At 43.2% G+C, this 72,089-nt stretch overlaps 1 protein-coding gene and 1 long non-coding RNA gene across 3 annotated transcripts; one reads left to right on the top strand and one right to left on the bottom strand.

Moving 5' to 3' along the window:
* The first annotated feature begins 12,122 nt into the window (after positions 1-12,122).
* On the top strand, positions 12,123-46,549 carry LOC311220898. Of its 2 annotated transcripts, none has more exons than XR_014619280.1 (5): positions 12,123-12,328; positions 45,653-45,719; positions 45,885-45,937; positions 46,037-46,089; positions 46,190-46,549. It is a non-coding gene; the product is annotated as an uncharacterized lncRNA (long non-coding RNA). The 2 variants fall into 2 exon arrangements; XR_014619281.1 differs by having other exon boundaries at positions 46,037-46,103.
* A 1,533-nt stretch (positions 46,550-48,082) lies between these two features.
* LOC311220857 (very low-density lipoprotein receptor-like) lies at positions 48,083-52,256 on the bottom strand (the record flags this gene model as incomplete). Its single annotated transcript, XM_084304498.1, has 3 exons — positions 48,083-48,086; positions 49,969-51,260; positions 51,954-52,256. The coding sequence occupies 3 exons, from the start codon at positions 52,254-52,256 to the stop codon at positions 48,083-48,085; spliced, it is 1,599 nt and encodes a 532-aa protein (XP_084160624.1).
* Positions 52,257-72,089: the final 19,833 nt, after the last annotated feature.

The raw sequence follows: 72,089 nt of genomic DNA, 5'->3' as shown, positions 1-72,089 counted from the left end.
ATTGGAACAGTTTTCCTACTTGTTCCTGAGTTAATTGTCCTGGTTTTAGTTAGGACAGAGTTAATTTTCTTCCTAGTAGCTGGTAGAATGCTATGTTTTGGCTTAGGATGAGAAGAGTGCTGATAACACCCCGATGTTTTAATTGTTGCAGAGCAGTGCTTACACCAAGCCAAGGACATCTCAGCTTCTTGCTCTGTCCTGCCAACGGGCAGGCTGGGGGTGCAGCAAGAGCTGGGAGGGGACACACCTGGGACAGGTGACCCAAACTAGCCAAAGGGGTATTCCATACCATCTGACATCATGCTGGACAACATATAGGGGTGGCTAGCCGGGGGAGGGGGGGGCCGAACTGCTCGGGGCTAGGCTGGGCATCGGTCAGCGGGTGGTGAGCAATTGCATTGTGCATCACTTGTTTATACACATTATTAGTAGTAGTACTATTATCATCATCATTGTTATTATTATTATTGTTATTATTATTGTTGTTATTATTATTTTCCTGTCTTATTAAACTGTCTTTATCTCAACTCACGGGCTTCACTTTCCATTTCTCTCCCCCGTCCCAGAGAGGGAGGGGGGAGGGTGAGCGAACGGCTGTGTGGTGTTTAGCTGCCAGTCGGGTTAAACCACGACAGTTATGTATTACACCAGCATAAGTAAAAATGATTTAACCCCTCATTTATGGAGCAGATCTGTGGTCATAATATTTACAGTATTAATTAAGAAAACAGTACAGCCTGGCAAAATTTCAGAAAACAGACAGTCAAAATGGATACTCAATACCAAAATGGGCACAGAAAACAACTTTGTAGAAAATCTTATTGGCAGAATATCAGATTTGATTATAATCACATAGGCAAACTATGATAAGTTTCAAAAATCAAATGTATTTTTAGTTTAGGAAATCCACACAGGAGTTTCTACCAAACTTAAATTACAAAAGAGGGACTGCAGGTCGGGGGTCCCAGCACAAAAAGGATGCTGATCTGTTAGAATGGGTGCAGATAAGGGCTACAGAGATGATCAGAGAGCTGGAGCACCAGTGCTCTTGTATGATGAAGGGAGAAAGCACCAGCTTTGTGAGACCCTCAAAAAGGAAAGGACAAGAAGTATTAGCAGAGTTTAGCTAAGCTGCAGTGCTATAAACATATCATTTGTTCAGATTAAGCAGAAATGTTGTCGTTGCTGTTCAACGAGAAAAAGCATTCTCATACTGCTTTCCCATTTTCTAACCTTACATCAAAGAAAGGAATGCGTCTTTCTGTTATACATCTTTTCCGTATCATGTTACTTATTTTCTATAAAAGTTTAATTCCATTCTTTTCTCAGGAGGATTTTGCACATTGTAATAACATTTTGCTGCAGTTACTCCATTCTCAGGGTCTGACATTTTATATTTTAAAATTCAAAGACAATTCCAAGCACTGAACTGACATTTTAAAGACTGAAAATTGCCTAGATTAAGTTATTAGAAAAAAAACCATATAACACAAATTTACATTTTATTCCTCTTCGGATAAAGTTTCTGACTGCAATCATACATTATTGAAAGCAGTGTCACCATTGAATCCTACACAGCTAGAACTTCATTAGTTTTAGTTAATTTAAAAGGTCAGAGACTATCCACAGATAAAAACATCCCACTTCAGAGAGAAAAAAAAATCTCAGATCTGAATTTGCTAGTTTATTTTCAGTTGGTTTCAGTTCAGGACTGATAACCAGATCTATTTTTAATAAAATCTTGTCTGTATACACTTTTGAAATTTGAACTCAAAATCATTACTCTGTAAAATATTTCATTCTAAAAGTATATGACTGAGCTAAATGTTGCTGTTCAATCCTCTTTTGCTTCCATTCATTTTGTATATCAACAGAGTGTTTCATAACAGCCTGGACCTCAGTCCAGATCACAGCTTGTCACCAGTACTGTCCCTCATGACTCAGTCTCAGGACAAGTTCTTTTTAACATTTTTATCAATAATCGGGATGGAGGGATTGAGCGCATCCTCGGTAATTTTGAAGATGTCACTGAGTTGGGCAAGAGTGTTGATTGCTTGAGGGTAGGAGATCTCTGCAAAGGGATCTGGATAGGTTAGATCAACGGTTTGTATCCAGTTATAGGGCATTCAACATTTCTGAATCTTCTTAAGACTCTTAGTTGCAGTAATTAGAATAAGCTTTCTGACATTTTCAACATTTGCAGAGTTAAGTCCTCATTGTGAACTCCAAAACCATGTTGACTGTCCCAACAGGATACAAACCACAGTGCTACCACTCACCTCTAGTAGGGTGTACCGGGACAGTTTTAATCAAAGGAGTTACGACTGAACTTTATTTGTGAACTATATGGAAGAGGAATTACATTTCTCTTTTAGGGTCCTTAAGCACAAATAATAATGAATTAAACTCCTCTATCGATGTGAAAATATTAACTGACATCCAAAGGCCCTCCCACACTTGTTTAATTTTTGAACCATCTAATGGAAAATGGTATTTTGAAAATATACTTGGAAAACAGGACCTCCATCCCAAAGCTGACCAACCTTTTTTAAAAATAGTAATTGCTCTTACTTTTTGCTCTTTCCCATAGTTATCATAACAGTATATTATGGTTTACTTTTTTTGTTTGTTTTTGTTGTTTTTTTTTACGAAAAGAAAATAATAGCATTTTATTTTTTAAGTATGGCTAAACAATCATTTGGCCATTTTTTGGTTAAGATTGCCAAAGATAATGTTTTAGTCTGTCTACATTCTCACGCAGAAAAAATAAGAAAGAACACATGAAACTGTATTTTAGGTTTGCATGTCCTGTGATTGTGTGCTCTCTGTCATTCTCTATCAAAAATTCCCACTTGAGTCAGTGGCACGTACACCCATGTTACGCTATTATTACATCTCATAACTCATATAATTTCTCTATATTCGTTCTTCTAGAGCCAAGATGAGATGGCAGCATCCTCAGACTGTCTCCAGTGTGAGTTGTTGCAATTATAGCTGTTTGTTCATATCAGTTATAAAAACTGAGAACACGGTGACACACCCTGCCTGTGGTCAGGAAAGCCCCAGCAATCTTCCCTGGTCCTCTTGAAGATTCAGCCTGACTCATTACCTCATGATCATGGAGCTGTCGATAGGACCTGTCACCATCCCCATGCCAGCCATGCCTGCAGGCTGCGGGGCTGCAGCCCCGCCTGTGCTGTGGGACCCCACTGTTTCTGCCTTGTCCTCACTCCTGGAACAGCCTCATTCTTGTTGATACTTGACAAGGTCCTGCAGCAAACATGCAATGTTTTCTGTAATCCTGGGTAAAAACTGAATAGAGCATTTTGTCCAATATCCACATAAATTGTTATCTCAGAATGCACTTGTATTTGTTAAACCTTTTTTCTCATCAATAATGCATTTGAGACATTGAAATATTTTATTGTAGTTGTCCTTCGAGATAAAGAGATGCTCAGACACAGCATTTGTGTTAAGGAAACACAACTACTGTAAATAAGCAATATGTATGATATGTATATATAACAGAACTGAATTGCCATATTCAGACGTATAAAAGAAAGCACAGCATCTACCTCAGCTTGGATGTAAGTACATCAAAGTAACAACATCTTTCTAATGTTATAAATTCCGAGTCAATTTAGCTTTTCAATTTAGCTTTTCAATTTTAATTTTCAATTTAGCTTTTTTTTTTTTTTTTTTTTTTTTTTTAGCAGGTGGAATATCTGGTAATTTTTCCCCCTTTTTAAACCAGAGGTCCCTCCTCAAACCTCCCGAGACTAAGGATCTGCTTTGTCTCTGACCCATTCCTGGAACTTCTTTTTATACAAAAAAAGTTCCAAAACTCCTGTCTGTGCCTGTATCTAAAGGTGTCTTGTGACTGTTATCCCACCCACAAATACTTAGAACGATCACTTCGGTCCTTCACCAGCCGAGTCCCTCGCAGAATATTGGAACCGCGGTTAGAAGACCTCCGCACTCACTTCGGAACTGAGTTCCATCTCAATCACACCCTTACACACAGGCACACAACCGAACACACCCAACCGAACAGCATAGTCACGAAATGATAAATCTTCATTCGGATCTTCGTGCGCAGAATTACGGGTTTAAACCAGAGGAGGGGAGAGCTCCTTGTTCTTTACTTGCCTCTTATGTTCGTAATCCTGCTGGGCTCCGTACTGCTCCTGGCAAAGGGCCACAACGAAACAAGGGTGGGGGCACCTCCCTTAGCCGTTCACAGCCTCGGGACCCAAGAGGATCATGTCGGGGTCACCAAATTGTTATAAATACCGAGTCAATTTAGCTTTATAAGATTTATTTATGGGGTCAATAAAAGGCAAGTAAACAGCGCTGGGTGCGCGGGGAGTCTGGGCTCCTCCAACACACACACGTTACATCAGGCATCTGGTTTTTATGCTCCTAGGCTCCTACATATTTATTACTACTTCTAGGAAAGGCAGGGTTATTATATTTAGTTCCTGGAATCCGAACCCTCCTACTGGCGCATGCGTATCAGTCTCCAGTGGTCCCTCCGGGGGTCTCTCATGCTGAAGGCTCATACTCTTCCTCCCAGGCTCTGTCCTTGTCCTTCTCCTTTGTCCATCTTGGCCAGATGTCAGAGACTTGCGCAGCATCCCACACAGTAGTCACAATAGTTAGCAGTTATTCTGAACCCCCCCTAGATATCAGAGACTCAAGGTTTACCCTTCAAGCCCTCTATTGACAGGAATTGCTGGAACATTCCTTACACTAAGGAGAAAGAGATGTTTGTTTGTTTGTTTGTTTTTTTCCTGTAAACATGTCCAGTTGTTATTGTGCATGACTGTTGTTTTCCCCTAGTGGAAGTTAAAAATGAAAGATTAAATATAATGTGTGGTAACCAAAGGAACTGGTGAATTTCAGCAACCTAAACTCACTTCAGTGTTGTTAAATTCTTATGTTGTACTACCCACCCGTTAGGAATATTTCTTCTTCATTAACATGGTTGGTGAATACAGTTTTCTGGTTCACTGAAGTTTGATTTCAGTAATTTACTCTCTTCTGAAATAGTTTTTATTTGTTTTAAAAATTTCCCCCTCAAGGTTTCAAAATTCTCAACATGCCTGGTTCTTTTAACTGAATATCTATAAACCTCTTCTCAAGTATACATGCTGGAAACCATTAATAATTTAAAAATATCTTAAGAAACGATCAGAAAAACCTGTTGTGATTACTTTCTTTCTGCCAGTAGTGATATAATAAATAATCCTTGCTCATTTTATAAATTAAACAAATAATAGCTCAAAATTTCTCAGTAGATTCTGGGAATAGAATGAGTGAAATATTTCCATGTTTCTTGGTCAATGTTTGCTGTATTTTAAAGTTTTGTGGCTCTTCCTTCTTCCACTGTAAGTAATAATAGATACTCTTTACTTACACATCCTTTCCACTCACTCTGTCTTTTTTTTTTTTTTTTTTTTTTTTTACCTTAACTCATTTTCTAAGCTGAAAGATCCAGCTTCAATTAGGATTTTTTTTTTTTTTATTTAGAAGCTTTTCCATCTTTCTGATTATCTTATCACTATAACATGAAGTATGAACACACATTGGGGCACCAGGAACTGAGTCACCCAGAAGTGAAAATGATTAAACTAATTTTTTGTTTGTTTGTTTTCTGGTGTAGATGATTATATGAGCTTCACCAATGCAACTGATGCCTAGGGCAAGGAAGTCGACTCCACGCCTCAGGACTGCCTCCACCAAGACAGAAAGAAGGGTGATTGTTGTAGGTGACTCTCTTCTCAGGGGAACAGAGGGCCCTATTTGTCGGCCTGACCCTGAAACATGGAATTAGAAATTAGAGAGCGATTGATTAAGAATGAATATGTGCTACATTTGCGATGTACTGTGCCTGTGCTGCGCTTAGACCTCCAGATAACAGGAGCCCCCGAGACCCCGAGAACCAGATCAAAACAACCTCATGGTTCGGACTGTGACCAAGGGCTCAGAGATAAGGAGAACTGTTCTTAAAAGGACAAGATAAAGAATGTCAAACATGCAAGGCCTCGAGATAACAGGAGCCCCTCAGTCCCGGACAACCGGACCAAACCGACCTTATGGCCCAGATTGTGACCAAGGGCTCAGAGAGCATGCTCAAGGAGACAAGGTGAAAAGTTCGACCCTGATCAAGACATCTTACTTCATCCTCACGACCCTCAGCCTCCACCACCAGAAGGCACCGTGCAAGCGCAGAGGGGAGGAGTTTATGGAAATGACTTCTTGGAGCTAATTTTAATACTAAGCGGGGACAGGTTATGAATATGTATAGGCATACTGGGAAACCTTGTGCATATGTAAATATTTACTGCATATAACCAAAGAAAGTTGCCGTGTTAGAGGTGCACGACTTTGGTGGGACTACCCCCCGTGCTGCCCAGCGCTGAATAAACATACCTACTTTACAATCTTACTGATTGTGGAGTCAGCTTTCCATGAGTCACAGCCTATCAGCAATAGGTAATAAATTTTATTAATCTTCCTATGCTAAGTCTGTTTTGCCCGCAACAATAATTGTAGAGTGATCCCCATGTCCTTGTCTTAACCCTTGAGCCCTTTTTCATTTATCAGGGGCTGTTAGTGGGAGTAGCTTTCTGAGAAGCCCCGACTCCCAGATTCTAAATGTATAACAGCTCTCTCTCCTCCTTCTTCCACGCTGGATACTCCTATTTGAAGTGGCCAGCCTGACCACACTTAAAACATCTTATCAAAGCCTGTCCCTGCTAGGATTCAGGCCACAACACAGGTAACTTTCCTTGCCTGCCATTCCTTCATCTATCTTCCTCTCCTTTCCATTCTGGCCCTGACTCCCCCTGAAGATTTTCTTCCTCTTTCTGCCTCACTACTTGCTACACTGTCAATACCATTAGTTTCACTCTCTGCTTTTCCTTCTCATCTCCCCTCCTGACATACACCTTCAGGGCCTCCCGCAGGAGGGCCCCCCAGTGACTGTTCACTACATCCCCCCACCTTCTGAAGCTTTTTCTGAGTATCTTTCCAGGCTTTAATCACAAAATGAACTTTTAAGAGTCCTTGGGATACTGGGTCCTCGGGATTCATCCACGAGTACTTTCTCATTCTGACTCCAAGTCTCTCATTTGATTTCTGTGTTGCGCATTATTATTATTCCAGCCAGGGTCGGCAAGTGGGTATTTCTGCCCTGCCGGTATTACCCCTGGTCCTGGAGGATGAGCTCTTTCCCATTCTTGTATAGCAGCTCTCCTCCTGATCATTCCCATTTCTCCCCCTGTAAACAACATACTTAGTACAGACATAATTTCCCCCCAAGAGTATAAGTTAGGCCCTAGGAACTGGTCTAATTGTTCAGCTAGCCTGATGGGGTCCTTAATTAAAGACTTAATCTCCTTCTTAAAACTCCTAATCTCTCTGCTGGTAAGGAAGAGGTGGGAGGGGTTCACCTAAGAAGATACAGTGTTAGTACTGTTAGTATCAGGGAAGGCGAAATTCTCAATATATCTTCTACCTTGTTCTAATTCTTGCCAGAGCCTAGAGTATGCTCCTTCTCTAGGGACAGTGTTGACAGTGTTAATTGCAGTCCCTGTCTCCCTTCCTGGAGCAATTGCTGCTGCCACCAGTGCAATATTAGGATGATAGGGAGCATAATTTGGCTCCTTCTCCAAAAAAGGAATCTTATTGTTTACATATAAACTTAAAGCCTGAATTTTCATCAGACCCTTATTTTGGCTAAAATACTGCTGTTTCCTTAATTGGTTCTTTTATCCAGACTGATACACAATATTTAACTTTTTTTTTTCTTTTTTTCCTTTTATAATCTCTAATTTTGGGATTATTTTTCCAATTTCTTATCATTCTTCAGGAAGAACTGTCAGTAGGCACTCCCCCAGGGATATCTCTCTGTCCCCTGGAATCCACATTTTCCCATTTTTCCTAGCCCTTGTCAGTGTGCTGCTACAGAATTTTCCCTCCTACAGGATACCACACACTAACGTTCCAATTCTGGAAAATAGGGGTGTACTGCCAAGCACTTTACCATGCAAGGGGTACCACACACCTATGAGTTTACCAGATTCCCTGGTGTACTGCCAAGCACTTCCCCGTGCAAGGGGTACTGTACACCAAATTTCCCGAGACTCTTCCTTTCTCTCTCTTATCTCACACTTCGTCTGTCTCTGGCCACACCCCTCACGTAGCTACGGAACTGCAGATCAGGACTCCACACTCGCTTTGTACAAAAGTATGTCTCAATCACGTCTCAATCACACGTCACACAGTCTCACCTGAGACCACAACAGCCAGGTAGGGCCTTGCCTTGAGGTGGCAGGCAGGGTGGAGGGGGAATTTTTTTTTTCTCCACATGGGTGCTAACTTTTGCTATTGGTGAAACATGTTGTGATCCCATCTATTTCTGATTGTGGGATACCAGCTTGCACAAGATCATTCCACATCTGTTTCCTTGTTACCCATGATGCAACTCCTTTTGGTTTTGCTGGCTTTCCTTTATGTACCACCTGCACAGATCCTCCTGAAGTTAGATCCCAAATTTCCCTCTAGATATTTGCTAGGGTGCCTACATTACCAGTAGCACTCAAGACTGTTGGTATAATCAAAGGTTTCAGTGAAGCAGGCATCCCTCTCAAAAGCTGCATTTTGATACTTCTTGTTACTGCTACCCTATCTGGATTGGATTCTGTAATTTAACGCATGAGCCATCCCCATCTGCTGCACTAAATTAATAACTTCTTCCATTGTATATCAATTTCTGAGGGATGATGCTAATTCGACAGGATCTGCATATGCTATTAAAATTGCTGCACACAACCACTGATATAGTTTACGTTCAATAATAACCTGCCCATCGGGATCTCTGGTATTTTGTAATTGAGCATATCCTCTTTGTATCTGATCATCACCAGCTATAGGGCTTAATAGATCTTTTTCATCCATTAATAAATGGATAGATGCATCACCACTATCCCAAGCTCACAAAACCCATGCCAATACACCTTCCCCACTGCTTTGCTGACACACTTCTAAAAATTCCCTTAACTCTTTTGGGGTATAAGCGTGTGTCATCTATACCCCTTCATCTGCCAGCTCCTGCTGCCCCTTCATTTGTATGTTGTGCTTCTACCACCTCCCTACCTTCTAAGTCTAGCTCAAATTCAATCTCAGAGTCTGAAGACTCACTCCAGATATTTCTATCCCATTTCCTGGGATCCCATGAAAGTTAAATAGTAAGAGTATGAACTTGGGAAGGCGAACCCCCACTTTTCCCATATCTGCGCCTTTGTTCGTTAGCAATATGCACCACCAGCTGTTCTACAGTGCACTGCTGCTCATAGCACAGCTCTGCTTGAGCAGTACTTACTTCTTGCACAATCACCTTTGCATCTTGTAAAGTCCTGACCTCCTCTTCCAACTCTCTCGCTTTACTACATAATGTTACAAATTCACAGTCAAGAGCTCTAAACCCAGTAGCTAATAGCCATCCCAATCTCACTGCCAGCTTGCAAGAAGACTCTGATGCCACTTTCCATGGCAATCCTCACATAGCCATCTCAGTTGTCTAGGGGGTAACCACTGCCCTGTCAACTAGCTCAGGCTATGCTTCCAGCGGAGCCATCATAGCTAGGAAAGCAGACACAGGGGTTCAGCACTCAGTACTGGGCCATCCCAGAATGTGGGGAGTCGCCACCACAGCCTCCCCAGCCTCTGACTTTTTTGCTAGCCATGGCATAACTGTTCCTGGATCCTGCTGACTATGCCAAATGTGCGAGTCAGCGCAGGCAGCAGGAACAACCACAGACCCATGGCTGAAACACAAGGTACATTTATTTTCATTGCCTTGCCAATAGGGGATCTCTGAAGCAAGCAACACTCAGGCAGAGGCACACAAATGGGGACACAGGCACTGCTGAACTCGGTCCATGCTAGAGGATTGCTGACCTGTTGTTTACACCTGTTTATCAAGGGTTCACACAGGTGTAGTTTACCACCATGCTTTGATCTTCACTGTGCTTTGATCTTCTTCATACCAAGGCAGGGAGCTCAAGTATGTCTGATAGGGCAACTCCAAGTCTATACAAAGATGTTCCACTTGTCAAACACACAGAGCATAAAAAGCAATAGATATACATGTATGTTTTCCTGCATTACTACTCTCCAGACTTTAGTCCATCCCAGCTGCAATGTCACTTGAGTGTATTTATAATCATGCTCACCAATCTTCCCTTCTCAACCTATTGTCCTCACCAATTTTCCACTTTTAACCCATTCCTACACACACAGACCAATGTTTCAGTTGTTGCAGAGCAGTACTTACACAGAGGTAAGGACTTTTCTGCTTCTTGTGCTGCCCTGCCAGCAAGGAGGCTGGGGGTGCACAAGAAGCTGGGAGGGGACACAACCAGGACAGCTGACCCAAATGGACCAAAGGGATATTCTATACCATATGATGTCAAGCTGAAAAATTAATATGTGTGGAGTTGGCTGGGGGGGAGCAGAAGACGCTCAGGGTCTGGCTAGGCATCGGTCAGTGCGTGGTGAGCAACTGTGTTGTGCCTTACTTCTTTTGTATATTCGTTTATTATTTTCCCTTCCTTTTCTGTCCTATCAAAATGTTTTTATAGAATCATAGAATGGTTTGGGTTGGAAAGGACCTTAAAGATCATCTAATTGAGATGTAGAGCTTAGGGATATGGTTTAGTGGGGACTGTTAGCGTTAGGTCAGAGGTTGGACTCGATGATCTTGAGGTCTCTTCCAACCTAGAAATTCTGTGATTCTGTAATTCCAACCCTCTTACCGTTGGCAGGGACACCTCCCACTAGACTGGGTTGCTCAAAGCCCTGTCCAGCCTGACCTTAAGCACTTCCAGGGATGGGGCATCACTACATTTCTGGGCAACCCATTCCAGTGCCTCACCACCCTTAAAGTAAAGAACTTCTTCCTAATGTCTAATCTAAATCTACCCTTTTTAGTTCAGAGCCATTCCCCCTTGTCCTATCACTCCACTTCCTGACAAAGAGTCCCTCCCCAGCTTTCCTGTAGGCCCCCTTTAGGTACTGGAAAGTCACTACAAGGTCTCCCCTTTCCTCCTAACCTTTCATCTAAATGCCACCTCTTTTAGTTTAAAACCATTCCCCCTTGTCCTATCATTATCCGACTGAGCAAAGAGTTACACTCCATCTTTTTTAAAAGCCCCCTTTAAGTACTGAAATGCCATAATGAGGTGACTCCGGAGCCTTCTCTTCTCCAGGCTGAACATGCCCAGATCTCTTAGCCCATCTTCACAGGAGAGGTGTTCCAGCCCTCGGATCATCTTTGTGGCCCTCCTCTGGACCTGCTCTAACAGGTTCAGTTTCTTCTTGTGCTGGGGGCCTCAGACCTAGATGCAGTACTCTAGGTGGGGCCTCACAAGGGTAGAATAGAGGGGGAGAAGGGGGAGAATCACCTCCCTGCTGGCCACAAATACCCCATCTATCAGCAGCTCTTCCCTGCCATTTTCTGATGGAAAAATTAGTAGAAAGGTGACAAACAGTGAGCACAAAACAAGTTCCTGCTTACTCTGCAATTGCTTCCGAGTGGCAGGAAACAAGAATGGTGGAAAAGCAAAGTAATCCCCTGAACAGAGATCCCTGCACAAAAACAAACAAGCAAACAAAAACACAAACAAGCAAAAAAACTTTCTCTTGGTTGCTAATCGGATGTGACATCAGGATGTCAGTAAGAGTGATCCACTCGGGAGATAGATATGTAGATATGACCACACCCCCTTTCTCTCCTCCCTCCCACTCGGGTTTCAGCTTGGCGGTTGCTATCCTTTTGAACAATCAGCCACTGCCACCAGCCATCATCTTTCTTCCCTAGCCTCTCTAATGTAGTGTGACTTACATCCAGGGATTGTCCATTGTCATAGTACTGCTATTTCATTTGTTGGGAATAGAAAGTGCCATCTTATGCCTTTAGGGAGGCGGAGGAATTAGTACGTCCCTGCCAACCTTATTTTCCTTCCCCGTTAAGGAAACCGCACCCCCTCCCCTCCGGTCCTAGAAGCTGTCCGTCATAAGAAAGGCTCTGCCTCTTCCGGGTAGCTTAGGCTGGGTCACTGCTTCCTCCTCTCTCGCTTGCTCTCTCTCTCTTTTGTGAGTTATAGCAACTGTTGCCTTGTGAATCAAGCGCCATAGTCACTGTAGCCTTGGTGACTATTACTCGTCAACAACAGCTGCTCTTCTGCTGTTTTCCATTTCCTTCCTAATCGTCACCTACAAGAACAGCCGCTACCAGCAAGAACAACCTTCCGCAGTTCAGGTGAATGTAGCTGTTATGCACGCATTTGCATAACAGTTTGTCTTTTTCTCCCTTTTTTCTTCTTTCCTTTTACTCTAACCTTTATCTTCTCTTTCCTTGCAGCATCTGTGCAGGGGTTGCTCCTTTGGGCTCTGCTATTGGGGGGGGGTGGGGGTGGAAGACAGCTCGAATTCTTTCATGTCCTCCACCTTTCTTCTCACCCATTTTATAATATGGGAATAAGTATAACTTCCACTTTTTCCGAAAATGATGCACATTGTTCTGTGGTTGTTTATTATGAAGGGAATTTATCTGTTTTATTGGAAGTTGTGATCTGAGATGCTGTGGTGCTTGTAATGTTCCAGAATATTTTGTGTATTGATAGGGAAGGCCAGTGGGTAACACAGCAGAGGGATTAGAGATCATATAAAATTGGCTTGAAGGTGTGATTAGTGGTTAATAGTGGAGGTTGAGAGGCTAATGGGTGCTATATGAAATTCTTCACTGTAATTAGCTGTCGTTTCTGTAAACCAATCTGTTGGGTTGCAAGCTTTAGAATTTAACTCTAATCGTGCTTCTGAGTTCCCAACTTTCTGTTCTCATTGATATTTTCACATTATTTATAAACATACTTGTTCTAAATGGAATACTTGACTGCGTTATCTTTCATGAACTGGTTCAAACCTTCTTGAATTCTCTAGTTCATACTACTTGTAGAATTTAATCTGATAGTATAGAAACCACTAAGTTTTCAGTAAAATCAGAAGAATTACGTGTATTTAGAGCATCCAATGCTGTGTCTTTGTCTTATTTTCTTAGAAACATTTGTTCCTGAAGAGCAAAAGAAGGCTTTAATGAAAAGCTCTATAGGAATAATAACCATCTATGTGCATATGTTTTCTTAATTAAGGTGGTCCAAACTTGCTAGTTGGTATGCATGGTTTCTTGTTGTCATTTAGTTCCTGTATCAGGTTGTATTCTCTCAGTAGATGTTCTTAAACAGTCTTATAGTTGATTAACCTTAGCTTATGTTGTCTTAGGAAGACAATCCCTTCTTACAACAAATGTACCTATTATAGTGTCTTTCTGTTAACTAATGAAGGTGTCATTGCTTTTCTACATAGTAACAGAACTGTTGTGGCTTTTAACCTATTTGTAAATTAACTTAAAAGAAGAAAAACATTAGTACTGTGTGGGTATCTAATCCTTCACAGACCCTTAGCCAGTGTTTTTCATTGATTCTTAACATAAATCCCATGGGTGTTTCCTGTATAATTGCTTTCCTTAGATTTGCTCTAGTTTATCTCTCTAATGTTCAATTCCATTTTATTAGTTGCCTCTTACAAACTGGCACAAAACAGGTATTTTTATCCCATTATTGGTCTTCTTGAATTAAACCTTTTCTCAACTAAGACTGAAATTTTGACCTAACTATAAAGTAACATTGTATTAAGAAAAAAAAAGTTTTCTAGATCTTCTGTTTTTTTTTTTTTTTTTAAACAAACAGACACAAGTCTGTGAAAGTGGAAGACAAAATGCTAGATTTTGAAAGGGATTTTTTGTATTCAGACAGTGGTGGAAGATAACATCCTTTAAATATCTTGTTCATTTTGTTTCTAGAAAAGGAGTTAAACTAAATATCAGTCTTTAAATCTTCTGTTTTATCAACGTCTTCTTTTGTTTTTGCAATTTATGTTTCTGACCTGTTTTGCTTCCCACCGCCTATTGCTGATAGTGTTGTCTGTTAATCTACATATTACAATTCTGTTTTCTGTATTTGCTGACGCTCAATTTCAGTCTTGATTGAGCTCCTCAATTCAGTTCCCTGTTGCTGAATTGTTTCCTATTCACTGTTCTTTTCCTTGTTAGATGCTTCACCTCCACATGATTTAACATTTCACAGTTCACTTGAGATAGTTTGGATGTGGCAACGTTGGGAAGCATTGCACATCAGTTGTATCTGAAGTATATCCAACTGAACTGCAGGGATACCCTACAGTTACTCTTTTGTTAATCTCCTGTTTTATTTTGGAGGGTGAACTTTACTGGCTTCATCTGAACATACACACAATTGATGTTTAAAATCTATTTTGAGGAAGACTTCTTTAGTCAACTGTAAATGACTAGAAAGAATGTTTATTTAGCAGTTCAGGATCTATTTTTCTCACTTTCTCAACAGCAACCTGAAAGCTGATTTAAACACCTCTGTTGGTGCCATAACCCTTTACCATGTTAAATTTACCATAAACATTTTTTGAAGTGTAGATGGCATTATCTTTTTCACTTCAGATAGATCTTTATCATGTACATGTAAAACAGTTCTTTAGAAAGAATAAGCATGTGTGTATTTGTCAAAGCCTGATCTACATACTTGCATCAATTACTTAAAGTTTGATGCTGAGGTGTGAGGGAGAAAGAATTAGAGTGGAAAAGACTAAAGGGAGCATTCAACTTGCACAACTTGTATGGTAGAAGCATGCTAGCCTCACAGATGAGATAGATCCTCCATAAGAGGGGAGAGAGGAGTGCTGGTTTATAGAGTCTTAGAAAGAATGGCTTGGGTCAGAAGGGACCTTAAAGATCATCTAATTCCAACCCCCTTGTCATGGGCAGGGACACCTCCCACTAGACCAGGTTGCTCAAAGCCTCATCCAACCTGGCTGTGAACGCTTCCAGGGATCAGGCATCACAACTTCTCTGGGCAGCCTGTTCCAGTGTCTCACCACTCTGAGTAAAGAATTTCATTCTTATATCTAATCTAAATCTATCCTCTTTTACTTTAAAACCATTACTCCTTGCCCTATCACTCCACTCACTGACAGAGTCCAGTCCTTCCCCAGCTTTCCTATAGGCCCTCCTTTAGGTACTGGGAGGCTGCTCTAAGGTTTCCCTGGAGCCTTCTCTTCTCCAGGTTGAACAACCCCAGTTCTCTCCAGCCCCTGATTGTCCTCGTGGCCCTCCTCTGAACTCATTCTAATATTTCCATGTCCTTCTTGTGCTGGGGGCCCCAGAGCTGAACATGGTACACCGGGTGGGGTCTTATGAGAGCAGAGTAGAGAGGGAGAATCAACTCCCTAGACCTGCTGGCTACCCTTCTTTTGATGTAGCCCAGGTTACAATTGGCTTTCTGGGCTGCAAGTGCACGTTGCAGGCTCGTGTTGAGCTTCTCATCCACCAATACCCCCAGGTTTTTTTTTTTCTTCAGGACTACTTTCAATCCATTCTCTGCCCAGCCTGTATTTGTGCTTGTAATTGCCCTGGCCCAGGTGCAGGTTTTATATCAGTAGGGCCTGGTTCTGGTTGAATTTCTTTATGTGAAAAATCTGTCTTCAGCCAAGCTGTCTCATCAAACTTGAGGCTCTGTCCTGTTTTACATAAACAAACCTGTTTGTCTGCAGAAGTTTCATTTACTTCAATTACATTCAAGGGATTATCTTATAATACCTAATAAAAGGTTACTTATGGTACAACTCAAGTTAGAGTATTTTGTAACTGCTATTTGCTGAAGTACCTCCTGTCTCTAGTATTTCCTTGGGCAACACAGAAAAAGAATTTGCCTCAGTGGTGATTTAAAGATCGAAGCCAAAATTTCCTTAAGTGGTATATTCTTTATTGCAGTGCTGGATGCACGGGGGATCTTTCCGCCTATCGTGCATGTTCAAAGTGACAAGCTATCTCATATTTATACAGTGAAACAATGAATATTCTATTAGCGCCTATACATATTCATTACCTAACCCGCCTACTCTCGCTTCATATGCTAATTAGCTTATCAGTCCTTGCGCTTGCGCAAAGCCTTCCAAGAATTGTGGGCCGGGGTCTTTGGGATGTGGGCAGTGGTCTTTGGGAGGAAGGCCGTAGGACTTCCTCATGATGCACTTTTCACCTTTTGCTTAATCAGTTGTTTTCCAAGCTGTAGAAATGCTGAGTTGGCTTTCGGCCTAACTGAGGGTCGGCAGATAACAGGATGTCTCAGTTAACAAGACATAAGACAGTTGACTCAAGTTATCTCAAGTCTCAGCCTGACTGATGGTTAACAGATAACGGGATGTTTTCAAATAACAAGATGCTTCAACATAACAGAAGGACAACAGATAACAAGATGTCATTTACTTTGTTCTCATTAGAATAGAATAAATCTTGTGGTTAAAAATTAAAGTGAGTCTATACAATATCAGTGGAAACGAGATCTGACAAATTCATGACAGTACAATGTAGTTCAGATAACCAGTAATTTTTAAGTACAATTCAATAAGTGTTTTTACTTCATAATGTATCTAGATATCTTTAACTGTAGCTGTGTTGATATCATGATTCTAGGCTATTTTCCATCACTTTTGAGGCCATGGTCAGTAGGGTAGCTTTTAACGTTGCAGTGATCTGTCCTTTAAAGTAATTTAAAGTAGCAAAGACTGTGCTTATTAGTTTGTGTATTTTTTTTGCATGAATTAGTTGATGGAAATAATTGCTTGATTCTGGAATCCATTAGTTGCCACTGCATTTTTTTTAATTTATTTTTTTTTTTTTACAAGGCTAAATCCTAAAAGTACAGTGTTGAGGCAAGAGATGATGGTTTGTCTTATAAACCCATTAACCTAATGTAGGCAAGAAAAGGTCTGGTTTTGCTTTAGAAAGGACATTGCAAGCTTATGAATTCTGAAGAAACAAAATACCAGATGCAAAACTGTTTGTCTTCGTGAATGATTTCTTAGGAAGAATTTTGTCACCCCCCTTGACTTTTTGCTTTCAGAGCAGTCTTCATTTTTATTACCTGTTTTTGAGAGGTACTATGACAGTAGTATGAAATGTTTTGAGGTGTACAAACTAGGTATTTTATAGACTAGTTAATCTTAGCCTTTTTGATGACTTTTGTGACATCTTTTTATTTTTGTGTTCCTAAGGAAATAGTTTGTGATACTGCCCTCCATCTAATTTGAAGGAAAGGTAGAGGTATCTGAACACAGATTTCATCTGAATAATCATCTGGGAAAGATAAGAACTTATCCTATTGTTGAAGGAAAGGCAATGCTCAGGTGTTATGTATTTAATTTGGCAATAGACAGCTGGACAATTGCCAAATGTACTCTATTGTAATACGGCTTTTGCTCTTTAAACATATCCATAAGCCAGACTTACTATTTCCTATAGATGTCATTAATTTTGTTACTATACAACAACTCTTTGGAGAAAAGCCATATTGTTTACTTCTACGTGCTATTTCTTAGTCCCTCTCCAGTGGATTTGTGAAAAACTTCATTGAAAGCACTGATCCTGTGTAGGTAATTGTAGATATCTAATTTGGCCTGCAGATTTTTTTGATTGAAAATGATTAACAAATATAGAAGAACCCATTGTAGTCAACTTGAAGATCTTCTGGATGTGTTTAGATATTAAAAAGTAAAATGAAGTGTCATGATGTTCTGTTTTTTTTAAGGTTGTTAATTTATGGTCCAAAATATGGAGTCTGATATACTGTTCTTGAAAGTGTACAATAAAATATCTCTATGGAACATGTGCAGTTGTTTTAACTGTTTAAACACCAAATCTGAGTTAATGTTTCACACTTTTTTAAATTGTCCTTCTAAACGATGAATTAGAGGAAAGCTTCTGTTTGCGTTCAGTTAGAATGCAGTGCAGATATGTACTGCTTTATTTTTGTCTGCTTTAATATTTACATATAGTGTTAAAATCTGTTAGTATAACCCTTTTTAAAAAGATGTCTGTAGGTATGTGTGACTCTTTGTGAGGAGTTTTAAGCTCTTTAAGCAAGTTGGTCGGATTTATAAGGAGGACTACAGGTTTATTAATGCTTCCTAGTCTGAAAGTACCACATACCCTTTTAAGTTGCACAGCAACTGACTCCTAGGAACAGTAATGGTTACTCTCAGAAGTTCAGTCTATGTCAGATGTACTCTTGCTTTATTCTTATGGACAGTTGTCATGGTTTTCTTTTCATAATAAGCTAGTTTGAATTTTGAGGGACAAAAAGCTCCTTAAATAGGAAACCCCTTGCAAAACAAAGCTACTTCAGAATGCTTCTGGTACTTATGAGAGTGGCTGTCACATTTTGGTGTGTGTATCTTTATTTTGTCTTATAGCACACTAAAGCAAAATAAAAGAAGCATTCAATGGTGCATGAAGTGAGGAAGGCATTTAATGCTTGCTAGAAGTGGTTTTCAAATTTCAACTTCTGCTTTAAACTAATCCATTGTAGGACTTCATAAAAGTCACCAACTGAACAAGTAAATGTACAAATGTTTTGGAAGGAATCAATTCTTTTTGCTTTGGGGTATAAATCAAACTAATGGAGTTAGACCTCCCCTGAAGAGATGATCACATGAGCATCTACTATAGGGGTTCTTCTGTCTATGCGAAGCTTGTAATACTGACTAATATCATTTAGATGACTTTTATGCATAGTCAATGCTTCATTGGTTCTATTTATTTCTGTTGTCTTCTGTGATGGGTTTGTCTGGAATGGAGTTAACTTTCCCTGCAGCAGCCCATACAGTGCTGTGCTATGTACTCATAGATAGAACAGCGTTGGTATCACTCCAGTGTTGTCTATTGCTGCATAATGCTGGCACAGCATCAGGACTCCCTCCAAGCCCCCAAGAGTCAGTAGGCTGGGGGTGGGTAAGTGATGGGGAGGGGACATCGCCAGGGCAGCTGACCTAAACCAACCAAAGGGATATTCCATAACACCTGATGTCACACTCAGCAATAAAAAGGGGGGCTCTCATGGGGGAGGGGGCTGTCCTCCTGAACAACTGTTATGTGTTTTGAGGCCTTGCTTCCCAGGACGTGGCCGAACATTGCTCCTTGATGGAAAGTAGAAAATAACCTTCCCTTCCCCCCCCCCCGCCCTTTCTCTCTGTGCTTCCATGCAGCTTTTTTTTTCCCCCTCCTTCTCCAACGTGGCAACTTGCTTTGGTTATATGCAGTGAAGAGTTACATATGCATGAAGTTTCCCTATATGCCTATACATATACATAACCTATCCCTACTTCGTATTAAAATTAGCTCCCAGAGGTCACTTCCATAAACTCCTCCTATCTGTGCCTGCACAGTGCCTTCTGGTGGTGGTTGTCGGGGGGTCATGGGGATGAAGTCCAATAACTCCTCTTCATCACCACTAGTCGTCCCCCTGCCTTTATACGGACTCAGCTGCTCCTTGATCTTGTCCAAACCACAAGGTCACTCTCAGCTAGTTTTTGAGACAGGATCCCCACTTTTGTCAGGAAACAAAAAAAAAAAAAAAAAAAAAAAAAAGCCCCCCCCCCCCGGTGAGGAGCCCCGAGACTCCTTGTTTTGGTTAATTTGCACAGTAGTAAGCAAAGACACTCAGCAACATCTATTTTAATGTGATTAAACAAGCCTCCATTCTTCTATCCCTGGCTTCACTCTCTGGATTTATTCTTCCTTTTCCCTCAGACATTAGATGCCTTAAATACTTCTCCTTCTACATATTGTAGTTTATTTTTCAGTAGTCCCAAGCCCTGTTTTCCCAGAAAGTTGAATAGCTTGTTAGTAGCTTCCTTCACAACTGTCTTCTACTGTCCTGACAATAAAAGATAAACCACATATTTTAACAGTTACACCTCCTTGGGAGGTTGAAATTGCTCCAAATCTGTTCTAGAATGTTCTAGAACTTGCCCAAATAAATCGGTGGTCCTGTAAACCCCTGAGGTAAAATTGTCCACCTGTATTGTTGCTTCTGCTCCATTTCAGGGTCTTTCCAGTCAGAGGTGAATATATCTTTGCTTCCAGGGTCTGAGAGCAAAGCCTCCATTCTTCTATCCCTGGCTTCAGTTTTACCTTTTCAAATTTGGTGTGTGAAAAACATAGTATATGGTCAGGTAGGTGGTATGGATGTGGAATGATACACAGACATTCTCTCACAGAACAGTAAAATGCGTTACTTTTTTTTAAACTTGAATTTAGTTGTATAACTTCTCACCTGGCTGACTTGAGAACTAGAACACTGATTTAAAAAAATAAATAAAATTAAACACCAGTAAAATCAAAATCGAAACTAGATTAATGTCCTTATTTATTTGGTCTGCTTTTAGAAGTTTATAGTTTTTTGCCTTTATCATAACTATACTTTAATAGAAAGTCCAAATGAGTTCTCTGTAACCCATTATATTTCATTTAAAATAGTACAGGTTTTTTTTTTTTTGGAATAGCTGAGTTGTCCTAACAGCATAAAGTGACAGCTTCAATTAATAAAAGTAATAGCTATAATTTATAGTGTAGAACAAGAGTATTGTATGAAAATATGATGTTATTCACTTAGGATTTTTTTAGTGTTGCAGTCTGGAAAAAAGCAGCTTTGTTAAATGGCTCTCTTCAGACTGTGGATGGTATTTTCTAGCTCAAATGTTACATTTCAGAATGTTATTTTGTGATATCACTAACATTAGAATTCTCACTGCATAGCATATTAGGTGGAGATGATACATTCAATAAAACAATTCTATGTTTATATTTGAATAATCATGTGGCATTTTTCTAAATTGGGGACATAATAAAGCATTTATGAAACGTATTTGAAACAAGCATTTCGGCTTGTCTATAGGGAAGTTGTTAAGCAAGCTCATAGAATAGAATCATTAAGGTTAGAAAAGCTTAAGGTTAGTTAGAAAAGTTAAGGTTAGTTGGAGCTGTGCCAGGGGGAACAATGGCAAGGCCGGGGGATAAGGCAATGGCCCAGCTGAAGTGCATCTACACCAATGCACGCAGCATGGGTAACAAACAGGAGGAGCTGGAAGCCATCGTGCGGCAGGCAGGCTACGACTTGGTTGCCATCACGGAGACGTGGTGGGACCAGTCTCATGACTGGAGTATTGCAATGTCTGGCTACAGGCTCTTCAGAAAGGACAGGCATGGAAGGGGTGGTGGTGTGGTTCTCTATATCAGAGAGAGTTTTGATGTTGTGGAACTTAAGGCTGGAAATGATAAGGTTGAGTCCCTATGGGTTAGGATCGGCGGGAAGGCCAACAAGGGAAGCATCCTGGTGGGGGTCTGTTATAGACTGCCAAACCAGGATGAGGAGACGGATGAGGAATTCTACAGGCAGCTGACAGAAGCTGTGAAATCATCAGCGCTTGTTCTCGTGGGGGACTTCAACTTCCCAGACATATCCTGGAAGCACAACACAGCCCAGAGAAAGCAGTCTAGGAGGTTTCTGAAGAGCGTGGAAGATAGCTTCCTGACACAGCTGGTTAGTGAGCCTACCAGGGGAGGTGCCCCGCTAGACCTTCTGTTCACAAACAGAGAAGGACTGGTGGGAGATGTGGTGGTTGGAAACTGTCTTGTGCAGAGTGACCATGAAATAGTAGATTTCTCCATTCTTGGAGAAGGCAGGATGGAGACCAGTAAAACCGCTGTATTGGACTTCTGGAGGGCTGACTTGGAACTGTTCAGGACACTGGTTGGCAGAGTCCCTTGGGAGGCGGTTCTGAAGGACAGAGGAGTCCTTGAAGGCTGGGCGCTCTTCAAGAACGAAATCTTAATGGCTCAGGAGCAGTCTGTCCCCACATGCCCAAAGACGAGCCGGAGTGGAAGAAGACTGGCCTGGCTGAACAGAGAATTGTGGCTTGAGCTTAGGAGAAAAAAGAGGATTTACAATCTTTGGAAAAGAGGGTGGGCTACTAGGGAGGACTATATGGATGTTGCAAGGCTGTGCAAGGACAAAATTAGAAAGGCCAAATCTCATCTGGAGTTCAATCTGGCTACCGCCGTTAAAGACAACAAAAATCTTTTTACAAATACATCAATGCAAAATGGAGGACTAAGGAGAATCTCCATCCTTTACTGGATGCGGGGGGAAACCCTGTTACAAAAGATGAGGAAAAGGCGGAGGTGCTTAATGCCTTCTTTGCCTCAGTCTTTAGTGGCAAGAGCAGTTGCTCTCTAGATACCCAGTACCCTGAACTGGTAGAAGGGGATGGGGAGCAGGATGTGGCCCTCATAATCCACGAGGAAATGGTTGGCGACCTGCTACAGCACTTGGATGTACGCAAGTTGATGGGGCCAGATGGGATCCACCCGAGGATACTGAGAGAACTGGTGGAGGAGCTGGCCATCATTTATCAACAGTCCTGGCTATCAGGGGAGATCCCAGTCGACTGGAGGGTAGCAAACGTGATGCCTGTCTACAAGAAGGGCCGGAGGGTAGACCCGGGGAACTATAGGCCTGTCAGTTTGACCTCAGTGCCAGGGAAGCTCATGGAGCAGATTATCTTGAGTGTCATCACATGGCACTTGCAGGGCAAGCAGGCGATCAGGCCCAGTCAGCATGGGTTTATGAAAGGCAGGTCCTGCTTGACGAACCTGATCTCCTTCTATGACAAAGTGACACATTGGGTGGATGAGGGAAAGGCTGTGGATGTGGTCTACCTTGACTTCAGCAAGGTTTTTGACAACATTCTTCTCAAGAAACTGGCTGCTCGTGGCTTGGACTGGCGTACGCTTCGTTGGGTTAGAAACTGGCTGGATAGCCGGGCCCAAAGAGTTGTGGTGAATGGAGCCAAGACCAGTTGGAGGCCAGTCACTAGTGGCGTTCCCCAGGGCTCGGTGCTGGGGCTGGTCCTCTTTAATATCTTCATCGATGATCTGGATGAGGGCATTGAGTGCACCCTCAGTAAGTTTGCAGATGACACCAAGCTATGCGCGTGTGTCGATCTGCTCGAGGGTAGGAAAGCTCTGCAGGAGGATCTGGATAGGCTGCACCGATGGGCAGAGGTCAACTGCATGGAGTTCAACAAGGCCAAGTGCCGGGTCCTGCACCTGGGGTGCAATAACCCCAAGCAGAGCTACAGGCTGGGAGATGAGTGGTTGGAGAGCTGCCAGGCAGAGAAGGACCTGGGAGTGATGGTTGATAGTCAGCTGAATATGAGCCAGCAGTGTGCTCAGGTGGCCAAGAAGGCCAACAGCATCCTGGCTTGCATAAGAAACAGTGTGGCCAGCAGGGCTAGGGAACTGATTGTCCCCCTGTACTCGGCTCTGGTGAGGCCGCACCTTGAGTACTGTGTTCAGTTTTGGGCCCCTTGCTACAAGGACATCGAGGTGCTTGAGCTAGTCCAGAGAAGGGCGACGAAGCTGGTGAGGGGTCTGGAAAACAAGTCCTACAAGGAGTGTCTGAGGGAGCTGGGGTTGTTCTGGAGAAAAGGAGGCTCAGGGGTGACCTTACCACTCTCTACAGGTGCCTTAAAGGATGCTGTAGCGAGGTGGGGGTTGGTCTATTCTCCCATGTGCCAGGTGACAGGCACATGAACGGCAACATGCCCTTTGAGAAGGGCAACAAAACTGGTGAGGGGTCTAGAGCACAAGTCTTATGAGGAGCGGCTGAGGGAGCTGGGATTGTTTAGTCTGGAGAAGAGGAGGCTCAGGGGAGACCTCTTTGTGCTCTACTACTTCCTGAAGGAAAGTTGTGATGAGAAGGGGGTTGGCCTCTTCTCTCAGATAACTAATGATAGTACTCAAGGCAATGGCCACAAGTTGCACCTGGGTATATTTAGATTAGATATCAAGAAAAACTTTTTATCTCAATGAGTGGTCAGGCACTGGATGGCCTGCCCAGGGAGATGGTGGAATCATGGTCCCTCGTGATGTTCAAGAAGCGCCTGGATGAGGTGCTACAAGATATGATTTAGTAGCTTAGTGGATAGTATTGGTGATAGGAGGATGGTTGGACTAGATGATCATGTAGGTCCTTTCCAAGTTTGTGTTTCTATAATTTCTATGATTCTATGTTTGTTGTTTGTTTGTTTGTTTTTTTTTTTTCCCTTTTAAAAACAGGGGTGTTATTTCCTCCCTTGCAGTTAGTGGGAACTTCATCAGACTGCCAAGATTTCTCAAATATGATGGGTGGCTTATCAACGTCATTCACCAGTTCCTTCAAGAGCCTCATCAGGTCCCTTGGATTTGTGCCCTTTCAGGTTCCTTAGCTGGTCTCAGATCTAGTATTCTGTTACAGTCGGTGGTTCTTCATTCTCCCAGTCTCCACCTCCCTATGCATCCATGCAGGCCTCCTGACTCTTTTGTCGGGATCTATTTCTATATATATACACTGTCTCTTTACTGTAAACCCTCTTACTATATTCATCATTATTCCTAAATTTTTATCTAGCTATTTTAGTTTTAAACACATGTGGCAGCACATTGAAATTTTGAGGTACATAATATGAGGAATTATTTTCCCTCACTCTGCCTCTGTCACTCTCAGTAGTCGTACACTCTCATGGCTTCATTGACTTCTGCACAATTTGGTTTAGTATGTAGTCGTGAGCAGGTAACACAGGTTTTTGATGGCTGTAGGAGCATTGATGGCTCTCTGAAAGACCAGCCACAGTTTTCATCTGTACCACTGGAGATAAATTTCTTTTTTTTTTTTTTTTTTTTTTTCCCCCAAGAGTGTTCCCACATCATTTCTGGATACCTAAGTAATGTGATCCACATTTTGTTTTCCAGTGTGGCCTAGTAAGGAGATGTGGAGTTTATTTCCTCTTGTATTCAACGTTAGTGATTATGATTTTTGCCAACTTCAGGACAGGTTTTGGCAGACTGACAAAGAGAGGAGGAGACACAAGTGCTGAAATAATTCTTCTGTCTCTTTGTGCTGCTGTGAGTCTGCCTTCTGTCTATCACTTCACATTGTCAGGAACCTATTGAAGAGTTATCTCAGAGCCTGCTACGTTTCTGAGACAAAACAAAATATGACATTTCACTGCCCTTTTAATTAAAACAATGGCATTAGTAGCAGGTGCTAAATTGTGATATCCTTACTCCAAATAAAAACATATCCAAATCTATACAGATTTGGAATCAGTGAAAGCCAAACTATTTCAATAAAGATTTCTCTTAGCTATGAAAAATGGGATAGTAAAATTACACTGGTATCATACAAAATTCTGAAAAATTGTTTTGAAAAACTGATGGTTTCAAAAGTATCTACATTGGTGTGAAAAGAGTATGCTCATTATCACAGATGAGAAATGCAAGGCAGCTAAATCTGGTGCTAGTCTATACTTTACAATAAACAAACAAACTCACTAACAAAACCACACAAAACCCACAGAATTTTCTTTTGGCAAGGAAACACTCCCCTGTGCAATCTGAACAAGATTTTGTAACACCTTTCTTAGCCACTTCTTAACAAGATGCATAATTATATATAGTGGTGATGACTGTCTTAAAGTTTTATTATTTGTGCTCCATGAATGTGACATTATTCTAACTTTGCTGGGAAATTTCCTTTTGGTATTTTGAAAATTAAAATCTGTTTTGACAGTCAAGATAGTTCAATCCAGTAGGTTCTATGTATCAAGATTATTATGTTTTCAGCCATAACTTCATTTTGATGCATAGATTCCTATGAGACCTTTACAACAACCTGTATGAAACATATTCAGCTCTGTAATAACTGTGCAGGCTCTTGGTTTTGAGCAATAATAAGAGGTATGTTTATTATTAACAAGAAGAGAAAAATCTTTGAATAAACCCACAGTATAAGAGCATAGCATTAAGTCTGCCTGTGGAATAGTCCACCTGATGTTTGAAATGATCTTGAGATTTTTTTTTTATAAATGTAAATAAGAAAGGAGAGCTTAAATTTGTCTGTTATTAACAGAATCCCTATGTATTTATTGTGTAATACAATTTCTAATGTCCTCACATGAATCTTGAGGGCTAATAAAACCAAAATAAATTATTGCTTGTTTAGCTTTGTCTTTCTGGTATATAGGACATTATTAAAATCTTGTTTTAAAAAAAAAAAGTGTTATGTATATTTACCTTATAACTAGAAGCATGAAATCACGATGAAGCAGAACCAGACAGTACAGTAGGTAAAATACAGAAAATGTGGAACATCTTTTTCTAAATACCTTTTAAGTAAAAATGAATAAATAAATAATAATAATAATGAAAAATCACCAATGACCTACAGCTTGCTTAGGTGACAGAAAATTCTTCTATCCTACTACTTTATTTGAAATCTGTTTTGAAATCTATCATTAATGTGTGTCCATAGCAGTGAAGCTAAATAAGCTCAATTCCAGAAGGAAGCAATACTGTACAATACTTTTTTCAAAAAAACTTTAATATCTTTATTTATTAACTAATTCCCCCATGAAACCTCAGATCCACAATCATGTAGAAAGATTTGTGACTTTTAAGGAGGAAGATAGACTGAAAAATTGCAGTGTTAGTGTATATACATACATAGCTGCATGCATACATGTGTACTTCAATATACATACATATTTTTCATGCTTCAAAACACCAATTTCATGCTTTAAAGTGAAAACATAAACAAAAAATCAAAATGAATCACTATTTCAAAAAAGATGCTTACTCTTTAATTTATATAAATGGACATAGATTGACATGAAGGATGTTCCAGCACCAGAAACTATCAAAATAGATCGTTTGAAAAGAATGAAACATTATTATATCATAGATAAAGTAAATCTTCTCTCCACCAATGTAATGGAATTGGTTTTGTTGATGTTGTTGTTGTTGCTGTTGTTATCGTTTTCACTCTATTAGCTCTAAACTACCATTTGTAACTAATTAGATGTGAGCTATTTGAGAGAGATTTTCTTGTCTCTGTGTGTGCATACTGTAATTTACTATGGATTAGGAAAACAGGAATGATTGTGCACTTCAATTTTATCTTCTTTGCTACTTTCCAAAACCTCATGGGGTTAACAGTGTAGCTGCTCTCAATTTGGTATCCGAAAGATCCATATAATGCATTGTGATGAACCCAACAGTACTTTATAAAATAGTTAATCTTTGAGACCATTTTAAAGTTATAATTGTATTTTCACTCACTTTTATTATGACAACTTAAAATTGTAGATGTCCCATCTAAATTAACTGGGAAATACCTTAATGGACCAAGGATGGCTTATGGTGCATGCTATCTGTCTTAACTATTTGTAGGTTTTTAAGACCGCCTGTTTTGAACGGTAATCTTTATCTCTAAGTACATTTCCATTGGAGGAAAATGCCCTCTTTCTTATATGACCTATTATATCAGAATATTTTCAATCTTATTTGAATTTACTCTCCAGGTCCCAAAGAAAAATTGGTAAATATATTTGCTTTTTACCTGTTTCCTCCTGCTTTTCCAGATTAGTCAGTATGAATTGGTGGTACAACTTTGATCTAAATCTCTCTGAGTCCTCAGCATTAAAAGTGTTACAATTTTTATGTGTTCTATCATACAGATTTTATCACTTTCATATGAAAATGGATTATTCTCCACTAACCCAATGCCAATACACGACATTTTTGCTATCACTGTTACCTCTGCAGAGCACTTAAATTTGATTTATTGCAACATCTGTAGAGCACTTAAATTTGATTTATGGGAACATAGCATATTTGTCCTTAGGAGGCTCCAAGCAATGAAATAGAGAATACAAATGTGAATTGTTTAAGAAAAAACAAACAACCAAACAAAACAACAAAAAAAAGTGTACTTGCATGTTGATTGCTTTCAGACATAACTTCAACAACAACAAAGCAACAGAATTTAATATGAAGAGGAAGGAGGCAAGGGAACTATTTTCCTGAAATGTTCTTAAAACAGCTGAAAGAAATAGAGAGAATGGATGAAGAACGAAGTGTCTTCCTTAAGTACCTCAATGATTTAAATAAAAGTTAAGGAAAAAAAAGTGAAAGACCAAGAAATTAGCTTCAAGAAGATTTTTCATGAAATTCTTGAGTATCAGCCTTTACCCACACATGGTCACATCTGTGCTTCTACTGCTGACCTTTCTCCAAGCCTCATTGGCTCTCAGAACTGAAGTCTACCCACTGTATGTTCCATAAGTCTGCATTTCCACAATTCATTAACGGTTTAAAGTGGCTCAGGTTTTGAATGGGGACAACTGTAAAAGTGAATTGACTTCTGAAAACAAATTTCTTATTTTCATCAAACTCTAAGTATTGATACCTTTAACGTCAAGGTTTATTACAAGGTTTATTACTTTGTGTAGAAGGCAGCTAGCTGTTCAAAATCTGTTAGCTATACAAATTTTACAATTTTCTGTAATCTTGGTGTGTATTAAATGTTTCCTTTCATTTACTTTTAAGTATATATCTTCAGGGGAATCTTTCTAAAAGTGGATATGCAGCTCTTGTTTATTTTTGATCCTTCCATCTTCGAAGGCCATTAAAAAATTGACTTATGTCTAAATATTATCTCCTTTGGAAAGTGAGGTTTTTCAGGAATTGAGACAGTATAACTGGAACATCCAGAACAACTGAATTTTTCAATAAAAATCTGGAAGCAAAAGGCTACACTCAACCATGTGGTTTTCTTTCTCTTTTGTTTTTTACAGTGTGACTCAATATTCATGAAGGATGCAATTTAGAGCCCCTGAGTCTATTGTAAGATTTTTTTCATCTTTAAAAATGAATTAGATGTCTTGCTTTGTTAGTATCTAGTGTTTAGAATATATGGAACTAATTGCTTTTATGTCTAACCAGATGAGTGTCAAATAAATTAAAAATATACAATAGATCTGTGTAGCTTTCAAGATGCTATGTATCATGTAATAAACAACAACAACAAAAATATCTATTGCCAGACCAAGGCTTTTTTTTGTTGTTGTTGTTCAACAGTAAATGAAGTAGCAGAGAAAAAAGAATCCTGAGAAACCTGTATGTCATAAGACCAGTGTTCGTTTTATGGTTTCTAACCATTTTGACACAGGTATCATCTGAAAAGGATTCCTGACATTGGAATAGGATTCTGGTCTAAATGCAGAAAACTTAGATGAGGAAATCCCAGATTCAAGTTCCTACATGCAATGCATTTCATTTAGACAATAATATCCCAAATCATATTATTACAGTTTACTTGGGGGTAAACCCCCAAGTTTGGCTTCAATCAGAAACACAACTATTTATTCATTGGATAAGAAAGCAAAAATAAGTACTGTCTGGGAGGCTAGCAATCAGATGTGACATAATGCCTCAGTGTTTGAGGTTTTTGCTCTAATTAATGTTTTAATTATACACACAAGGTAGAATAACTCCATTAAGACAGACTGAGAGAAACCATATCTAATCAAGGTCCCAGCATGTAGCAAAATGCTAATTTGCAATGGCATAGATGCATTTAAATGGTTACTAGTAGCAACAGCAAGCAAAATCCTTCATTTGTAGCATTGTTAAGGTCAGGATTCATAATTATTTATGGTATATCAATCATGTAATTATTTCAATGTATATTCAAATCTGATTACAGACTATGTTTCAAGGATGTAAGATTTCTTTATGAAATACGATTACACTAATAAATAAAATAATCAGTATGATGCTTATGCTAACAGAAAGAATTAACTCATTTTTATTTTCTCATTTTGAATGTCTCTATTTTGAAAGAAAATTCACTTACATTATCATGTGAGCTGTTTTTTGTTTGTTTGTTTTGTCACAGTAATCCCCAGTAATCCCTCAGTGATATGCTTCTTCCTCCAACCTCTTTATCTGCCCATATGTAAGAGCAATGAAGGTGGATTTCTATGGACACAGAAATTGAACTCATCCTGCAAATCTGCATTTGCATAATGCAAGATTCATGTCATATCTTGCACTATGAACTCTGGGTGAATAACACAAAAATAAATCTGTAAACATTAATTAAATTATTCCTACATATTTGTTTCAACAAAGCTCCTGAATGAATTAGTAGATAGAAATTTCATTTTGCTTTCAGACCAAAACCAGGTTTCAAAAAGCTAAAGCAGGTATATGTTCATTGTTAGTCCGGTGTTTATTAATTTCTTTAAAAGTCTTTGTGGATTTTTGATCTCTGCTCTTTGGCAGTGGATATTGACTATGTTCAAAGGATATGATGGTTCATCTGGGACTATAGTAAGAATCTATGACCTCCATGGCATGTTTGCCACTAATATCATTATTGAGAAATAACTTAGCCAGGTTTGAAACAATCTTCTTGTGTTTTCCTTTTACTTTTTGCAGAAAAGGAAAAACTTTCCTTTCCCCCTTTTTACTGGTGACCTCATTTCTTTTTTCCTTTTGATATATACTTTTTGCAATACTCCTACGGAATTTAATAAGATTATAGATGAATAAAATAAAAATATTTTATTTTATTTTATTTAGAATTAAGTAGACTTTGATTTATATTTTTTTTTCTTTCTCATTTTAAGACTTAATATTAAGTTTGTTTTGTTCACGGTCTTCATAATGCAGAGTTGACTTTTCCAACATGATCTGGATTCAGCTTCCAACTGCATTCAGATGCAAGATGTTAAGAGATTACTGTGATTGTAATTTTATTGGAACATCATTTTAATAGAAGTGGTTCACACTTTCATTTTTCCATATGGGGAAAATTTGGAAAATGTTTATATTCATATTTCATAGTAAAGAAAAATATTAACAAATATACTCAAGCTCATTAGTTGTCTAGAAAAAATAAAGAAATGCGTATTCACAAGAAAGTTAAGTATTGACTTCTTAAGCTGTATTTTTCTGTTGGTGCTATATTCCAGTTTAGAGGTTTCCATTTAGAAGATTTAGAGGTTCATTTATTTTTTATTCTTTCTAGATAATAATAATAATAATAAAAAAAAAAAGTAGGATTCACTTGTGAAGCAGAGATGAACAAGGAAAAAAAAACTTTGAGTGCTGCAAAGGGGAGTTTGCGCTAGGGGAGTTTTAGGTTGGATGTTAGGAAGAACTTCTTCACCGAAAGGGTTGTTAGACATTGAAACGGGCTGCCCAGAGAAGTGGTGGAGTCACCATCCCTGGAGGTCTTTAAAAGACGTTTAGATGTAGAGTTTAGGGATATGGTTTAGTGGAGGACTGTTAGTGTTAGGTCAGAGGTTGGACTCGATGATCTTGAGGTCTCTTCCAACCTAGAAATTCTGTGATTCTGTGAAAGTGTGCAAGTGAGAGTAGTCCACCCCATTCATACACAGGAACAAATGTATTAGAAATCTGAAAATATTTGTATGCAGAATTATCTGATTCCTTTCCTTTCATCTTTGCTTTACAGAACAAATACTAACCATGTGTGTTCAGGACAACTACAAACTCTCAAGCAAGTTTACAAGTTTTTGATCTTTTCCAATAAGAGGAAAAATGCAAAGCAACGGATGATGTATATTTTACAGGGTAAAGCAGATATTCTGCAGAACTATCAAGAAGAAGCTATAGACATTACTCTGGCATAACACTTTGAGGAAAGATAATTTTTCTTTAATTTACAACTGCTAGAAAATATTTGTTTAGTACAAAGATTCTCAACACTATATTATCACAGTCTAATATTTGAAAACATGTTAATTGCAATGAAAATACAAAATTTTGAAGCAGAGAGCAATAACAAATTTTGTAAGGACATATTGCTTCAAAATGTTTATGGCATTTTTTACATGGAATAATGTCAACAAAATAAAAAATATACTTAGAAATTTTATATATATATATATATATATATATAATATTGTCAATAATTTCCACTTGGTCTATTTTCATTTTGAAAATGCTGATGGCTCTTGTCCATTATTGTCCTTTATTTTATAATAATAGAGTAATAAAAGATTTATCATGATTTATGAAACTCCTTATATCAGGTGGAAACATAATGTAAATTAAGAGAGGGAAAACTAAAAGAAAATACACAAACTTATCTGAAAACTAATAGGGAAGCCAGAGAATTCTCCACCTCTCCACCCATACTTTCATATGATTGTTACCTTTAAAGCTGTAGGTATTGCTGCTAATTGCAGGTAAATAATAACATGGATGCTGGAAGTGTATTTTTCTCAAATTAGTGCGACTAACAATATTGGCTAGAATATTCTATTCATTTAAAACTGAGAGAAAGTATCTCCAATATATATACCTGAAAATAAAGCTGGGACATCCAGCCAGAATTTAAAGCCAACATGAGATAAAATTTAGTCCACACTAACTGCCCTCCACCATGGCTTGTTGAGAGAGGCAAGCTAAATTTTCATAGAAGCAATTTTTCAAAGTCCATAGTTTTTACATCTTATTTTTCAGTGCCTTGTTTCATCTATTTTTATACACTCTACTGAATCTTGTTTAAAAACAAAACTTCTTTCCCCTTATCCCTTTCATTTAAACCATCTTTTCTCTTTCAGTAAGACTTTTGGCTTCTTTGCAATTTTAAACTTTTTATTTGCATAACTTTTGCATAACTTTTTGCATAAACTTTTTATTTGCCTTTTACATATATTCTTATATTTTATATGAATATGATGGAGTCTACTGTGATTTTCCTTGCTGCTATCTGCCCCTTCTTGATCACTGTGCTCACCCACCCCTTTTGTATTTCTTTTTCATTTTTGAGAAATTCTGAATTTTAAACTCCTCTTTCACCATATCTTTTATTTGAAGTAGCACTGATTAACACTGTCAGACACTACCTTTCAGATCTGAGCCATCAATTATCACTCTTTAATAACTGGCTTTCTTCATTCCCTGTATTTTATCACCTTTCTTGAAATGTCCAATATTCATTCATCATTTCTTTTGCTGCTTTGTGAGAACCAGTTTTATCTTTAACTTTATTAAACTTCTTCATCAGAATTATACTACTTTTTTTTTTTTTTTTTTTTTTCTTCTCAGTGTTCTCTCTTCCTGAAATTTTGTCCTCCTTCAGACAAAAGAGCTCTGACTTACTTGCTGTCATATGTTTTGCTTTGGGTCTCAAAATCTCATCTCATTTATCTTAACAAAGCCTTCCTCCAGGCTTTGTTTCCATTAAATCTTACTTCTCATGGTCTTCAATACATCTATCAAGTGTTGAGGGATTTTTGAAACAGCAAAGATCCCATGGCTTGCTGCAACTGAGCAAAGCAAGCTACCAGGACAACTATGAGAAGTTGAACAGGCCTGGACACGCTGAGAGACCTGAGACACACTGAGAGACCTGAGAAATGCTGAGACGCTGAGAGACTCTGAGCACAGACCTGAATATAGAGATCGCGGTGAGACGCAAAGATTGATTGACTGATACAGATTGCGGTGAGACGTGGGAACAGAGGAATCGTGGTGAGACGCGTAAAAGTGACGTATTGCGGTGAGACGCAGGACATCCGGAGTCCAGTTACTAGGGGGGGATTGGAGGCGTCGGAGGAAATGGTAGCTGGCTATGGCGGCGGCGCAAGCTTTCTCAGTACCATCTGGGACTGACAGACCGCTGAGTATGAAACCTGAGACCTCAGGAATGTGGCTGACATGATCTTTACTGTCAGTTCCTGCACCCACCCTGGTTTGGGGTATGACCTCTCCAATAAATCAATCAGCGGCAGAAATAACTGAGGGACTATCGCAGCAGAGTGCTGATGGGGAGTGGGGACTGCCCTCCCCATCCCCCGCAGTGGAAAATCTTGATGCAGCTGTGCTGCCAGCATCTGTGCCGCTGCCAGGCAGCAATAAATCCACTCGCGATGCTTCGCCAATGACAGGTGCAGCAGCAGCTTGCGAAAATCGACCTTCACTGGAGGAGTTGTTCCAAGAAATGCTAGTGAAATTCGAGAACTTAAAAATTACGGATTCAGAGGAGATTCCTCTCTCGTCTGCCCCACTGGAGCCGAATCCCTCATTATCCATCGCTACAACACCATTGGCACCAAGGAGGGGCAGGTGCTCCGATGTTATACGTGATGCCATCATAGAAGGGCATAGGCATGCTACATCCTTGGCCTGCCCTATTATTATCGACCCTGTGCAAGGTACCGGGTTGCGGCAGCCACATGACTGCAAGCTTTTACAACAAGCTCGAAAAATTGTTTTGGACTATGGATTACAATCCCAGGTGGCTTGACAGATAATTCAATGGATTTTCCAGGCAGAACTGATGTGTCCACTTGACTGTTGAAACTTGGCGTGCTTATTGTTAACTCCTTCCCCACTGTTATTGATTGAAAGGGAATGGTTGCAGTTACCACAGGGGGAAGCGGGTCAACTGCGTCAACCGGGGGACCCCCTGTATGGGATTACTGCAGAGATGTTAACGGGGATGGGTCCTTATCTCAATACCCAGATTCAGTTGCAGTTCCCTGCAATTATTCAACAAACAGCTGCGCAGCTCGCACTGAAGGCTCTTCTTAGTCTCCTAGGGGAAAAGAAAGCACCTCCATTCGCATCTGTAGAACAGGCTCCTGAGGAACCATATGCTAAATTTATTTATCAGTCCAGGCAACCAGATGTGGTGGCACAGAACTGTCAGAGATTTGCTTTCACGGTGCCCTCCATTAGCAAACAGGCCCCAGCAAAGCGCTATGAATGGCTAGTGCTTCCGCAGGGGATGAGGAATTCCCCTACATTGTGTCAGTTATATGTGGCCTGGGCATTACAACCAATTCAGACAGTGTGGTGTGACGAAATTATTTACCATTATATGGATAACATTCGGTTTGGTAGGCCAGAATGCTTCCAGGATTCAGATTTAAAGTTTATTTGGGATACTTTGGAAGCAAAAGGGGTGAAGATAGCCCCAGAGAAGGTTCAACAGAAACAGCCGTGGCTATACTTGGGACGGAAAATATCAGACTACTATTCATCCACAGAAAGGTGATATAACTATGGCGTTACATACTTTGACAGATGTACAAATGTTCCTGGGTAATATTCAGTGGGGTTGCCACATTGTATGGATTACTAATGACGACTCTAGTTATATTGCTACCTTTATTGTGGGGCAGGAGCACAGAGCAGCAGATTACACTAACAAATGACCACCAGCAGGCTCTTTCACAAATAGCTTCTAAGGTTGCAGCTGGCGCTGCTTGCAGATTTATAGCAGAAGTTGCACTCTCCTTCCTAATTAGCAATCATGTGTCTCATCCATTTGCACTGCTTGGTCAGTGGCAAAAAGAAAAGGGGGAGAGTAAGGGGCAACAAAGACAGAAACGGTATCAGGAGGATGCCACTGACACTAATAGCACGGGTAATAGGAGTAGTCTAAGTGACACATGTGATGGCAAGGGTAGAATGATAGGGCAGCATTTTCGAGTTCTGGAATGGATTTTCCTACAGATTCAGCCAAAAATGAGTGTTCAAACGCGTGCAGAAGCTATCGCAGAGTTAGTACGTGAGGGTTGCTCTTGGAGTATTGAGATCAGCGGGCAGGAACCAGGAGATCTGCCAGGATCTACTCAGGATCATTTGGAATGGTGTTTACAGCAATCCATACCACTACAAGAAGCTGTGTTAGATTACCTGGGACTGGTACATTTCTGAGCGTGTTGTATTGTAATAAATGTGGTTAAAAGGTTACTTGCAAAACTATTACATTGGGCTTGGTTTGCTCAAATACAAAAAGTGGGAATAGTTGAGGGATTTTTGAAACAGCAAAGATCCCATGGCTTGCTGCAGCTGAGCAAACCAAGCTACCAGGATGACTATGAGAAGTTCCCATGACAGTGTTCCCACATCGCCCAGTTGAGGAATTTAGAAAAATATTGTTGCCAGCAGCTGGCTTCAAGGACGGGATCTGCGTGACTGCTAATCACAAGGGGTTGTTTTCTTGCAGGTGGGGTTGTTTTCTTGCAGTTGTTTGTCTGAGTGCTTTTGACCAATAATCTTGTGTGAGACACTATCCGTCCCTCTTAAGTTTGCTATAAAAGTCAGGCTATTCAGGTAAGAAAGGAGAGAGCATGATCTGACCATACTGGTGTCTGTCATGTTTTCGGTGTTCTTCCTGCAAAAAACAAGTTATCCCCTGTTTGAATTAACAGGTATATTGAGCATAAGTGGAATAAAAAATGTTTCACTCATTTCTTACTCTCCTCTGGCCAGATCTTGTTACCTTGCTATCAGAGATACAGATGGCTGCTGACCATGTCTCAGGCAGCACTGGACAAGAAATTCAGATACACCTTATCCTTTTCACATAGTGCCATATATTCCTTTACCCATAGATTAAATAATCTTTATTTCTGAAAAAGTGTGTCTACTGGAAAAACAAGACCAAATAAGGAGGTCAGAATCTTTCAGTTTTTGTTTTTGTTGTTTTCTGTTGTTCTGTTTTGTTATGTTTAGATTTGATTTTGATCTCCTCTAAATCCACATAACAGTTAAGAAAGCACAAGTGGTACAGTTGGCTAAAGTATGTCAGATCTTAAGCAGCACCTGAAGAATGTGTTGAAAATTATTTTTTCTGAAGTTCCTATATGTCAAAGCAGTCTAAATATGCATAGAGTGAAAGTAATATTTAAAACCAGTACTGGAAGTTCAAATAAGTAGCCTATGAACTTTAGGACATAGAAAATGTAAGGAATGTTTCAGCAATTCGTGTCAGTAGAGGGCTTGAATGGTAAACCTTGAGTCTCTGATATCTAGGGGAGTTTCAGAATAACTGCTAACTATTATGACTATTTCATGGGACACTACGCAAGTCTCTGATATCCGGCCAAGAGATTAAGAAGGGGAAAGCCAAAGGACGACTAAAAGACAAAGCTTGCATGGGACGCTGCGCAAGTCTCTGACATCCGGCCAAGATGGACAAAGGAGAAGGACATCTAAAATAACCCCAGACAAAATTACATTCTTCCTCTAAAGAGTTTTATTCAGTAAGGTTTTATTATTTTGGATGGACAGAAACATGCATAGAAAGGCATATATTATTTAGCTTTTTAACTCAAAATATGAGGGAATGTTTTCATTAAATTACCTGCATATTTCTTGTAAGTCACTTCTTATTCTTACATACTGATGGTGATGATGATGATAGCGATGATAATAATAATCACAGAATCACGCAGAAGCACAGAATGTTAGGGATTGGAAGGGACATTGAAAGATCATCTAGTCCAATCCCCCTGCCGGAGCAGGAAAACCTAGATCACATCACACAGGAATGTATCCAGGCGGGTTTTGAATGTCTCCAGAGAAGACTCCACAATCCCCCTGGGCAGCCTATTCCAGTGTTCTGTCACCCTCGCTATGAAAAAGTTTTGTCTCTTATTTAAGTGGAACCTCCTGTGTTCCAGCTTGCACCCATTGCCCCTTGTCCTATCATTAGATGTCACCGAGAAGAGCCTGGCTCTGTCCTTCCCACACCCTTTACATATTTATAAACATTAATAAGGTCACCCCTCAGTCTCCTCTCCCTCAGTCTCCTCTTCTCTAAGCTAGAGACTCAGCTCCCTCATCCTTTCCTCGTAAGGGAGATGCTCCACTTACTTAATCATCCTTGTGGCTCTGTGCTGGACTCTCTCAAGCAGTTCCCTCTCCTTCTTGAACTGAGAGGCCCAGAACTGGATGCAATATTCCAGATGTGTTCTCACTAGGGCAAAGTAGAGGAGGAGGAGAACCTCTCTTGACCTACTAACCACACCCCTTCTAATACACCCCAGGATGCCATTGGCCTTCTTGGCCACAAGGGCACAGTGCTGGCTCATGGTCATTCCACTGTCCACCAGGATCTCTGTTGAGGGATTTTTGAAACAACAAAGATCCCATGGCTTGCTGCAGCTGAGCAAACCAAGCTACCAGGACGACTATGAGAAGTTCCCACCACAGTGTTCCCACATTGCCCAATTGAGGAATTTAGAAAAATATTGTTGCCAGCAGCTGGCTTCAAGGACAAGATCTACATGACTGCTAATCTTAATGGTTTTTTTTTCTTGCAGTTGTTTGTCTGAGTGCTTTTGACCAATAATCTTATGTGAGACACTATCTGCCCCTGTTAAGTTCACTATAAAAGTCAGGCTATTCATGTAATAAGTGGTCGGAACCAAAACCACTCTCAGAATAATCTTTATCAGAGCCAAATTTATTAAACAAACATTCAAGCAGGCAAAACAGCACTGGGCGGCCGGGGAGTCTCCGCTCCACCAACGGCGCACACCTCACCCCCGTCATAGTCCCCCTTTTATAGTTTGGTTGTTCCGGGTGTACATGGCATATCCTGGTATGTCCTGCGGTTGTGCATACTGTTGCTAGGGGGTCGTCTCGGACCTCCCGGTGGTCGTGAGGATGAAGGCCGTAGTCTTCCTCTGCGTTGCGGGTTGCAATCTTGCTGAGTAAGCACTATACGTGTTCTTATCAGGATGGTCAGCTGGAAACTTTCCAGCTATACAGAGTTGTCACAGTCCCCACAAGCTTCCTCAAAATTTATTACAGTTTCTTATCAGGATAGGCAGCTGGAAACTTTCCAGCTATACAGGGTTGTCACAGCCCCCACAAGCTTTCCAACCGGTTTGATTAACAAACTTATTATACAATATTTATTACATTCAGGTAATAAAGGATAGCATGATCTGACCATACTAGTGTCTGTCGTGTTTTCGGCCGTTCTTCCTGCAACATATGGTGCCCGAACAGGCTGAGACCCGGACATGCTGAGAGACCTGAGAGACGCTGAGAGACTCTGAGCACAGACCCGAATATACACATCGTGGTGAGACATGGAGATTGATTGATTGATACAGAGATCGCGGTGAGACGCGGGAACAAAGGAATCGTGCGTGGTGAGACGTGGGAAAGTGACGTATCACAGTGAGACGCGGGACATCCGGGATCGAGTTGCTACGGGAGATCGGAGGTGTCAGTGAAAAACGGCAGACGACCCCCACCGTGTGGCGAGTTGGCACATAGCAGAGGGGCGGGGATCACGACCCTGCAGCCCGTCTGACGTAACTATGGAAGAGGAAGCGGCTGTGCAGCTGCTCTCTAGCTTTTTCTCTAAGAGAGGCATATCTTGCAATGTAAAAAAGATCAAATCCTTGGTACACTGGGCCCAGAAGGAGGGTTTTCAAAATGAAATCCCTCTAATTTTTAGCCCAGATGAGTGGCGGCTCGTAGGAGATCGTTTATGGGATACAACCATCACAAGCAGAAAGTTCGATAAAGATCTATGTACGACCTGGCGTGCAGTGCTTAACACGCTGTGTGGTATGAAGGCCGAACAGCAGGTGGCGATGGCGACGGCGCAAGCTTTGTCAGCACGGTCCGGGTCTGACAAACCTTCAACTACAAAATCCGACAGCTCAGGATCACTTCTGCCACAATTGTTTTCATTGGTTCCTGCACCCTCCCCGGGTCGTGGTATGACCTTTTCAATAAAGGAATCAGCGGCAGCCATAACTAAGGGACTATTGGAGCACACTTCCTCAGTTTAGCTACAAGGATACTGTGGGAGATGGTGTCAAATGCTTTACTGAAATCAAGATAGACCACATCTACTGCTTCACCATTATCTATCCACCTAGTTATGTTCTCATACAAGGCTATCGAGTTGGTCGAGCACGACTTCCCCTTGGTGAAGCCATGTTGACTGCCCGTAATGACACGTTTATCTTTGATATGCCTAGAGACAATAATAAATTCTAAAAAGTACAAAGTAAGTGATGCACAAAGGAATTGCTCAACACCTTCTGACTGATATCCATCCCATCCCTGAGCAGTGGTTCTCCCCACCCTAGCCAACCACCCCATATTAATTGTTCAGCTTGACATCATATGGTATTGCATATCCCTTTGGCCAACTTTGGTCAGGTGTCCTGGTTCTGTTCCCTCACAGCTCCTTGTGCACCCCTAGTCTCCTCACTGGCAGGACAGTGTTAGAAGCTAAAAAGGACTCGTCTCTTTGCGAAGCAAAAAGGCATTGCTCTGTAAGTGCTAAAATATCAATGTGTAATTATCATTTTTCCCATCCTACATCCAAAACACAGCACCACACCAGCTACTAGGAGGAAAAATAACATGGATGCATTTTGAAGTCTCTCACCAAGTAACCTTTTCTTCACAGTGACAGAAATGATGTACAATTTTCATGGTTTTGGCTGGGATAGAGTTAATTTTCTTTGTGGAGGCTCACATGATGATATGTTTTGAATTTTTGATGAAAAAAAATGTTTGTGTGGGGTTTTTGCTTTACTTCTTGAACTGTCTTTCTCTCTACTGATGAATTCTTGCACCTTTACCTTTCCAGTTCTCCCCCATCTTCTTTCCCCCATCCCACATGGGGAGAGTGAGTGAATGGCTATGTGGTGCTGAGCTGCCTGCCATGGTGAAACCACAACAGCAGTCTTCATTCTTCTTATTTCTTAAGAAGAAAACTAAGTTTTCTTAAGATTAGAAAACATTGTTCCTCTCCTTAGTCTCTTAAATGGCCAAGGTCAATATCAACAAAGTTAACTAGTAGGTCTGCAGCAACCCATGCAGAAATCAAAGCCTCTGTCAATAGTACAACTGTCTGTAGTAAAACTTTCTGCTGTATAGGATTAAATAGGAAGGGAAACCTGCACCAGATTAAAAACCCTTCTGTGTGCACTGAAGGTAGCAGCAGGTTCCAAAAAATACAACTGCACAATTTAATTGCCATCATTGTTGTGCATCTCAAACAAATTTGCAAGGCTATTTGACTCAATAAGATACTAAGTGAAATTATAAAGAATACATGAAGTCATTTTACTGAGGCTGAGCTTAAAATAATTTACACTGATTAAAGTTAGTTTTAGAAGTTCCACTTAGTGCTTTGGTTTGCATTTAAAAACAGAGATCTATAATTATAATGTAATGTAATTTTAGCAGTAATGAGTAAACTTGGAAAAGTTGCCCTTTTTTGTGTAAGAAAAGTGACTGAAGTTCAGCTAGTTTCTCAGCCAGAAGTTAACATGTCTTATTAGACTTCAACTTTGTCATACAGAGTTTTCCTACTCGCTACAGTTGTTGAGATGAATCATAGAATCATAGTATCTTTTAGGTTGGAAAAGACCTCTAAAATCATCTAGTACAATTGTTAACCTAGCACTGCCAATTCTACCATAAACCTTATTCCTAAAAACTACATCTACACATCTTTTGAATACCTCCAGGGATTATGACTCAAACACTTGCCTGGGCAGCCTGTTCCAATGCCTTACAACTCTTTAAGTGAAGAAATTTATCCTAATATCAAACCTAAACCTTCCTCGTTGAAATTTGGGGCCACTTCCTCTTGTCCTATTGATTGCTGCTTGGGAGAAGAGAATGACCCCCCCACCCTGCTACAACCTCCTTTAAGGTAGTTGTAGGGAGCAATAAGGTCTCCCCTGAGACTCCTTTCATCTAGGCTAAACAACACCAGTTCCCTCTGATGCTCCTCATAAGACTTCTTCACCAGCTTTGTTGCCTTTCTTTGGACACACTCCAGCACCTCAATGTCCTTCTTGTAGTGAGGGTCCCAAAAGTGAACGCAGTATTTGAGTTCTGGCCTCATCAGAGTCGAGTACAGAGGGACAATCACTTCCCTAATCCTGCTGGCCACACTGTTTCTGATACAACCTAGGATGCTGTTGGCCTTTTTGGCTACCTGAGCACACTGTTGGCCCATATTTAGCCAGCTATCAACCAATACCCCCAGTTTCCTTTCCACCAGACAGCTTTCCTGCCACTCTTCTCCCAGACTGTAGCATTGCATGGGGTTGTTGTGCCCCAAGTGCAGAACCCAGAAATTCACCTTGTTGAACCTCATACACTTGGCCTCGGCCCACCAGTCCAGCCTATCCAGATCCCTTTGTAGAGCCCTCCTACCCCCAAGCAGATCAACACTCTCACCCAACTTTCTGTCATCTCCCAACTTACTGAGCGTTCACCAAATCCCCTCATCCAGACAACTGATAAAGATATTAAAGTGAACTGGCCCCAGTACTGATCCCAGGGGGACACCTCTTGAATGGCTTCCAACCTAATTTAGCTCCATTCATAACAGCAGTAGCCAGACTGAGCTCAAGCTGGGCTTTGGTCCTTCTAATTTTCTTTCTGCACAGCCTCATGATATCTTTGTAGTCCTCCTGAGTGTCCTGCCCCTTCTGCCAAAGGTCATAAAACCTGTTTTTCTTCCTGAGATCTAGCCATAGCTCTCTCTGTTCAGACAGGTCATGCCAACAGGTCATTTCAGCACATGGGGACTGCCTGTTCCTTTGTCTTCAGGATTTCTTTCTCAAAGACTGTCAAGACTTCCTGGACTCCTCTCCCCTTCAGGACTTCCTCCCAAGGGACTCCACCAACCAGTCTCCTAATAAGGCCAAAATCTGCCCTCCAGAAGTCCAAGGTGGCAGTTCTGCTAACTCTTCTCCTTACTTTTCCAAGAATAGCAAAGTCTTTTAATTGATGATAGGTATGCCCAAGTTAGCCTCCAGCTTTCACATCACCAACAAGTCCTTATCTAATCACATGCAAAAGGTAGAGTGAGGCACCTTCCCTAGTTGGCTTACTCACCAGCTGTTTCAGGAAGTTATCTTCCACACACTCCAGAAACTTCCTAGATTGTTTCCTCTCTGGTGTGTTGTATTTCCAGCAGACATCTGGTATGTTGATGTCCCCCACAAGAACAAGGACTAGCAAATGTGAGATTTCTCCCAGCTGCTTAGAGAATATTTTGTTTTCCTCTTCAAATGATGAAGCCGAACGTCTCCCTAGAAATATTCTTTTTTTTTTTCATGAAGATTTTCTCAGTTGGAGTATTATAGAGTTTTACGAATTCAAATGTAATTAAATATGTAGTTCTGTTTAAATGAGTGTTGTTGTTTAAGCTGGCAGACATCTAAGCACCATACAGCTGTTCATACGTTCCCCCCTGTTCAGTGGAATGGGGGAGAAAACAGAAAAGAGCAAGAACTCATGGTCTGAAATAAGCACAATTTAATAAGAAGAAAGAAAGGAAAAATGAGAATGAGAAGGGGAAGGAGAAGGGGAAGAGGAAGGAGAAGGGGAAGAGGAAGGAGAAGGAGAAGGAGAAGGAGAAGGAGAAGGAGAAGGAGAAGAAGAAGAAAGAAAGTGATGTAATAAATGGCTAAGTCCCAAATAGGGTTATAATCAAAGTTTACAATTTATTAAACAAATAGAGGTAAGCAAACAGCGCTGGGTGCGCCGGGAGTCTCTGCTCCACCAAGACGCACACCAGTTAGATCAAGCGGCTGGTTTTTATGCTCCTAGACTAATACATATTCATTACTACTTCTAAAAAAAACAGGTTATTATAATTAGTTCCCGGAATCCAAACCCTCCTACTGGTGCATGCGTATCAGCCTCCGGTGGTCCCTCTGGGGGTCTCTGGGGGTCTCTCGTGCTGAAGGCTCGTAGTCATCCTCCCAGGCTTTTTTTCTTGTCCATCTTGGCCAGTTGTCAGTGACTTGTGCTGTGTCCCCTGCAAGCTTTGTCTTTTAGTCGTCCTTCGGCTTTCCCCTTCTCCTTAAGCTCCTGGCCAGATATCAGAGACTTGCATAGTGTCCCATGCAATAGTCATAATAGTTAGCAGTTATTCTGAAACCCTCCCCAGATATCAGAGACTTCAAGGAAAAGCCTACAAAAACATTTCCCTTCAAGCTCTCTATTGACACAAAATGCTAAAACATTCCTTTGCAAGATACAAGAAATATATACATTAACCACTCCGTTTTTCTTAGACTTGTGGTTATACAAGGGTATATAAGACAGAAGGTCACATTCATCATACCATGCGACCCTAGCATTGTTCCATATTGACACGAATCAGATGAACACATTTCACAATGAGAAGGAAAAAAATCAAAACAAAACAATAACAACAAAAAGAACAAACAAAGCAAATGATGCACAATGCAATTGCTCAACACCAGCTCACCAATGTCCATTCCATCCTTGAGCAAGGGAAGCTTCTCCTGGCCAACTCCCCCATTTTTATTGTACAACATGACACATTGTATGGGACATCCCTTTGGCCATTTTCGGTCAACTGTCCTGTTTCTGTACCCTCCCAGCTCCTCGTGCACCCCCATCCTCCATACAGACAGGGCAGCATGAGAAGCTGAGAAGGCCTTGGCTCTGTGTAAGCACAGCTCAGAAACAAGTAAATATCAGAATGTTATCACTATTATTCTCATTCTAAATCCAAAAAACAGCACTATACTAGCTACTAGGAGGAAAATGAACTCTATCCCAGGCAAAGTCAGGACACCCAGTTTAACTGTTCTCCTTATGTAGTGGAATAAGAGATATGATGATCAAAGGGATCTTAATGGACTGTTCTGGGGAAAGAAAGAGGAATGGCTACAGTAGCTCTTAGGTTGGATACGTTTGGAAGTGAACATTCCTATGACCTTCAGCCAGAAAGGTTTGATTTCTGTAACAGAGGTCTTGGAGCACTCAAACTGTATCTACTCTTGATGAAACTGAAGCACGGAGTGTAAGTGCACCCTGTTCACGAGATGAGGTACTCAGCCATGAGACCAAATTAAAACTGTTCTGAAATCACATCATCATAAACTCAGGAAGTAGACAGTAGCACCATCTGATTTTCCTGCACAAGCTTGATGCTATTGTACCTTGCCATCAAATGTACTTGGTGCCACTGTGAGGGCGGTTCAGGCTGGGTCACCTTCAGGCTGCTTGAGGCTGGGTCACCAGGCTAATAGAAGGAGCAGGGGGTATTTTGTAGTGTGAGTGCGTGGGCCAGGCAGGACAGTTCCCTTCTGTTCGTCTGTCTTGTAGTGTTGCTTCTGCAGCGTGTGTTCTAAGTTATGCTCTCCTCAGGTCTTGATATCCTCCTTGCTTTTTGCACTGGACTGACTAGACAGGCAACTTGGTAGCCACACCAAAGGTCCTAAATGCTTGTTTTGTCATCGTGGGTCTGATCTGAGCACTTCTTGTCTTGCAGTCACTGCTTAAAGTGCAGATCTGTTTCCTGTCTTGTGCATCATATTCGGTTTCAGATCGCATCTGTTTCCATCCTCACTCTTGCAGAAGTCATCTGGGTCGCATCAGGAGCTCTTGCTTGGGAATTCATTTCCTAAGTGTTTTCTTAAGGGGTCTGCACTCCCCATCCTTCTGGTCTCTTGTCTTAAAGGCAGGCTTTTTATGCCTCCATCATCCCAGTTCTGGCAGTTGCTTCCAGTTGCATGTTGTGACATTTGAGTCTCTCCTTGGGTCTGCTGCAGAGCATCTGTTCTGACTCGCTGTTGCTGTAGGGCTTCCCTCTGGGAGTCGTTTCTTCTTGCGCCTTGTGTTCTGTGTCTTGTTGGTAATGTTTGTAGCGTCCCTGTGTGTGTTTGGTCTGGAGCTGTCCTGCCTGGCAGTTAGTGACGATAGCTAACGTGGCAGTCCATACTAATACATTGTCCGGACTGTTTTGGCAAAGACATCCGGTCTGCCTTTGTGCACGTACTGAAGGGCAGCTGGCACAGAGTCATCTCTGTGGTGTTTGCAGATGTGGAGGGGGAGACTCGAGCTGCTTGCAGGCAGCTGTTTGCATAGTGCTTGAACAGTGTGCTGGAGGAGGTCTGTTGAATCTTGAAAGCTTATAGATATGGGGTTCTGAAACTTTTATTTTTATTTCTTTCCCCTCCCCAGTGGAGTGTAAACCTTAGGAGGAACCGGTCACAGGAAAGAGCTCCTTCTGTAACTGTCCAGCAACTCGGTAGGCAACTCGGTGACTGGCTTGATCTACTTCTGAGGTGCTGAGGCAAGGGGGCTGCTGTTTTGAAATGATAAAATTAGAAATGGGGTCCCTCGTGTTGTTGAGGGATGGGTGCTAATGCTGGCAGCTGAATGATTATCTTCTGACTGTTTTCATTTGTTAAAGCTGAAATGCAGTGTACACCACGGGACTTCACGACCAGAGCTGCTTTTGGCAAGGTGAGCGATAAACAGATGTAGCAGTTAATTTAGGGGTGCAGTTGTCACTGCAGTTACTTAACTACACAAAATGCAGTAAAAATCCTGTTTATATTTCAGAGGTGTTGTAGCTGGCCTAAGAGAGCAGATGGACACATTTGCGTCGAGGGCAGGTGAGGGGGCAGAGGTGAGGGAGCAGATGAGAGTAACTGTCCTAGCTGTGCTGTGGCTTTGGATGCTGCCTCGGCCTATGCTTTTCTTTTTCTTTTGCAGGTGTCTCACACAGGCTCAGAGGGGCCAAGCTGCACTCTGAAGAGCAGCACAAGAAGGGAGGGCTGGTCGCGAGCTGGGTTGGAGCAGAATGGCCAAGTAGCACAAGGTGACTGCGAAGGGTAGCCATCTTGCTTTGCAGGTGCCGTGGCAGGCTCTCCACAGAAGTGGCTGAGGATTTGAGAAGAGGTTACATGTTGCAGGAAGACCGGCTGAAGTCATGACTCACCCCAATATGGTGTGGTGGTTTTACCGTGCTGGGCAGCTTAACACCACAACCGCTCTCTCACTCCCCCTCTTTAGATGAGGAGGGGGAGAAGTAAAGGAAAGAACAACTCACGGGTTGAGATAAGGATAATTTAATTAAAGGGAAATAATAATAATAATTAAAGAAAGATTATTATGAACTAAACAATTTAACTAAAGGGAAATAAAAAGGGAAAGGGGAAAAGGGAGGGGGAAAGGGAAAAAAAAAAAGGGAGGAAAAGAAACAAATAAAACAACTAAAGGCTATGTGGAAGTGCAGAGGAAAGAAATTACTCTCTACTTCCCACAAATGAGCGATGCTTGACCACATCCTTGAAGCAGGGCCTCAACGCATGTAGCCGGTGTTCGGGAGGAGGACCGACATTTTCACAATGAGAGCCCACCCCTCCCCTCTTCTTCCTGTTTCCACCTTTTATTGCTGAGTGTGACATCACATGGTATGGAATATCCCTTTGATTGGTTTAGGTCAGCTGCCCTGGTGATGTTTCTCTTCTCACTTTTTGCCCACCCCCTAGGAAGGTTAGAGAGAGGCCCGATGCTGTGCCAGCACTGCTCAGCAGTAGACACAACACTGGTGTGATAACACTGCTGTTCCAACTACAAGTGCAGGGTACAGCACTGTATGGGCTGCTGCCGGGAATGTTAACATTCCAGCCAGACCCAGTACAACCTCCACCCCTTATTCCATAACATTTGTGTCACACTCAGATCCCCATACTTTAGCATACAAGCATTCTCATCATTATTCCTTGTCCTTTAACAGGACAAGGATTTAACAGAACAGGATTAATAGGCAGGTGTATTTTTTTCATTCCATAGGTCTTTCTTGGAAAATGTTCATAAGAACTGTTGATGATTAGGTCTTCATCTGCCAAAGTGGCCACTCAAGGCAGGTGGAGTTGGATGTCTGGACACCAGCACCAGCTTAGCTCAAGTCCTTGTTGCACTGCCTGGCTCCTTGCAAAGTTGACCTGTTGTTGGTCCTGCAGCGTCTTCCTACAACACATAACTTAGATTACAGATTAGTTTTCTCTCAATGTCAAATCTCCTTGAGGCACACACATGATATCCCCATTCTTTTGCATGACCCACCAGGTATACCCCGGTCCTTGGGTGAAGACAATCCCACGAGTGGGTTTGCCTTTTCCCGAGGCAGGAGCAACCCACACTGCCTTCCCCATCCACCTTCCTATATGCACTACGGGAACTTTAGCTCCTTTCACAGTGTGTAGGGGTTTTGTTTCGGCAGGACCAGCACGGCTGTCAGACCCCCTATTGTTAACTAGCCAAGTGGCTTCTGGTAGATTTATGTCCCATTGTTTCCATGTCCCAGCACCCAATGCTTGTAACATAGTCTTTAACAGTCCATTGTACCTCTCAACCTTCCCAGAGGCTTGTGGGTGATAAGGGATGTGGTACACCCACTCAATACCATGCCTCTTGGCTCAGGAGGTAACAAGATTGTTTCGGAAATTACTCCCATTGTCAAACTCAATTCTCTCTGGTGTACCATGACGCCACAATACCTGCCTTTCCAGGCCCAAGATAGTGTTTCAGGCCATGGCGTGGTTTACGGGGTATGTTTCCAGCCACCCAGTAGTTGCTTCTACCATGGTGAGTATGTACCGTTTACCTAGGCAGGTTTTTTGGGAGTGGTCAATTGGTAGTGAGTGGTAGTCAATTTGCCAGGCCTCACCATATTGAAACCCTAGCCGTCTCCCCCTGTTCCAGGGAGATTTTACCTTCATGGCTTTCTTGATTGCAGCACAGGTCTCACACTCATGGGTAACCTGTGTGATGGCCTCAATGGTCAAGTCCACCCCTCGATCACGAGCTTATCTGTAAGTGGCATCTGTCCTGGTTTCAGTTAAAACGGCTGCATGGTGTTTAGCTGCCGGCCGGGTTAAACCACGACAGCATCCCTCCCCAGATGTCCTGATGTTTCACGAGCTACAAAGAGCTCACCCTTATGTTCCCAGTCTAGGTCCACCTGAGCCACTTCAATTTTCGAAGCTCGATTCACTTCTTCATTGTTCTGATGTTCTTCAGTAGCGCGACTCTTGGGCATGTGGGCATCTACATGACGTACTTTTACAGCCAGGTTTTCTACCCCAGCAGCAATATCTTGCCACAGGGTAGCAGCCCAGATAGGCTTACCTCTGCGCTGCCAGTTGCTCTGTTTCTATTGCTGCAGCCACCCCCACAGAGCATTTGCCACCATCCATGAGTCAGTGTAAAGATACAATGCTGGCCATTTTTCTCTTTCGGCGATGTCTAGGGCTAGTTGTATGGCTTTTACTTCTGTGTTGCAGGAAGCACGGCTGAAAGCACGACAGACACCAGTAGAGTCAGATCATGCTCCAATTTATTGCCCGAATAGCCTAACTTTTATAGAGAACTTAACAGGGGTGGACAGTGTTTCACACAAGATTATTGGTCAAAAGCACTCAGACAAACAACTGCAAGAAAACAACCCCACCTGCAAGAAAACAACCCCCTTGTGATTAGCAGTCACATAGACCTTGTCCTTGAGGCCAGCTACTGGTAACAATATTTTCCTGAATTCCTCAATTGGGCGATGTGGGAACACTGTCATGGGAACTTCTCATAGTTGCCCTGGTAGCTTGGTTTGCTCAGCTACAGCAAGCCATGGGATTTTTGCTGTTTCAAGAAATCCCTCAACAATTCCCCCTTCTTCTTTTGAGCAAACCAAGCCCGACACAGCAGTTTTACAAGTAACTCTTTAGCTATACTTACAACACACAACGATGATTACCACCACCATAAACCAAATCCTTAATCCCCTTGTGATTAAACCCAGCAACCATCTACACTTTGTTTCAAACAAGTCAGTGAACCATTGATTGAAAGGATTGATACCATATTGAATCTTTCTCATGTGCTCTTTCAGGAAAGTAATGGATTTGTGAATTGACTCATTATGATCAGAAAGGTTTAAACAGTACATTCCCTTAAAGTCCTCACACCCATTCCTTTGAGCCAAAAGCAAGAAGTCAATAGCAGCTTGATCCTGTAAAAGCAGATGTCGCAGACTATTTTTATCTGGTAACATCTCCTCAAGTATCTCTGTCGTGGTATAGGCTTGCCTCTCGGCCCAGCATACCAATTTTTCTAAGTTGTTACGTGCGGCCGCAGATGCCACTCCAGGCACTGAAATTGCTAATGCCGCTCTAGCTGCAACCCCACACAATTCAACATTATCATTGCAATCCGATGCAAGCAATGCCCATTTATGTCTGGTGATCTCACGCAACTGTAACAAGCTAGGAGCAAATACAATGAGTTTATCTATGTAACATGAACATCTGATAGCATTTGCAGGGATACCTTGCCAGGCCCCATCCCCACAAATCAGAAGCACATCAGGAGGTAAGGCCAAAGCTGTACAATTGTTCCAAACACTGTACTTGTTACCCCTTGTCTCCATGCTATAAACCCCTAAGTCCTGCTTAGCAGCGTCATTGCAATCACAGGTGTTATTTGTGTTTTTGTACCGGTATGGCCTTTTCCAGGTTCCTGTAGCAGGAATCATCTGATATCCACGGCTATGTTCACTTTTGTAGCCACCTTTCAGGTTGATACATATTTGACTACAGTTACCAGGGTTTTGACATTCATCAATGTCTCCACAGTTTCTCTTGTCTACAAACTCAAACCCAGCTGGACAGTCACATTCCTTTATGATGCATTCCTCCAGGGGCTCATCACCCCAGTCCTTGCAGTCTCTCTGCTGGTTACACACTTTATTGATATCTATGCATTCTCCACTTCTGCACTTGAATTTGCCAGGTCCAGAGCACTGAATAACATTGTTACAGTTTGCTTCATCAGTGCCATCCAGACAGTCTCTCACACCACTGCACTGCCTACTCCCATGGACACAGTTCCCATCTTCACATCTGAACTGGTCTGGCCTGCAGGTCCAAGAAGGGCAGTTAATTTCATCACTTCCATCCTTGCAATCAGGATCTCCATCACATCGCCACTTCTTGTGGATACATTCACCTGAGCCACACTGCACCTCACTCGTAGAACACTTCACTGGAGGTGCAGGCAGGCGGCCACACTGCTCCAAAGATTCATCTGAGTGGTCGGAGCAGTCAGCATCATCATCACACACCCAGCTGATAGGGATGCAGGTAGAACTCTTGCACTGAAACTCATGAACACCACAGGTAGGAGGTGCACACTCCAGCTCATTGCTACCATCACTGCAGTCATCTTGAACATTGCAGACAAAGCTTTTGGAAATACATTGCCCACTACTGCATGTGAATTCTGCTGCACTACAAGTCACAATGCCACAATTCTCTTCATCTTCTCCACTGTCACAGTCCTTTTCACCATCACATTTCCAGGACACCGGGATATGCTGGACTGACTGAGGACCACAGCTAATTTCATTTACCCGACATGTTCTCATATGACACAGATCAGCACTCTCATCAGACCCATTTTCACAGTCCGGATCCCCATCACACGGCCATCTATTTGGCACACACTGACCACTGTTGCAGACAAAGTCAGGTTCAGCACACGTCTTCTTCACACAAGCACTCTCATCACTGCCATCTGAGCAGTCTTCACATTTTACTCTTGCACTGTTGGCGGCAGTGCACAGGCAGGCGAGGGCGAGCAGCAGGCAGAGCGCCCCACAGAGCAGCAGCGCCTGCCACCGCTCCGCACCTGTGTCACTTATACTACTCTTATTACCTGTGCTGTCAGTGTCAGTGGCATCCTCCTGGTACCATTTCTGTCTTTGCCGCCCCTTACTCTCCCCCTTTTCCTTTTGCCACTGACCATTCACCACAAATGGATGAGACACATGATTACTAGTTAGGAAAGAGAGTGTAACGTCTGCTTTACGGCTGCAGGCCGTGCCAGCTGCAACCCTAGAAGCTGTTTGTGAACAAGCCTGCCGATGGTCATTTGGCAGTGTAATCTGCGTCTCTGCACTCCTGCCCCGCAATAGAGCTAAATTGTCACTAGTAATCTGTAGAATGTGGCAACCCCACGGAATCTTATCCAGAAACATAGTTATAACACCGATCTGGGGACGAATAGTCTTTTTTGCATTGCAAGATAAACTTCTTATAAAAAGAATGCCAGAGAGAAGCAGCACAGCCGCCGCTGCATCCATGGTTACGTCAGACAGTCTGCAGGGTCCTGATGTCCGTCCCTCTGCTCTGTGCCGACTCGCCACACGGTGAGGGTCGGCTGCCGTTGTCCACTGACGCCTCTGGTCTCCCGTAGCAACTCGATCTCGGATGTCCCATATCGCACCGCGATTACTTCAATTTCATGCGATTACTTCAAATTTCCCGCGTCTCTCCGCGATTCCTTTTTCCGCGTCCCCCCGCGATTCCGCGTCTCTCCGCGATTCCTTTTTCCGCGTCTCTCCGCGATTCCGCGTCTCTCCGCGATTCCCTTTTCCGCGTCCCCCCGCGATTCCGCGTCCCCCCGCAATTCCGCGTCTCACCGCGATTCCTTTTTCCGCGTCTCTCCGCGATTCCGCGTCTCTCCGCGATTCCCTTTTCCGCGTCCCCCCGCGATTCCGCATCCCACCGCGATTCCTTTTTCCGCGTCCCACCGCGATTCCGCGTCCCACCGCGATTCCTTTTTCCGCGTCCCACCACGATTCCGCGTCCCACCGCGATTCCGTTTCCCGCGTCTCACCGCGATTCCGCGTCTCTCCGCGATTCCGCGTCCCACCGCGATTCCGTTTTCCGTGTCCCACCGCGATTCCGCGTCTCACCGCGATTCCGTTTTCCGTGTCCCACATCTCTCACCGGGAGTACCGCGTCTCACCGTGAGGCCTGTGTACAGTGTTTCCGGGCCGGTGTCTGGTCTGCTCCAGCGCCGGTTGGATGGGCGCTCCGATGTCCCGGCGGCGCGGCGAGGTCGCGGCGCCGCTGGTCCCCGGCGCCGCTGGTTTCCTGGTCCCCCTGCGTGCTGATGTGCCGGCGCCACTAGTGTCCCGCTGCGCTGCGATGTTTGTCCCGGCGCCGCTGCGATGTCCTGTTCGGGTCCTGTTCAGGGGTCCCTGTTCGGGCGCCATATGTTGCAGGAAGCACGGCCGAAAGCACGACAGACACCAGTATGGTCAGATCATGCTCCAATTTATTGCCCGAATAGCCTAACTTTTATAGAGAACTTAACAGGGGTGGTGTCGTGGTTTAACCCGACCGGCAGCTAAACACCACGCAGCCGTTCGCTCACCCTCCCCCCTCCCTCTCTGGGACGGGGGAGAGAAATGGAAAGTGAAGCCCGTGAGTTGAGATAAAGACAGTTTAATAAGACAGGAAAAGAAAAAAAAAAAATAACAAAAATAATAATAACAATAATAATAATGATGATACAATGGGGATAATACGAAAGTAATAATAGTATGTACAAACAAGTGATGCACAATGCAATTGCTCACCACCCGCTGACCGATGCCCAGCCTAACCCCGAGCAGTCCGGCCCCCTCCCCCCGGCTAGCCACCCCTATATATTGTTTAGCATGACGTCAGATGGTATGAAATACCCCTTTGGCTAGTTTGGGTCACCTGTCCTGGGTCTGTCCCCTCCCAGCTCTTACTGCACCCCCCAGCCTGCCCGTTGGCAGGACAGAGCAAAGGCTGAGATGTCCTTGGCTTAGTATAAGCACTGCTCTGCAACAATTAAAGCATCGGGGTGTTATCAGCACTCTTCTCATTCTAAGCCAAAACACAGCATTCCACCAGCTACTAGGAAGAAAATTAATTCTGTGCTAACTGAAACCAGGACATCTATCCACCCCTTATTCCATACCATTTATGTCATGCTCAGGTTACCCTGTTTTCCATACATTCTAATTAGTCACCTATAGTAATCATGGTAGTGATAACATACAGTATAATATACTATTTAACATGGTGCAATTCAGTTCATGGGCTATTCTCACCCAGTATTAAATCTCCTTGAGGTACACACCGGACCTCTCCGTTCTTTTGCATCACCCACCAAGTATATCCAGGTCCCTGAGCGAAAACAATTCCACGAATAGGTTTGCCTTTTCCTGAGGCAGGAGTAGCCCAGACTGTTTTACCCAGCATATTTTTTACATGCACTACAGGAACTTTATCCCCATCTACAGTACGTAACAGGTTTGATTGGGCAGGTCCAGCTCGGTTGGTAGATCCCCTAGTATTGACTAACCAGGTGGCCTTTGCCAAATGCGTATCCCAGTTTTTGAACGTCCCAGCGCCCATTGCTTTCAAGGTAGTCTTTAACAGTCCATTGTATCGTTCAACTTTCCCGGAGGCTGGTGCATGATAGGGGATGTGATACACCCATTCAATACCATGTTCTTTGGCCCAAGTGTCTATAAGGTTGTTTCGGAAGTGAGTCCCATTGTCTGATTCTATTCTTTCTGGGGTGCCATGTCGCCATAGGACTTGCTTTTCAAGGCCCAGGATGGTGTTCCGGGCGGTAGCATGAGGCACAGGATATGTTTCCAGCCATCCGGTGGTTGCTTCCACCATTGTAAGTACGTGGCGCTTGCCATTGCGAGTTTGAGGGAGTGTGATGTAATCAATCTGCCAGGCCTCTCCATATTTATATTTCAGCCATCGTCCTCCATACCAAAGAGGCTTTGACCATTTGGCTTGCTTGATTGCAGCACATGTTTCACAGTCATGAATAACCTGTGCTATAGCGTCCATGGTCAAGTCCACCCCTCGATCACGAGCCCATCTGTATGTTGCATCTCTACCTTGATGGCCTGAGGTGTCATGGGCCCATCGGGCTATAAATAATTCACCTTTATGCTGCCAATCCAGGTCCACCTGAGCTACTTCAATCTTAGCAGCCTGATCCACCTGCTGGTTGTTTTGATGTTCTTCAGTAGCCCGATTCTTGGGCACATGAGCATCTACGTGGCGTACTTTCACAGCCAGGTTCTCTACCCGAGCAGCAATATTTTGCCACAATGCAGCAGCCCAGATAGGTTTGCCCCTACGCTGCCAGTTGTTTTGCTTCCATTGCTGTAACCATCCCCACAGGGCATTTGCTACCATCCATGAATCGGTGTAGAGATAGAGAACTGGCCATTTTTCTCGTTCAGCAATGTCTAAAGCCAGCTGAATGGCTTTCACTTCTGCAAACTGACTCGATTCACCTTCTCCCTCAGCAGCTTCTGCAACTCGTCGCGTAGGACTCCATACAGCAGCCTTCCATCTCCGATGCTTCCCCACAATACGACAGGACCCATCAGTGAACAAGGCATATTTCTTTTCATTCTCTGGCAACTGGTTGTACAGTGGGGCTTCTTCAGCACGACCCACCTCCTCCTCTGATGATATCCCAAAGTATTTGCCTTCTGGCCAGTCCATGATCACTTCCAATATTCCTGGGCGACTGGGGTTTCCTATTCGAGCCCGCTGAGTAATCAGTGCAACCCACTTGCTCCATGTAGCATCAGTTGCATGATGCGTAGAGGGGACCCTTCCCTTGAACATCCAGCCTAGTACCGGTAATCGGGGTGCTAGGAGGAGCTGCGCTTCAGTACCGACCACCTCCGAAGCAGATCGAACTCCTTCATATGCTGCCAATATCTCCTTTTCAGTTGGAGTATAGCGGGCCTCAGATCCTCTGTATCCCCGACTCCAAAACCCCAGAGGCCGACCTCGAGTTTCCCCAGGTTCTTTCTGCCAGAGGCTCCAGGTGGGGCCGTTCTCCCCGGCTGCAGTGTAGAGCACATTCTTTACATCTGGTCCTGTTCGAACTGGCCCAAGGGCTACTGCATGGACTATTTCCTGCTTGATTTGTTCAAAGGCTTGTCGTTGTTCAGGGCCCCATTCAAACTCATTCTTCTTGCGAGTTACTTGGTAGAGTGGGTTTACAATCAGACTGTAATTTGGGATGTGCATTCTCCAAAACCCCACAACACCTAGGAAAGTCTGTGTTTCTTTTTTGCTAGTTGGTGGAGACATAGCTGTTATTTTGTTGATCACATCCATTGGGATTTGACGACGTCCATCTTGCCATTTTATTCCTAAAAACTGGATCTCCCGTGCAGGTCCTTTGACTTTATTTTGTTTTATGGCAAAACCGGCTTTCAGAAGGATTTGGACTATTTTCTTCCCTTTCTCGAAAACTTCCTCTGCTGTGTCACCCCACACAATAATGTCATCGATGTACTGCAGGTGTTCAGGAGCTTCCCCCTGCTCTAGTGCAGACTGGATCAGCCCATGGCAAATGGTAGGGCTGTGTTTCCACCCCTGGGGCAGCCTATTCCAAGTATATTGGACTCCCCTCCAAGTGAAGGCAAATTGTGGCCTGCACTCTGCTGCTAGAGGGATGGAGAAAAATGCATTAGCGATATCAATTGTGGCGTACCACTTGGCTGCCTTCGATTCAAGTTCATACTGAAGTTCCAGCATGTCCGGCACTGCAGCACTCAGTGGTGGCGTGACTTCGTTCAGGCCGCGATAGTCCACTGTTAGTCTCCACTCGCCATTAGACTTTCGCACTGGCCATATGGGACTATTGAAAGGTGAATGAGTCTTGCTGATCACTCCTTGGCTCTCCAATTGACGAATTAGCTTATGGATGGGAATCAGGGAGTCTCGGTTGGTGCGATATTGCCGCCGGTGCACAGTTGTGGTAGCAATTGGCACTTGCTGTTCTTCGACCCTCAGCAACCCCACAACAGAGGGGTCCTCTGAGAGACCAGGCAAGGTAGATAATTGTTTAATGCCCTCTGTCTCTAAGGCAGCAATACCAAAAGCCCACCGGAACCCTTTTGGGTCCTTGCAGTATCCTCTTCTAAGATAGTCTATGCCAAGGATACATGGAGCATCCGGACCAGTTACAATGCGGTGCTTTTCCCACTCATTCCCAGTCAGACTCACTTCAGCCTCCAATACAGTCAACTGCTGAGATCCCCCTGTCACTCCACAAATATAGATGGGCTCTGGTCCTTTATAGCTCGATGGCATTATAGTACATTGTGCACCGGTGTCTACTAAAGCCTTATACTTCTGTGCGCGTGATGTGCCAGGCCATCGAATCCACACAGTCCAATAAACTCGATTGTCCCTTTCCTCCCCCTGGCTGGAGGCAGGGCCCCCCTAATCCTGGTCAGAATCTTCCTCGTTTCTGTGTTTGAAGGACTGTCTGCTGGAAGTTGGAGCAGCAAACTTTTCGGAGAATCCCTTTTTCCTGATTGTTTTCTTTTGCAACTCACGTACCCGTGCCTCTAGGGTCGCGGTAGATTTTCCATCCCACTTTCTCATGTCCTCTCCATGGTCTCGTAAGTAAAACCACAGGGTGGCACGGGGTGAGTACCCACCATATCGTCTTCCTTGTGTGGGTGAACGCCTACCCCTGACAGCTGAGACACTGCTTTGTACAGGTGCGAAGGAGAATAATCTCTCTTCAAGTTGGTGAACCTTTTCAGAAAGTTTCTCCCAAGTGTTCTCCTTTGGTCGGTGGGCACTGGTTGGTTCAGGTGGGGAGGACAATAGATTCTCTTCAAGTTGGTGAACCTTTTCAGAAAGTTTCTCCACAGCTGAGACGCAGGCCTGTAAGGAAGAGGAGAGACTTTCTTCGTACTGCCGGAGTTGTTTAGCCGCTTCACCCACTGTGGGTTCCTCATCCTCTTTCCAGGCCATTATTGCCAATGAGCTGGCATATGATGATGGTGCACTCCGTACAAACCTCCGCCACATGGGTCGTGTACACTTGACTTCATCTGGATCTGTGGATGTTTGTTTGAGGTCTGGATCCTCATAAATCACTTCCCGTACGGCTAATTCCCTCAGGTACTGGATTCCCTTCTCCATAGTGGTCCACTTGCCTGGTAGACATAAAATATCTTCCTTGAAGGGATACCTTTCCCTCACAGCTGAGAGGAGACGCCTCCAGAGGCTGTGAGATTGTGCTCCATCTGCAATTGCTTTGTCAATGCCGGCGTCTCGAGCAAGGGATCCCAGCCGCTTGGCTTCCCTGCCGTCTAATTCCACACAATTGGCTCCAGAGTCCCAGCACCGGAGCAGCCAGGTGACAAGCTGCTCACCTATACAGCGACCAAAATCTTTTCGCACATCTCATAGCTCGCGCTCGTTTAGGCTTCGGGTAGTTACTGTTGCTCTTTCGGCATCCTCATCTTCCTCCTCCTGAATCCTTGACGGCCCAGCGTCGTCATCATCTTCGTCATCTCTATACTTAGTTTTGGCAGAAGCCTTACCTGGATTGGCAGAAGACTCTCTGCGTTCTAAACGACTTGAATTTCTGTACCATATTTTCACCTTCTCTACAGGGGCAGCTTGCACTGCTACTGCTCGTTTCTCTGACTTTGTTACAGGGTCTGCCACAGGGGTTGGAATGCCCTCTGCAGGGTCAACTTGCACTGCTACAGCTCGTTTCTCTGACACGGCCACAGGAGCTGGAGCGGCTACAGGAGCTGGAGCAGTTGCAGGAACCGGAGCTGTAGCGGCTACAGGAGCTGGAGCTGGAGCTGGAGCAGTTGCAGGAGCTGGGACTGGAGCAGCAGTAGGAGCTGGAGCTGGAGCGGCTTCAGGAGCTGGAACTGGAGCGGCTGCAGGAGCTGGGACTGGAGCGGCTGCAGGAGCTGGGACTGGAGCGGCTGCAGAATCCACCGTAGGGGTCACAGTGGCCGTTGGATCTGTCACAGGGTTTGGAGTGGCCGCAGGGTCTGTCACTAAGTTGACAGCAGTATCAATGGCAGCTCGATAGGCATGAGCCAGGCCCCAGCACGTTACAATGATTTGTGTTACTTTGGAACTGCCAGAATCATTACACCTTTTTTTCAAGCATTCTGCCAGTTTTTGAGGATTTTGCCATTGTTCAGGGGTGAATTTCCAACACACTGGGGGTGCCAGCTGCTCTAGATGCCTGCCCATATCCACCCATACTCCCTGCCACCCACAACTATACTGCCTCCGGGCAGATCTCCGGATGAGCTTCATAAGTAGTTGTTTAACTTTAAGCAGAATCTGAAGTGCATTCATGAGGCAGAACAACAAGACTATGGTATTCTGAGTATTCCAGAAATATTCAATATCTTGGAGAGCTATTGTGACAAGCTCAGGGGATAAGAGGGTGGTGAAGGAGGAAGGCAGAGTGACCCAGGAGGATACAGGGGTGGTGAAGGAGAAAGGGAGAGTAAGCAAGTAAGGAAAAATATCCTCCCCTTTCCCCTCCACAGATTGACTCTCTAATGGAGAAAAACAATAGGTATAATTGCTAATAGTTCCCAAGATGCTGTTTCCAAAGTACAGAGTCCACGATGTTACTGAGTATAAATACCAAGTTAGAGTCATGACCAGATATCTTATCGTCTCATAAGCCATTGCTATAACACTTAGTACCATAATGGTCTGAAACCAGGGCCCGGAGAGGAGAAACAACACTACAGAGAGCAAATACGGAAAATAATGTACTATAATACTCAATTTGGAAAACAGGCGCAGCAGAGTTGTGATTAAAGCAATCAGCATCATGACAAGTGACTATTAAGCAGGTCTAATCCTTACACCAATTTTAGTTTAACACACTCTGATCAGATCTGCCGTTATCTCAACCTTTCGGGCCCCACGTTGGGCGCCAAAAAAAGACTGTCGTGGTTTAACCCGACCGGCAGCTAAACACCACGCAGCCGTTCGCTCACCCTCCCCCCTCCCTCTCTGGGACGGGGGAGAGAAATGGAAAGTGAAGCCCGTGAGTTGAGATAAAGACAGTTTAATAAGACAGGAAAAGAAAAAAAAAAATAACAAAAATAATAATAACAATAATAATAATGATGATACAATGGGGATAATACGAAAGTAATAATAGTATGTACAAACAAGTGATGCACAATGCAATTGCTCACCACCCGCTGACCGATGCCCAGCCTAACCCCGAGCAGTCCGGCCCCCTCCCCCCGGCTAGCCACCCCTATATATTGTTTAGCATGACGTCAGATGGTATGGAATACCCCTTTGGCTAGTTTGGGTCACCTGTCCTGGGTCTGTCCCCTCCCAGCTCTTACTGCACCCCCCAGCCTGCCCGTTGGCAGGACAGAGCAAAGGCTGAGATGTCCTTGGCTTAGTATAAGCACTGCTCTGCAACAATTAAAGCATCGGGGTGTTATCAGCACTCTTCTCATTCTAAGCCAAAACACAGCATTCCACCAGCTACTAGGAAGAAAATTAATTCTGTGCTAACTGAAACCAGGACAGGTGGACAGTGTTTCACACAAGATTATTGCTCAAAAGCACTCAGACAAACAACTGCAAGAAAACAACCCCACCTGCAAGAAAACAACCCCCTTGTGATTAGCAGTCACATAGACCTTGTCCTTGAGGCCAGCTACTGGTAACAATATTTTCCTGAATTCCTCAATTGGGCGATGTGGGAACACTGTCATGGGAACTTCTCATAGTTGCCCTGGTAGCTTGGTTTGCTCAGCTACAGCAAGCCATGGGATTTTTGCTGTTTCAAGAAATCCCTCAACACTTCTGCATACTGACTCGACTTGCCTTCCCCTTCCATGGCCTCCACAACAGTGTGTGGGACTCCACACAGCAGCTTTACATTTCTGATGGCTCCCTACCACACAGCAGGATCCATCAGTAAACAACGCATACTGCTTTCTGTCTTCTGGCAACTCATTGTATGGTGGTGCCTCTTCAGCATGGGTTACCTCTTCTGTTGGCACTCCGAAATCTCTGCCTTCTGGCCAGTCCATAATCTCTTCCAGGATTTCTGGGTGATTGGGTTTTCCCATTCGAGCCCGCTGTGTAATTAACGCTATCCACTTACTCCACGTAGCATCAGTTGCATGGTGTGTAGTGGGAATTTTCTCTTTGAACATCCAATGTAACACAGGTAGCTGTGGGGCCAAGAGGAGCTGTGCTTCTGCACCCACAACTTCTGAAGCAGCTCGAACGCCCTCATATGCTTTGAGTATCTCTTTTTCAGTTGGGGTGTAATTGGCTTCTGATCCTCGATAGCCCCAACTCCAGAAGCCCAGAGGTCGACCTTGAGTTTCTTCTGGGGTTTTCTGCCAGAGGCTCCAGGTGAGGCCATTCTCCCCAGCTGCAGTGTAAAGTATATTTTGCACAGCTGGTCCGGTACAGACAGGCCCAAGGGCTACTGCACGAGCTATGTCTTGTTTGATTTGTTCAAAGGCCTGTTGTTGCTCAGGGCCCCACTCAAAATAGTTTCTTTTTCAAGTCACTCGAAGGACTCCCAAGCTGACTATAGCCTGGCACATGCATTCTCCAGAATCCCACGAGGCCTAGGAAAGCCTGTGTTTCTTTTTTGCTAGTTGGCGGAGACATTGCTGTTATTTTATTGATCACATCCATTGGAATATGGCGACGTCCATCCTGCCATTTTACCCCCAAGAACTGGATTTCCTGTGTAGGCCCCTTGACCTTGCTCTGTTTAATGGCAAAACCAGCTTTCAGGAGAATTTGGATTACTTTCTTCCCTTTCTCAAAAACTTTTTCTGCTGTGTTGCCCCACACGAGGATGTCGTCAATGTACTGCAGGTGCTCAGGAGCTCCCCCTTGCTCCAGTGCAGACTGGATCAGTCCATGGCAAATGGTAGGGCTGTGTTTCCACCCCTGGGGCAGCCGATTCCAGGTGTATTGGATGCCCCTCCACGTGAAAGCAAACTGCGGCCTGCATGCTGCTGCAAAGGGATGGAGAAAAATGCATTAGCAATATCAATTGTGGCATACTACTTGGCTGCTATTGACTCTAGTTTGTACTGAAGTTCTAGCATGTCCGGCACTGCAGCACTCAATGGTGGCGTGACTTCATTCAGGCCTCGATAGTCCACTGTTAGCCTCCAATCGCCATCAGACTTTCACACTGTCCATATAGGACTATTAAAGGGTGAGCGAGTCTTGCTGATTACTCCCTGACTCTCCAGACGGTGAACCAACTCATGGATGGGAATCAGGGAGTCTCGGTTGCTGCGATATTGCCGTTGGTGCACCACTGTAGTAGCATTTGGTACCTGTTGTTCTTCAGCCTTCAGCAATCCTACAATGGAAGGGCCTACTGAAAGGCCAGGCAGGGTAGACAGCTGCCTAATCTCTGTGCTCAAAGCAGCTATGCCAAAAGCCCACCGGTACCCTTTTGAATCCTTGAAGTACCCTCTCTTGAGGTAGTCTATGCCAAGGATACGTAGAGCCTCTGGGCCAGTCACGATGGGGTGCTTTTGCCACTCATTCCCAGTTAGACTTACTTCAGCTTCCAGTATAGTTAGTTGTTGGGATCCCCCTGTCACTCCAGAGATACAGATGAGTTCTGTCCCCTGGCAGCCTGATGGCATTAAGGTACATTGTGTGCCAGTGTCCACTAGAGCATTGTATTCTTTTGGTTCCAATGTGCCAGGCCATCACATCCACACAGTCCAATAAATCCGGTTATCCCTCTCTTCTGGCTGGCCAGAGGCAGGGCCCCTCTAGTCCTGGTTGGAGCGTCTGACACTTAATTCTTGCAAATGAGAAGCAGAGGTCCCTTCATCAGGGTCAAGAATAACATCAGCTCTTCTACTGCCTCTGGGGTACTGCCCAATAGAAACTGAAGCAGCATTTTTCTTAGGAGCCCCTCTTCTTGCTGCTGTATTTCCTTTCAGTTCACGTACCCGAGCAGCTAGGGTTGAAGTAGGTACACCATCCCATTTCCTCATATCTTCCCCGTGGTCACGCAGATAAAACCACAAGGTGCCACGTGGTGTGTGTCTTAGGTACTCTCAAGCAGGAAAGTGCTAATTCTTAATGTCTGAAATATCACTCCATCTGGATGAGGACGGATATGCTCGTTCCACGAGCTGGTCAAGTCTTTCAGACAGTTTCTCCACAGCTGAGACACAGGACTGTAGTGGAGCGGAGAGATTGTCTTCATATTTTTGAAGCTGGCAGGACAGATTATACACTGTTGGTCCCATCCCCTCATCCCACTGAATTACTGCCAGCGTACTGGCATGTGCTGATGGTGTACTCCGTGCAAACGTACGCCCCATGGATGTTGTGCACTGGACTTCATCGGGATCTTGATGTGTCTGGGCATTATCCAAAACACTATAAATCATCTCCAGCACAGATAATTCCCGCAGATGCTGGAGACCTTTCTCCATAGTGGCCCACTTGCCTACTCGATATACAATATCTTCAATATGGGCATACCTTTCTTTCGCAGCTGCCAGGAGTTGCCTCCAGAGGCTGTTGAGGGATCTTTGAAACAGCAAGGAGGCCATGACTTGCTGCAGCTGTCCCTGCAGGCTATTCGGGTAATAAAGGGAGAGCATGACCTGACCATACTGGTGTCTGTCATGTTTTCGTCTGTCCTTCCTGCAACAAATGGTGCCCGAACACGGTGAGACCCGGTGAGACGCGGAGAGGCACAGAGAGACACGAGACACGGAGAGACGCGGAGAGACCTGAGACGCAGAGAGACCCATAGAGACGCGGGACGCAGAGAGATGCGGAGAGACACGGAATGTGGAGAGACTTGGAGAGACACAGAGAGCCTCGGAGAGACGCAGAGAGACTAGGAACAGAGATGCGGTAACACGCAGGACGCAGAGAGACTCGGAGCACAGACCCGGATAGATGGGGACAGACGCGGTGAGACATGGAGTAGTGTCGCGGTGAGACGTGGAGTAGTGTCATGGTGAGACGCGGAATACTGTCACAGTGAGATGCGGAGTAGTGACGTGGAGAGACATGGGACATCCAGGGCTGAGTTCTATGGGAGATCGGAGGTGTCAGTGAAGTCGGCAGATGAGCGTTGCTGTGAGGCAATTTGGCACACAGCAGTGGGGTGGAGATCACGACCCTGCAGCTCGTCCGACGTAAGCATGGAGGAGGAAGCAGCTATCCAGCTTCTCTCTAGTATTCTCTCTAAGATAGGTGCATCTTGCAAGGTAAAAAAGATCAAATCCTTGGAGCACTGGGCTCAGAAGGAGGGTTGTCTGAAGGAAATCCCTCTAATGTTTAGCCCAGATGAGTGGCGGCACGTAGCAGATTGTTTATGGGATAAAGCCATCTCAAGTGGAAAGCTGGATAAAGATGTAAGTGGGACATGGCGCACAGTGATTAATGCGCTGTGCGGTATGAAAACCAAACAGCAGCTGCCGATGGTGCCGGCGCAAGCTTTGTCAGTACCATCTGGGACTGACAGAACGCCGAGTAAAAAACCTGAGACCTCAGGAAAGTGGCTGGCACGATTCTTTTTGTCGGTTCCTACACCCATCCCGGTTTGGGGTATGACCTCTCCAATAAATCAATCAGCAGCAGAAATAACTGAGGGACTATCAGAGCAGAGTGCTGATGGGGAGTGGGGGCTGCTCTCCCCACCCCCTGCACCAGAAAATCTTTATGCAGCTGTGCTGCCAGCATCTGTGCTGCTGCCAGGCAGCAATAAATCCACTCGCGATGCTTCGCCAATGACAGGTGCAGCAGCAGCTTGCGAAAATCCACCTTCAGTGGAGGAGCTGTTCCAAGAACTGCTAGAGAAATTGGGGAACTTAAAAATTACGGATTCAGAGGAGATTCCTCTCTCGTCTGCCCCACCGGAGCCAACTCCCTCATTATCTGTCGCTACAACAGCGTCGGCACCAAGGAGGGACAGGTGCTCCGATGTCATACGCCATGCCATCATAGAAGGACATTGGCATGCTACATCCTTGGCCTGCCCTATCTCTGCTTTCTCAGAACACACTGAAGCTCATGTCTGACCCATCAAGCTGGAATCTCTCTGCAGAGAAAGACATATTTTCAACCATAAGCTCTGAACACAGGTTAGGGTGCTCTGATCCTGTGTCTTTGGACCCTCCAGCTGAGCATTTGAATTTCCGGTCTTCACTAGAGGGAAACCATTGCACTGTGAGCACCGTGCAACAAGTGTCTTTGGACGGAGCCGGCTCCTCTGATGATCTGAGTGCCAGGTTCCATTCCCACCACCTGGATTCCACTTCCTCAGGAGAAATAATGACCATGCTTGAGGGCACCCTCCAGACTGCTGGGCCACCCCTGGCCGTGTCAACGTCGGCTGTTACAGCAGGTTCCATCTCTCCAAGGAGGGACAGGTGCTCCGATGTGATACGTGATGCTTTCATAGAGGGGCATAGGCATGCTACATCCTTGGCCTGCCCTATTATTATCGACTCGGTGCAAGGCACCGGGTTGCGGCAGCCACATGACTGCAAGCTTCTACAATAAGCTCGAAAAATGGTTTTGGACTATGGATTACAATCCCAGGCAGCTCAACAGATAATTCAATGGATATTTCAGGCAAAACCAATGTGTCCACTTGACTGTCGAAACTTGGCATGCTTATTGTTAACTCCTTCCCCACTGTTATTGTTTGAAAGGGAATGGCTGCAGTTACCACAGGGGGAAGCGGGTCAACTGCGTCAACCGGGGGACCCTCTGTATGGGATTACTGCAGAGATGTTAAAGGGAACAAGTCCTTATCTCAATACCCAGATTCAGTTGCAGTTCCCTGCGATTATTCACCAAACAGCTGCTCAGCTTGCACTGAGGGTTCTTCTTAGTCTCCCAGGGGAAAAGAAAGCACGTCCCTTCGCATCAGTAGAACAGGCCCCTGGGGAAACATATGCCTAATTTATCGATTGGTTGTGGGCAGCAATTCCTGATCATCTTGATCTAACAGCGGAGTCTAAAAGCAGTGTGTTTAAAATGCTTCCATTTGAAGATGCAAACCCAAAAACTCAAAACATCTTAGTTACACTGCTGAGAACCACACCGGTAGAGGACATGTTGGAAAGGGTACAGAGAGCTGATCAGTCCTGGCAACCAGCTGTGGTGGCACAGGCTGTAAAGGACTGTCAGAGATTTGCTTTTACGGTACCCTCCATTAACAAACAGGCCCCAGCAAAGCGCTATGAATGGCTAGTGCTTCCAAAGTGTATGAAGAATTCCCCTACATTGTGTCAGTTATATGTGGCCTGGGCATTACAACCAATTTGGACAGCGTGGTGTGACGTAATTATTTACCATTATATGGATAACATTCGGTTTGGTAGGCCAGAATGCTTCCAGGATTCAGATTTAAAGTTTATTTGGGATACTTTGGAAGCAAAAGGGGTGAAGATAGCCCCAGAGAAGGTTCAACAGAAACAGCCGTGGCTATACTTGGGACGGAAAATATCAGACTACTATTTGTCCACAGAAAGTTGATATAACTACAGTGTTACATAATTTGACAGATGTACAAATGTTCCTGGATAATATTCAGTGGGGTCGCCACATTTTAGGGATTACTAATGACGTCTTAGCTATATTACTACCTTTATTGTGGGGCAGGAGCACAGAGCAGCAGATTACACTAACAAATGACCACCAGCAGGCTCTTTCACAAATAGCTTCTAAGGTTGCAGCTGGCGCTGCTTGCAGACGTATAGCAGAAGTTGCACTCTCCTTCCTAATTAGCAGTCATGTCTCATCCATTTGCGCTGCTTGGTCAGTGGCAAAAAGAAAAGGGGGAGAGTAAGGGGCGACAAAGACAGAAACGGCATTAGGAGGATGCCACTGACATTAACAGCGCAGGTAATAGGAATGGCATAAGTGAAACAGTAGATAGCAAGGGTAGTAAGATAGGGCAGCATTTTCGAGTTCTGGAATGGATTTTCCTACAGATTCAGCCAAAAATGAGTGTTCAAACGCGTGCAGAAGCTATCACAGAGTTAGTACGTGAGGGTCGCTCTCGGAGTATTGAGATCAGTGGGCAGGAACCAGGAGATATTAGTCTGCTGATGACTCAGGATCATTTGGAATGGTGTTTACAGCAGTCCATACCACTACAAGAAGCTGTGTTAGGTTACCCGGGATTGGTACATTCCCAAACTCCAAAGAGGCCTCTCTGGCAAGTTATAAGATCATATAAATGACAGGCAGTACCATGGCTTTCATCCTCACCAGTGGTGGGTCGCACTGTATACACTGATGCAGGTGCAGCAAGTAAGAAAGCTGTGTGTGTGTGGTACAAGAACAGAAGTTGGGAGAAATATATAATTCCAGGGGAGACAGGGGATTCATTACAAACATTGGCATTGTCTGCAGTTGTTTGGGCTTGTCAGTGCTGGATGCATGAGCCGATTAATTTAGTCTCGGACTCTCTGTTGTCAACGTGGTAAGCTGGAGAGAGGATGCCTTGATATGGCAAACTAAGAGGGTCAGATAGTTGTCATTATTTCTGCAGCTGCGAGATGCCATTCAGGGGAGAACTGCACCTTACTATGTTATCCATATATGTAGTCATCAGTTCTCGATTGGGTTAGCAGAAGGTAATTCACAAGCAGACAAGTTGGTGAGTATTGTCACAGAGGGGCCTGAGAGTGATTTTGCACGTGCACAAGTGTTGCACAAAATGTTCCATCAGAATGCAAAGGGTCTTTGAAGAATGCTTGGATTTACTTGGACAGAGGTGAAAGGAATAGTAAGAGCGTGCCCTTCTTGTAGTCATCATGGACCAGGGTTAGGTTTAGGTATTAATCCATGGGGTGTTAAGGCACTTGAGGTATTGCAAATGGATGTAACACATGTACTGGAATTCGGTACTAAAAGACATATGCATGTGAGTATTGATACTTTTTCAAGATTCATATAGGCAACGGCACAGGGGGGAGAAAAAGCACTCCATGTGGGTAAACATCTGACGGTGTGTCTTGCTGTTATGGGAGTTCCACAGCAGATAAAGATGGACAATGGTCCAGCGTATGTTAGGAAAAAGGTTAGAAAATTTATGAAAATGTGGGGAGTAAAGCATATCACAGGCGTTCTATGTTCTCCCACGGGCCAAGTGATGGTCAAACGATCACACCAAGTTTTAAAGGAACAATTAGCGAGATTAAAAGAAATCAAGGACATCGATGAGCGATTATCCGAGGCATTGGTTGTCTTGAATCACTTATGTTTGACTAGTGACCGAGAAGACCTTCCTGCAAGTATTCATTTTCAAAAAATAAATAGGGCAGCACCAAATGTGTTACCACAAATAAGAATGAATTACCGAGATCCTGCTACAGGAACTTGGAAAGGGCCATATGGGTACAGAAATACAAATAACACCTGTGATTACAATGACACTGCTAAGCAGGGTTTAGTGGCTTATGGCACGGAGACAAGGGGTAACAACTATAGCATTTGCAACAATCGTACAGCTATGGCCTTACCTCCTGATGTTTTTCAGATTTGCGGGAATAGGGCCTGGCATGGTATCCCTGCAAATGCTATTGGAGGTCCATGTTACTTAGATAAACTCACTATAATTGTTCCTAGCTTGTCACAGTTGTGTAAGGTCACCAGACATAAACAGGCATTGCTCGCACCGGATTGCAATGATAATGTTGAGTTGCTTGGTGTTGCAGCTAAAGCGGCATTGGCAAGTTTAGTGCCAGGAGTGCCATCTGCGGCCGCACTTAATAATTTAGAAAAATTGGTATGCTGGGACGAAAAGCAAGCCAACACCATGACGGAAGTACTTGAGGAGATATTACCAGATCAAAATAGTCTGCGATATGTGCTCTTACAGGATCAAGCTGCTATTGACTTCTTGCTCTTGGCTCAAGGGCATGGGTGTGAGGACTTTGAGGGAATGTGCTCTTTGAACCTTTCTGATCATAATGAGTCAATTCACAAACCCATTACTTTCCTGAAAGAGCACATGAGAAAGATATGATAAAAGATATGAGAAATATGATATCAATCCTTTCAATCAATGGCTCACTGATTTGTTTGGAACGATGCATAGATGGTTACTGGGACTAGTCAAAGAGGGATTAAGGATTCTGTTTATTATGGTGTTAATCATCATTGCATGTTGTATTGTAATAAATGTGGTTAAAGGGTTACTTGAAAAACTGTTACATCGGGCTTGGTTTGCTCAAAAAGAAAAAGGGGGAATTGTTGAGGGATTTTTGAAACAGCATGGAGGCCATGACTTGCTTCAGCTGAGCGAACCAAGCTACCAGGACGACTATGAGAACTTCCCATGAGAATGTTCCCACTACATCCAATTGAGGAATTTAAAAAATATTGTTGCCAGCAGCTGGCTTCAAGGACGAGATCTACATGACTGCTAATCACAAGGGGGTTGTTTTCTTGCAGTTGTTTGTCTGAGTGCTTTTGACCAATAATCTTGTGTGAGACACTATCCACCCCTGTTAAATTTGCTATAAATATCATGATATTTGGGTAATAAAGAGAAAGCATGAACTGACCGTACTGGTGTCTGTCGTGTTTTTGGCCATTCTTCCTTCAACAGTTCTGCACCCAGAGGGTGGTCGGGCACTGGGACAGGCTCCCCAGGGCAGTTGGCACAGCACTGAGCTGCCAGAGTTCAAAAAGCATTTGGACAACACTCTCACATATAGGGTCTGATTTTTGGGTGGCCCTGTGTGGAGACAGGAGGTGGACTTTGTTGATCATTGTGGCTCCCTTCCAACTCAGGATATTCTATGATTCTATGATTTTCCTCTGCTTTCAGTATGATTCCTGCTTCTCTGCCATAGGAACACTAAATACACAAAGGCAGTACAAAGAAAAGCGGAATATTTTTACTTTGCCATGTACATTGAATTATTTCATTTAGGAGATTTCTGCATTTGTTCCAAGTAATTCCTTTGTAGTACAGGGCTTTAAAAAAAATAATAAATAATTGCAGTTTAATGAAACCAAACAAAACATCTAACTTGAAAAAGAAAAATGGCTTTTAAACATTATTTTTAATTTTAGAATTTCTTCTGTATAGAACTGGATGCTTATAGATAGAAAGGAGTAGGGTAACCTATTCCTGGTTAAACCCTTGAAGGTCTGAATTAATTTGTGTGATTCTGTGATTTCAGTCATCGTATGGCACATGCTGCCAGTGGGATAGTGCACACTGCACAACAAAGCACTGTGTAGAGATCTTGAGGCCAGCTCAACACGAGCTTGTTTAAATATGAGATGCTTCAGTTCTACTGGCATCATGTTCCTCCTATATGTGAATTTGCTGAAAAATGAGCAGATTGAGAAACCATGTAGGTCACCCAAGCAGAGACAAGTTTTTACACAGCTTCCTATTTCCATTCCTTGTGACAACTCACCGAGGTCACCCTCAGGTATCTGCATTACACACATTTCCCCCCCTCACTTTTTTCTTTTTCACAATAGGCAATGTATTTATTTATTTATTTATTTATTTATTTATTTATTTATTTATGTGGCTGCAGAGGTTTAGGCCAACAGGTCTATAGCAAGGACATAGCAGAAAAAGAAGTAGCAGTCATCAAACACTAGTTTCTCATCATAACCACTGTGAAAATATGTGTGTTCTCCACACATTATTCAATGGACAATTTAACAGAAGAATCACTTTTGGCTTTTGAGGAAAGATTTGTTGCAAACTTCAGAAATTCTAAGTAGTAAAGAAAACAGCCCATGATACCTATATAATATACAAAGGATGGCTCTTACTTTTCTCAAGTTGCCTGTAAACTTTATTAATATAAAATCTTTTGATATATTTCATATGTATAGAAAGAAGGAAATAGAAAAAGGTTAAGTGTAATGAATTACACAGAAGGTTATGCAAAGAAGAAAAGACTTGAAACTGCCTCACTTTTTAACAAAGAAGTTGAATTATTCTCTATAAAATGGCAACTTCTCTTAGACTGGCATTATAAGATAGTTGGCATGCTGTTTACCAATTTCTGTTCTGAGATGGCTCTATATTGGTAAATGAAGTAAAATTAATGTAGCATATACCAACATCATCTGAATTTATGATTTTCCCCTGGGAACATGCAAGTTTTTAGAATGGCACTTTAATGATATGGTTCAAAAGTTGCAATATGTATATCGGGATTTGAGTTTTTTGTCACAATGATTTCAATACATTTATCTGAGAACAAAACAAAATTTTTGCTAAATAATTCTGTATTTTGAAAACTGCTAATAAGCAAAATCAGTTTTCAGAAAAAGAAAAAAATAGTTCTGAGATTGAAAAAAAAAATGCAATATTGGAAAAAATATCTGTAACTTAAGGAACTGAATGTACAAATTATGTTTCAATCAACAAAATAGCCCACAATCAACTCCTCGGCAGTTTTAAAATGTTAAATTCAGCGTTGTTGTAACTGAATGAAAATTTATAATGTCAAGAAGAAAAAAGCCTTTCAAAGCAAACAGAAAAAGTATAGTTAAGAAAAAAAAAAAGAAAAAAGAAAAAAAAGAAAAAATTAAAGGAAGGCTAAGCGTAGTCCCTGTACAAACAAACAATCTGGAAAAATGGAACAGAGAATCACACGTTCAGAAGTAATACTTACATTTAATTTGAAGATTTAAAAGTTTAGCATCGGTCCAGTTCTGTTTGGTGACCATATTTAAGAACTTACCTTCTGTATCTCTTATGAAATTGTGTTTTATTTAGATAGTAGAACATTTCTCTGTTTTGTACATAATGTCAATTTCTCATCCTACTCTTCTATTGTTTTATCTCCAGGTGACAATGTAAAATACAAATCACGGGGTGTGTTTCACACTCAGCACCCTGTGTCGTGGTTCTGCTCGAGTGGGCAGCCGAGCTCCACCACAGCCGCTCTCTCACTCCCCCTCCTCAAAGAGGAACAGGGAGAAAATATGTGAAAAGGGCTCAAAGACTGAGATAAGGACAAGAAAATCATGCAGTAATTATTGTAACGGGCAAAACAGACTCGGCATAAGGAGATAGTAAGATTTATTGCTTATTACTAACAAGCTAGAGAAGTGAGAAACAAAGGAAAGAAACCAAAAGCACGTTCCCCCCCCCATCCACCCTCTTCCACCTCCTCCCCCCGAGCAGCGCAGGGGAACGGGGGAATGGGGGTTGTGGTCAGTCTACAGCACTTCTTCTCTGCCGCTCCTTCTCAGTCACTCTCATCCCCTGTGCTGTGGGGTCCCTCCCACGGGATACAGTCCTTGATGAACTGATCCAGCGTGGGCTTCCCACAGGCAGCAGCTCTCCCAGAGCTGCTCCAGATATGGGTCCATACCACGGGGTCCATCCCTCAGAAGAAAATTGCTCCAACCTGGGTCCCCCACGGGCAGCAGCTCCTGCCAGGTCACCTGCTCCTGCGTGGGCTCCTCTCCATGGGCTACAGGTCCGGCCCAGAATCTGCTCCGGCAGGGGTCTTCCACAGGCGGCAGCCTCTGTCGGTGCAGGGCCACCTGCTCCACCGTGGTCTCCTCCACGGGCTGCAGCGTGGAACCCTGCTCCACCGTGGTACTCCATGGGCTGCAGGGGGACATCCTGCTTCACCATGGTCCTCACCACAGGCCGCAGGGGACTTCTGCTCTCCGGCGCCTGGAGCACCTCTCCCCCTCCTTCTTCACTGACCTTGGTGCCTGCAAGGCTGTTCCTCACTGCTCTCTCTCTCCCAGCTGCTGTGTGGCACAGCGTTTTTTTCCCTGTCTTAAATATGCTCTCACAGAGATGCAAAATAACATCGCTTATTGGCTCGGCTCTGGTCAGCAGTGGGGCCCTTATCAAACATGGGGCAGCTTCTAGATCCTTCTCACAGAAACCACCCCTATGGCCCCCTGCTACCAAAACCTTGCCATGTAAACCCACTACACCCTGA

The sequence above is a fragment of the Netta rufina genome (genome assembly GCF_964035555.1).
Source record: "Netta rufina genome assembly, chromosome: W".
Classification (NCBI taxonomy): domain Eukaryota; kingdom Metazoa; phylum Chordata; class Aves; order Anseriformes; family Anatidae; genus Netta; species Netta rufina.
The sequence above is the reverse complement of the archived record's forward strand: the minus strand, read 5'-3'. Positions and strand labels throughout refer to the sequence as shown.